Source organism: Culex pipiens, chromosome 1 (genome assembly GCF_016801865.2).
Source record: "Culex pipiens pallens isolate TS chromosome 1, TS_CPP_V2, whole genome shotgun sequence".
Taxonomy (NCBI): domain Eukaryota; kingdom Metazoa; phylum Arthropoda; class Insecta; order Diptera; family Culicidae; genus Culex; species Culex pipiens.
Window position 1 is genome coordinate 47,580,489 of NC_068937.1, and position 70,794 is coordinate 47,651,282.

Below are 70,794 nucleotides of genomic sequence, written 5' to 3' on the forward strand. Positions count from 1 at the left end.
ATAAGAATTTAAGAATATAAGAATTTAAGAATTTAAGAATTTAAGAATTTAAGAATTTAAGAATTTAAGAATTTAAGAATTTAAGAATTTAAGAATTTCAGAATTTCAGAATTTAAGAATTTTAGAACTTAAGAATTTAAGAATTTGACCAAAAACGTTTTAAAATGGAATCCCAATGCTCAATAATGCTGATTTCCTGTTTTTTTTTTATCTTTTTCGGCATTTTTTTGAGGTGCAGCTACAGCCTTTTTATTTTTTAAAAAATCGAACATAAATGGCAGAATGCGATACACTTGTGTTTTTTAAGATTATAATGTGAAATTGTCTCAGAATAGAATTTAATTTGTCTGTTTGTCAGTAAAGCGGTGCGCTAGTTTTCAAAAAAATACTTTTTTTGAAACAATTGTATTTTTCGGCTAAAATTGGTATAGAACGGTTAGCGGTTAACAAATGTATTTGAAATCTTTTCAAATCGTTTCTGAAATTATCCAAAAAATTATCGAATTTATCAGCATTTTTGTAAATGTAAAGCAGTCAACAAATGACCATTTTGAAATGTGTTTCAGTTTATATTCGCTAAATCCTGATCTACAATGGCAAATCGCAGAATGTTGCGTTTGAAAACATGATGATTGTTTTCGCAAGAGTTTGCGTAAGTTTGATTGTAGATGAAGTGCTATGGAAAAGTACAGTGGTTTTGTTTTTGAAACAACATGCAAAGATAGAAATCTTATGAGCAAATCCGTTAAATCTATGTTGACGACATCTCTCAAATCCTTTACCGATGACTCTGTGCTCTTGTACTAAGCTTACTGATTCTCCTAGAGAGCACAGTGGTATAGATAAAATGTTGTCGACTTAGAACAAAAATGCATCTAAATCCAGAAAATTGTAAACGATTTTGTTCAAAAAATTTCAGCGATTTCAAAAACAACAAACGTTTTTGAACTATTTTACGGATTCGCTTACAAGAATTCTATCCGTGTGTACAAACCATGTTCCATTTAAGTTTTAGATATTATTTTCAATTATTTCTGTGATTTTTTTTATATTTGATATAAGAATATTTTTCTTTCAAAATTTCTGGGGGGGGGCACAATGTATGGGCTGCCCCCCAGCAAAATTTAAGGGGGGCAAAAAGTACCGTGCCCCCCAGAGTCGGCGCCCCTGCTTGTTAGTATACTAACCGAAAAACAAAAACTGTTAGTATATTAAGATACTCTCAGTATATTGGTAAGTATACTGGCGATATGTAAAGGAAATAATAAGTATACTAACATATATTTTGATATACTGGTTAACATAATAATTATAGCTCTAAGAGTTTCCAACCCCTTGCTTTTAAAAACACTGTTTTTATCTCGGTTTTTATTCATTGTTCTCACCTAATCTACATCAAATCAAATTTCTTGTTCTCATAGAAACACTTGTTAAACTTTGCCACGTTATCCTTATAGGGTGTTCCCCTAACTTGCTGACCGATGCAAATCTCGACCACGTCGATCATTTCCTGCTTGTTGAAGGTGCTTCCGCTCTGCAGAAAGAAGCCCTCGATCGGCTGCGAATGATAGACTCCCTCCGCGTCCAGCGCTCCAACCGTTCTTCCCATGCAGGCGAGAAAGTCCTGCAATTATTAGGTTAATGCTTACAGTTTGTTTAAGGTCACGAATTGTGTTCTTACGATGTCCTGATCGCTGAAAGTCGTTAATTTAGTTTTCAAAGCTCTCGCGAGTAAATTCGAATCGCTTGGAATGTTCAGCTCTTTGAAGCAATCTTTGGCGAATCCGTTGATGGTTTCCATTTGCTGCTGGTTTAGTTTTGCCTGTACAGATTATTCAAGCGTAATTATATTTTTTTTGTATACATGCAATATTACACTTACAAAACAACAAACAAAACAAAACAATATTGAGAAAATTGCGAGGAGCTTCATTTCGAAACACTTGATTGGCTCGGAATTCTTTAAAAACTGACTGTCTCCTGGAAGATGTGCTCATCCAAAAGAAAAAAAAATGCATTTTGTTATCAATGACCTTTTCAACTTTTCGGAACAGGTTGTATAATTAAATAGAATAACCAAAAAAAAAAAACAAATGTAGCCATGCAATTTTTGAGTGAGTGATGCAAAATTTCACAGGTGTTGCGTTTAAGGAAGAGTTTCTTCACCAAATTTATTTTTATTAAAAAGAGCAGATATTTTCTCCGGTACTAGTATTTGTGCCATCCTAAACTTTAGTACAAACGATACATTTTTGAAGCCCCCTACAACATATCAGAAAAAATCGAAAATAAAAAAAAACTGGGAATTTGACCAGCCTGCAAAATTGTATGGATTCTTGCACGTGGTTTATGGATGGTCCCCATACAACAAAGCAGTCAAACTGTCAAAAAGTGCATGTTTGTTTGTCATAGTCTAAAACCTCCTTTACACGGAGAAAAATGAGTTGCCAAAATCGTGAACAAAACCAGAACGCTTTGTGCGTGGTTCCCATTTTCATGAACGCTTGTTCACGATTTTGGGAACTCTTTTTTCTCCATGTACTGTACACAAAGAAAAAATACTGTAAATTTAAAAAGATCGTTCATTGAATTAAAAGTTCGCGTTGGTGAATATTCGTAGAAAGTTCAAACTTTTGCCTTCCTCACTGAGGTAAGGCTATAATCCTGCTCTAAAAATGAACTTTTTGTTAAAAGCTCGAAGGTCCACCTTCATATATACATATCGACTCAGAATCGAAACTGAACAAACTATGTCCGGATCCATCATCCAACCCATCGTTGGTTAGGTAATCAAGAGACTTTTCCAACGAGTCCACAACATCGAAGATCTGGCAACCCTGTCTCGAGTTATGACCACTTAAGTGATATTTATGTACTTTTTAGAAGCCGGATCTCACTTAAATGTTTGTAAACGATGTCCGGATCCATCATCCGACCCGGTAATCGAGAAATCTTTCCAACGAGTCCATATAATTGAAAATCTGGCAACCCTGCCTTGAGTTATGAACACTTAAGTGATATTTATTCACTTTTTTGAAGCCGGATCTCACTAAAAAGCATGTAAACTATGTCCGGATCCATTATCTGAACCATCGTTGGTTAGGTAATCGAGAGACCTTTCCAACAAGTCCACAACATTGAAGATCTGGCAACCCTGTCTCAAGTTATGACCACTTAAGTGATATTTATGTACTTTTTTGAAGCCGGATCTCACTTAAATGTATGTAAACGATGTCCGGAACCATCATCCGACCCATCGTTGGTTAGGTAATCAAGAGAACTTTCCAACGAGTCCACATAATTGAAAATCTGGCAACCCTGTCTCGAGTTATGACCACTTAAGTGATATTTATGTACTTTTTTGAAGCCGGATCTTACTTAAATGTATGTACACGATGTCCGGATCCATCATCCAACCCATCGTTGGTTAGGTAATCAAGAGACCTTTCCAACGAGTCCACAACATCGAAGATCTGGCAACCCTGTCTCGAGTTATGACCACTTAAGTGATATTTATTCACTTTTTTGAAGCCGGATCTCACTTAAATGTATGTATACGATGTCCGGATCCATCATCCAACCCATCGTTGGTTAGGTAATCAAGAGACTTTTCCAACGAGTCCACAACATCGAAGATCTGGCAACCCTGTCTCGAGTTATGACCACTTAAGTGATATTTATGAACTTTTTTGAAGCCGGATCTCACTTAAATGTTTGTAAACGATGTCCGGATCCATCATCCAAACCACTCATAATACCCATTGTTGGTAAAAAGTGAGGAAGGCATCAACCACATAGGTGGATTAAATTAGTTTTTAATTTAAAAGTTGGATTGTTGTTGATACTACCATGCAAATCTGGAACAAAATCGTTGTATTGGTAAAAGTTTTTTACTTTTAATATAAGAAAAAACTTTTTATTGCAAGAATAAATAACATTTAACATTGCAGTGATGATTCCCGAAAAATAAAATGGATTTTATTTCAATATTTTGTTATTAAAACAGTATGTTTTCAATCTTTTTTTTTTTTGTATTTAACGCATTGGCCAACTTCCGCGTCCAAGCTGTACCGATTCTTACGGTACGCCACCGGTTCCGTCCGAAGACCCCAGGCTGAACAGGTTACGGATGGACGTTTCGTTGGGCAGCAACATCGCGGCCTTCATGTTGGAGCGCGACCGCGATGTAGAGAACAGGGTGGTCTCGATGCCGGCCATCATTAGGACAAGCTTGGATGAGTTGGCCATGAGTTGTTGATTCGGGAAGGGAAGTCGACGTTTTCCGGCTGAACTTGAAGTTTCCGATCACTTCGTCCTCCTTCGAGAATGACACAGATGTTGCCAACTCGTCGTCAACGTTCATCCGTCGTTTTCCTCTTCCGTCGGACGTTAAAATAAACTTTATCGTACTTGTTCAAAAAGCGGATGCAAATCCACATCCCGACCTTCGATCTTCGGCAGCCGCATAAACGGCGTCCTACAAAAAACAAACAAAATCAATCACAAACGCCACCAAACACCCAAGCTAGAACCCCAGCTTCCTTCTTACCCATTTCGGCCGTAAAACAGCTGCAGCTTCTGCAGGAAGCCATGGCGATGGCCTTGTCCTTTCCGAAAACCAACTTTCCCCCCGACCTCGTCCGGCACCGGCACCACCCACCTTCCACTGCTGCTGTATTGGCTTACAAAGGTGTTCGCGCCCGACTCCTGGCTGTGGCCGTGTCCGGATTTGATTCGCTTCGTGGACAACTCACTCACCACCGGCACTACCAAAATGTTTGTTTACATTTTGGACTTTGGCGTACACGGTTACATGAGACCGATCAAATGAATGAAATGGTACGACCAGCAACTTCCTCCAACATTCACAACAACAACTTTTGACAGTTGTAAAATTTGCTTTCTTCCGAACACTATTGTGTGCAATATTGCATCTTAGAAGATGAAAAATTGCACCTTCCGTCGAAACAATAAACATTTAAGCCGTTTACGCACTTCGGAAGGAACCGGTCAAGAAAAAAATCAAATGGACAGCAGCGGCAGCGCAAGCAAGTCAGAGAGGGTGAAGAAAAGCCCCAAGAAATCGCTCCCTCTCCTTTGTTCTGCCGTTCGTAAAGCTGTTTCTTGACCCCTTTCCTTCCGATCTGCATACTAGCCTTTAAAGAGTAAAATGTGTCAGACTAAATTTTCAGTAGCAATTCGTCTAAAAAGATGTAAAATTGCACATTCCTTTTATAAACATTCCATTTTAAAGCTTTCATTTTTACATATTTTTTTGCTGTGCAGTGGAATCAAAAGTTAAAACTTTTAAATCAGTTAGCAATGAGATTTTCAAAAACTGTAGCAGTAAAAGTTTTCATTTTAAAATCAAGAAAAATGCTTTTAATGTAGCAAATTTTGACCACCTTTTATTTCAACAGCAAGTTACTTTTGCCATTACAGTAATATTTTTTTGTGTGTACTATACTTACAGTTGGCCAGTTTGTAAAGCAATGGCGAAAGAAATGTGGCGATCTGCCTCTCAGCTATCAATAATACCTCGAGGTAGAGAGCCTATATGGCTCTCTAGCTCGTAGTGCAGTGGTACACAAATGGACTCTCATGCAAAGAGCTTCGGTTCGTATTTCGGTGGAAGCAATCACAAATTTAGAGAAGCGAGATTTATTTCAAAATATTCTAAAACATTTGAATAATTTACTGTTTACATAAGCTTAAACTTCTTGTTCGCGAAGAAACACTTGGTAGCTTCGGCCACGTTTTCCTTCAAGGTCGTCCCCTTGGGGTCACCGTAGCACAAATCCACAACCTCATCGACTTGCTGCCTGTCAAAGGTGTTGCTCTTGAGGAAGATTTCCTTCACCAACTGGGCGTTGTACCTTCCCTCCTCGTCCAGGACATTGTATTTTCGCGTCGCGCAGACGATGAAATCCTGTAAAGTTCAAATTTTAATTCAATTTTTTGAAAATTTTGCTAAATTTTAGATGCTTTTTACAATGTGACGATCGCTGAAGGTGATCGACTTCACATCCTGCAACGCTTGGGTGGGAAATTCCCAACCGGCTGGAATCTGCAGCTCCTCGAAACAAGCCTTCGTGACTCCGCTGAACGTTTCCAGCTGCTGTTGGTCGAGCTTGGCCTTAAAAAGAAATTATGGAAGAATGTAAATGGATTCTTACTTTCTTACTTCTAATGTAAATACTGTAAATGCGTGTAGGTACATTTAGAAGGTTAAATTGAGCAAATTTTGATCTTCAGAACTTGTCTTGACTCTTAACTCCTAAACTCCCAAGCTCGAGTAGAAGGTAGAATTTGTATGGAAATTCCCCCTTTTTCACGAGCTTGGGAGTTTACATGTTAATGAATGCTTTTATTTGGTTTGTTCTTAAAAGTTGAAGCATTTAATATTGAATTACCATTAAGATTTTACTTACCAAACAGCAACTTGAGCAGCAAACTAAAAATATTATGAGGAGCTTCATTTTAAAACATCCGATCTGTTGGAGATTCTGAGCAAAACTGTCTCACTTCTAGAAGAAATGCTCATCCAAAAATTGCATTTTGTTATCATAGTCATTGACCTTTTCGACTTTTACGAACGAATCGGTGTGAGTAGTTCAACGCAGTGACCGAATGATTTGAAAATATAATTCAAAACTTCCTCAAGAAATTCCGTAGTCCGCAAAAGATATATGTTATATGTCTTGGTTGCAGTTTTTGAGAATGTGATACCAAAAAATTGGGCTTTTATCAACAGTAAATTTTCGTTTATTGTGTTACAAGCTAAATTAACGGATTACTATTTTTACATTAGCTTAAACTTCTTGTTCGCGAAGAAACACTTGGTAGCTTCGGCCACGTTTTCCTTCAAAGTCGTTCCCTTAGGTTCACCGTAGCACAAATCCACCACCTCTTCGACCTGCTGCCTGTCAAAGGTGTTGCTCTTGAGCATAGACTAAATATATATAGATACGCCACTCCGCTGTTGGGGCTGGCGACACTACCGCCACGCCAAAATTACACCTGGTGGCAATTCACAGGTACTAATCTACCCTTTGGGAACGTTTGAAAAAAAATCCTCCTCAGTTTCAGTTCAATGCTCAGTGGGTATATCCAAGCAACTTTCGACTAGCATCTGCTGTTTCCAAGAAATGTCAAAACAAAGGCATTTTTATTTTTCGTTTTCTTTGCTGGTAGTTTAGCATCCTTCGCAAATGTTTTATGAATTTCCCGCATAAAATTATATGATGATTTGCACTGTTAAAATCATGCAGTTACAATAGATATTATAATATCTATGGTAAGTTTATTGTTGACTTTTTCGAACTTTATTGGAATGCCGATAGAGCTACCTTAAAATTCATCGTTACAGCAAATATTATGGTTCTGTTATTGGAAATCTCATAATGCATTTTGTCCAATTATTTTTTACAGTAAGTTTCATTGTAATGTTATAGTTACGTAGTGTTTTTTTTTTTTTTTGATATTGCGAATCTTGTAATTAAAGTATTGAAAACCGAGTTATATTTTAAATACAAAACATTACAAACGATTTTGACAAGCTCAAATCAAATAAAATCAAATTATTGAAATATTAAAGTACTATACTGCCCCTGATCGCATAAATGTCCCATATGCATTTTCATCGATTTCGAGTTATTGATGCAGTTTGGTTCAAAATCGTGTGCTCTTTCAAAAGAGCCTATAACATACAGTACTTTGTTCTGAAAATCAGGAGAAAATCCAGTTTTTTTGCGAAAACTTAACACGTAGCCTTATGTATGGGACAAACTTCAAATGCGTTTTTCTCAGCTTGCTGTATTTGCATATGGGACATTTATGCGAACATGGGCAGTATATTAAAATATTAAACTATTTTCATTTTAAAAGTATTGAAATACTAGAAAAATAAACTATTTTGTTATAAAATATATTGAAAAATTAAGATGTTAAAATATTAAAACATTGAAATATTAAAAAAAATAAATATTAAAATATCAAAAGAGTCGAAAATAGAAATATTTCAGTAATAAAATATTCATAAAATAATACTAAATATATGGCAACATAAAAAATATTAGATTTTTTCGAAATTTTTACATTTTAGAATTAAATGTTGTTTGATTGCTTCTACACATTGTGAAGTTTTGATACTCTGAAACTTTATATTTTTTTGATTTTATTACACTCAAACTCCGACGGTTTGATACCAACTGTTGTCAAACCAACGGGGTCACTTTTTAGTTTGACACCCCTTTTACATGGAGTTCACATACACTACCAAACGTTCGTTTTGATAGTGTGCGTGAGCGTCGTGTAAAAAGTGACAGTTTAGTTTGTTTTTTCAAACGAAAAAGTGACCAACCACCGGGGGTTGAGTGTATTGAAACATTTAAACATTTTAACATTTTAACAGTTTAACATATTAATCTCGATTGTAACATTTAAATTTAACATTAAACTTTAAAAAATAATATTTACAATGAACGCACTATTACACCGAACCCGTGCGACACTCCTAAAACGAACGCACCATGACACACTGAACATGTGCAGCCGACGCTCAAGAAACGAACGCACCATGGTTGAGCGAGCGCCGAGCTGTCATCTTTTTTCACTCGCGCGTGTTCGCGTCGCCGTTTGTTTTTTTTTTTGGTTCGGTTATTTCCGCGTAATCGGCATCCGGCACTTGTTTGAACGCGTTCCTGGCGAGGTTCCCGGAGCTACCTCCCGGTGTTTGTTGGACCTGTTGGACAGATCCGCCGGGTTGATCTGTTGTGAAGCAACAAAAATTGCAGGTGAGTAATTTGATGTCGGTGTAATTTCAGGGGGGCGGAATCTCATCCCACAGCTGGCATTTGTCATAATTAACCACATTTTTTGTGTTTGTTGTCTTCTAGGAGGAGCCGCCATGACGTGCAGGAAGGACGCGCTGGAAAGGTCCTGAACGCGTTCCCGGTGCTGGTGCTGGTGTTGACTGGACAGATCCACCAGGCGACGGATCCGGTACGGCTCCCGAATGGCGACGATTAGTTTAGCAACCACGAGTGAGTATTGGGTTGTGAAGTAAAATTTGTGCCTGGGATTTTTTTTTCTGTTTTTTTTTTTTTTTTTCTATGAGGAAGGCAGAGACACGGCCCCATTACGTTAACCTAAGTTACAGGTGTTCATGTAGAATTCATAAAAAAAAATTAAGCACCTGCAAAATTGCGAAATGTAGTCAAAAAGTATTTTTTTTTTTTCGTTAATTAGATCAACCAGTACAGAGCGGAATTTTCAATTCGAATAGCATTGCATTCGCTAATTAGGTTTTACAGCGTGACGTCACGAGCGCACACGCACACACATTTTTACTTAGACACACGTGCAAAAAATGTAAACAGTGCAGCCGAACTGTCAAATTTCTAACCTAAAAATCGAGTCGGCGTAAAACCTAATTCAAACGACTGACAACTGTCAAAAGCACGACACAAAATGCTCGGGAATTGGCAAACAATGGGGTAGAATTGTAAACATTAGTTCGACCGCTTTCGTGATTTTTAATTCGAAAGATCGAAGTAGCAAAATTCTGGCTAACAAATCCGCTCTGTACAAGAAATATCAGAGACAATTTGAAAATGCCTGGGTTTTAAAAATCAACCCTTAGAAACATCTTCAAAGAAAGAACATGATTTTTTTTAAATTTGTTTGAATCATTTTTAACAACTGTACCAATAAATTCGAAGAACGAGTTTTTATGTTAAAAAAAATAATCATCTTCCTAGTGGTGCTCTGGTGCACTATTTGTAGTACCAACCACTAGTGTCTTCCTTTTATCTGCAATGACTTCGCCGCACTGGGCACCTAAGTGTACGAGGTTATAGCTTGGAACGAAACCCCGAAAAATTGACACTTAGAATTTTATGGCGCTCGCCGCCGGACCTCTGGATTGTGAGTCCAGTACGCGGTCCGATTGATCCACCTAAAAAAATCAAACCATCCACATTAACGACCCCCAGGTCGTTTGTGGTCTCTATTGCAAGTTTCTGCTCGAATCTAGGAGTCCGAAGGCTTGAATGGGGAGAGCATCCAAACCTCTTTCTACTCCAAGGAACCTTCCACCCCACCATTGGATTGCGGGTCCAACCGCCGCCAGCAATTCCACCGGAGCAGGCTTGGTTTGGTGTGTTGTTTGTACTTATGGCATGGAGACGACTTCTACACCTGGAATGAGTTAACGGCCTAACAACAAAGACCGGGACCGACATTTTACTTCCTCATCCGATGGAAGGTTGCAGTAGATGGGAATCGAACCCAGAATCATCCGCTTACAAAGCGGACAGCGTAACCATTCGGCCACGCACTGCCACCTAAATATATATTTTTTTTTTTTTTTTGCACAGATTCGATGTTGTGGGTAAAAGTGAAAACATTTGTTGCATTATTATACACTGATACCTCTGTTTTGATACTGCTGTAGTCAAACCATCGGGATCCATTTTAAGTTTGACACCCTTTTTACACGGAGCTCACCAACACTACAATAACGAGAAATTAAAAGTAAGAGTGTGTGCGTGCAGCATGAACTTTAACTTTTTGAAAAGCCATGGTAAGCTTCACAGCAACTGGGCAGAATGTTTAACTACATGTTGCTGTTTTGTCAGCTCGATATTCGTAATAATAGAGTAGAGCGGGGCAAAGGTAGCTACTTAATGACCATCACTCTGTCATCGATGACCATTAAATATTTCAGATTCGACATGTTTACCACGTAGTACTAGGATTTCCCTCAAACCGCTTGTATATCGAAAACCAGGCAATTGCTAAAAAAATGAAGTGCCCCGTATGTGGGGCAAAGGTACGCACCACGCGGGTAAAAAAATTTTTCGCTCATTTTTTGTTTAAAACTAAATTTTTCATCTAATTTTCAATGGGGGGTCGTTTTTAACACCAAATAAAGATAATTTTACAGTATATTGACTTTCTTGAACTAAGTAAAGTTTATTTTGTAGGGTTAAAAACCGTTTTATTTTTGCATAAGTTTTATTTTTTGGTTCGATTTTGGCAGAAATACTATTTTTCAGTGATTTTGAATCAGAATCAGAAAAAGAGAAATTACAAAGAATCTTTTATGATTAGCAAAGTAATTGGCTAGGCTAAATACTAGTGAAATGGCTTCAAAGATTTTGTGAACCTGAAGTTTTGTAAAACCTTATTCTGTAAATTTCAAATATTAGATCAAAATGGCCGAAAAGTAACTTTTCTGAATAACTTACACAATCTTCCATCAAATCAAGTAAAAAACCCGAATATGAGCTTTTAAGGTAAAAATTAAGTATCAAAAAGATCCACGTAACGTTGTCCCATGCGTACTTTTGTCCCGTACTACTCTAGTGCCCGTGAGCTCTGTATAAAAAATGACAGTTCGTCAGTTTTTCGTTTGACGTTAAATCATCGTACAAACTAAAAAAAGTCAAAAGAAAAAAAGGACCAACAACCGGAGTTTGAGTGGACCAAAATTAAACGGGGTACTTTTTAATGCTAAGCAAATAGCTCTGGGCTTTAGAGGGTTAACAAACTAATTTTATTTTTGTTCAATGTTGTTTGTATTTCTATCGAATTATCTCTAATTTAGTTTTTTTTCTTTTCTGCAGGGGCTAATTTCTCGTGGATTGTGCTGCTTGATTGCGCGAATGCCGACAGCTCCGTTCATTGAAGTAGACGACGTGTTCAGCTTCATCAAGAATATATTTTCGAGCAGTGTGGACGCAGGAAACTAAAGGAAACGTGAACCAGTTCCATCGATCCGTGGATGGCTTGATTGAACCGGAATTTCAAAAGAAAACGGCGTGGAGAGAAAGCGTTAAATGAAATTTAAATAAAATGCAATAAAAAAACAATTTAGAAATACTGCTAAATTTACTGTATAAATGATTGATATCACTGTCCAAATATAGTTTTTAAAGTAAGATTAAGTACAGAAGAAACATTAAAAAATATAATTTCACTGTGTATTACATTGTAGTGCTTATTTATTTAATTGTCCGAATATAGTTTTTACAGTACCATTTAGTAGGGAAAAAAACCATGAAGCACTGTAAATTTACTGTGCAATGCATTGTAATGCTTGCTGTTTTTATTATTAATGCATGATGTTTTCTATAGTCAGGACGAATTTTTGGATGAAAAATGCAACATTAGATTAACAGTAAAATGCGTCGTATTTGGAAAAAAAATGTATGGAAAAATTTCGAAATTTTTATGGTACCGGTGCATAACAACCCCCCTTTTTTATGGTAAAGTCCCAAAATACGACGCAAATTATCTTAAAAAACGATGCTGTCTACTGTTAAAACACTGTCAAAATGACAATATATTTTATCGTTTTGTAACCTTAAAATTTACTGTAAGTTCATCAGAAATCTTTATGCGGGTTGCTGGTTGTGCCGTTTCTACCATGCAGATTCTAGCGGCGTGAATGTTCCAGTCAATAGATCGAAAGTGTTGTGCTCTTCAAGAAAGCAGGTGAGGAATAAAAATAACAAAAAAATCCTCCATCAAAAAGATTGTTTCGATTATCACAGCTTAGTGAGATTCCGGAGAACTATGATGGTGAAAGCGAACTCGGAAACGATGAAGCGGAAGTCTGTCTAGCCATCCATGGTGGATGGCAATCAACGTTCAGTCACACATCCGGACAAACCTAAGACCTCGACTACTTAACAAGCAAGGGAACAAATGCTGCCCCGCCAAAGAAGCTTCTCCTGCCACAGAAGCCCTGTGATTACCCAAATCATCTGACACCTGTACAAAAAAAAACAGATTTCGGTGTTCAACTACAGGTGCGACGGCGAACCTGACCGGAAATGTTCGTCTTTTGCATCTGATCTCGTAAAATAGTGCATCTTGAAACTATGTTTTTAATTGGTTCGAAACGATAGTAAATCAGCGTCATGTTCCAATACTGCTAGTTGTGTGTAACACAATTGGTTTAAATGTATACTATGCAATGTAAAATTCTTGGGAATAAAATAAAAATCTATTTTTTTAATTATTCTGAACTTTGTGCGTATTATTTATTATAACTGAACTTTGTGCGACTTCTCTTTTATTTGGGCCTGAGGTACTCTGCCAGGAACGGGGCTGGTTGCATTCAAGTTGTTTGGGACACGACACATGGGGTGGGAACTGCTGTGGCGGCCTTGTCAATCGCCATTTTCGCTATCAACTCCTGGTCCTTTATATCGAACATCAACATTTCAACGACGCGAATCCCATGAATTGGCGCAACCAGTTTGCTGGTGCAGACTTCACTGAAAAGAGAACACGATTTTCTAAATTGTACAGATCAAATAGGAGAACCTTGTTGCTGTTCTTACCATTAACGGACCATCGGTTCCCGGCAGAGTCCCTGTTTACGCCTCTCGAAAATCGTTTGTTGCAACTCACTCTCCGCCACAAACAGCCACCACCTCCGTTGGTATCATGGAAACCCTTTAAAACAAAGCAAGTTAGTGGCATTTTTTGATGTCAGGAAACATTATGTCGAAAAGGGCAGAGTGCTACGATTTTGTTTAGCAATTTAGTACCTGTAACTTGACTGTGGTGGCGCTCGGAGCGCTAAAGGGGTGTCGCCAACTGGGTATATGGAGCAAATTCCTAGTGGGACATCTACTTGATTAATAATCTATGTCTTGAGGAAGATTTCCTTCACCAACTGGGCGTTGTATCTTCCCTCCTCGTTCAGAACACCGTATTTACGTCCCACGCAGACGATAAAGTCCTGTTATTTCAAGATTTAATATTAGGTTTTTTGTTAACAAATTAAATTTTGGCGAGATGTTACAATGTGCTGATCGCTGAAGGTGGCCATCTTGCCTTGCATCGCTTTGATGGGGAAATCCGATCCGGCTGGAATGTTCAACTCTTCGAAACAAGCCTTCGTGAATCCGTTCATCGTTTCCAGCTGCTGTTGGTCGAGCGCGGCCTTTGAAAAAAAAAGAAGAAAAAAAAAAGAGATTTGACTCATTATTCATAACATCAGATTGGGTAGTAGGATGTAACAAAAATGACTTTTTGGCGGGCATTCAGGGGTTTGTTCCGGTGGGCATACTGAGCCTAAATCCCAAATATGAGCTTGATTGGACGTAACAGGAGCTGGCGCTCCGCCCTTCAATTTTAAATGGGATTTAACCCGTAAAAAAAGATTTTTTCAAAAATGTCACTTTTTGAGGCATTTTGACCACCAATGCGTTTACCAAAAACATCACTGGCGTGTAGGCCAGATCCTTGCGCATCTTTTGGTATATATAACATTGAAGTTTGGAGCATCCTGGAGCTCGATACAGACCTTCAAAGTTTGGCATTTTTTCGAAAAATCGGCCCCGGCAAAAAAGATATGCGTCGCACCTCGCGACGCCCGAGACGCCATTTGATTTTGCTGAGCCAGTGCCGAGATAATCCAGTGCAAATTTGTTGATCATCATCCCACATACACAGACATTTGCTCAGAATTTTATTCTTAGTATGTATACGTAAAGGTGGGTCTAGGAGTCCAAATTAAGATTTTCATTTTTGGAGTGATTTTATAACCTTTCCTTAGTAAGGTGAGGAAGGTTAAAATGTGAAAACTCAAACAAATGAAAACCTTGTTTTGGTTTTTTTTTTAATTCTTGACTTACGCCAAAAGTTAATATTTTCTACACTGAAATAAAAAGAAGTACAAAATTCCTAAATTCTAGGAATTTTGGCTCCTTTACTTATTTAGTAATCGGGTTTTATGGATTACTTAATAAGAAAAGGAGGCAAAATTCCTAGAATTTAGGAATTTGGTATTTTTTTTTTATTTCAGTGTATGATTACTTACCAGGCAGCATCCGACGCAAAAAGTCACAAAAACAGCAAGGAACTTCATTTTGAAACAAAATGTGTCGGCTTGGTGTTCTTAGAGCAACTGAAATTCATTATTAGAAACGAATAACTTTTAAAGCGAACATTTTAATCACAATCAGTGAACTGTTTGACCCTTTTCTAAGCAGATTTTTTTGGGCAACAGCTGACGACAAGATTACAAGGCACAGTGAATGGTTCAATTAGTTGAGATTCATTATTTCTTAATCCAATTGTGATAAGCTGTTTCAGTTCAGTTAAATCAGTCGATTTTGGATTCTTCTTTTTTATGTTACACAAAAAAAACTTCAAAAAAAGCCTAGAAAACAATTTCAAAATAAGAAAATAATCGTATATTTCTTTTCAAAAGTCTTTACATTTCTTCGTGTAGCGAACTTACAACCTTTTCAATACTTTATCAACAAATGATACACTTTCGAAATAAATAATTTCATAATTTACAAAACGTGCTATCCCGCCCTAGTACGGCCAACATTGGCGTTATTTTCACACTTTTTTTTCAGTTCCCAAAATCTTTCCCCAATTCAGTGAAATCTCAAAACTGCCGCCGCCAGACCCGTTGCTGCCGCCGCCAGGGCACTCGCTATGGTCAGCGGTCGCGCCGTCGTTGCTCCGTTGCACAGATCGCCCTGGCAGAAGCACATGTACACCTTTTTGTGGTTGTAGATCGTGTTTGCGCAGCGGTCCTCCGAGTCCGAGGGACCCCGCTGGACGCACATCCGCTGGGTGGCCATGTCGTAATCTGGTGGACGGAAGGAAAAATAAGAAAATAACGCAATTGCTTTAATTAAACTGTGATAATGTACTTTAACCCTGTAGAACAAAATGTTCTTTTTTCATATAGGGTATTTGTCCCCATTTTGGGCCTACACAGAAAAAAATATGTGAATTTACTCGACACGGAAAAAATGAATCACATGTAAACTCAGTTGATGTAAACTTGAGATTCGACGTAAACGGTTGAATCACACGTAAAATCATGTTTTTACGTATAATTTGTTGCAAATTTACATCAAATAACATTTAAATTTAAATGTTAAATGACGTGCAAAAGTATTACATCATAAATGATGTAACATACAGAAATATTTTTTTGTGTGTACTAAGCCAAGCGCACTTTTGATTTAATGTATACTCAAAGGCAGGCTTGCTTATATTACATGAATAATTAGGTTTTTTAATGATTATACTCGTACTTAATCTAATTTTTGAAAACATCCTTAATATCGCTGTATAAGCCCAAAAATCTAAAACATGTTTTGTTTCTATTTTGGGTCTATTGACCTGTTTTGTGCCTATTTTAGACCTACTTTCTGGTTGGTTGAAATCTCTAAGCACGTGGCGAACTTTTTCACGTACGGTTCAGCCCCAGCTCGTACAACACAGCCGCACAAATTCGGTCAACAAATATGCTAAATCATTGTGATGTTTTAAGGCACAAATCAACCAACCAACCAACAATTTTTAACGAGTTTTAAACATAATTAAACATTTGTTGCGTAGCCAAGCAACAAGCCCGTAATATGCAAGAAAGACTGTAACTTGTGAAAAGCGCGCACACACACACACACTGTCACAGTTTGTAGAAGTGTCAAATGGACTGTAAAGAGCAAGGTATGTAGATTAGTAAGGTAAGTCGGGTTTTCAAGCTGTCAAAATAGTTAGCACGAAACCCGGATTTTATATGGAGATTTTAAGAAAAGTGCAAATTTAACCATTTTCCGGGCAAATTTCACCGGATTTTTTTCTGTGGGGTTGTTAAGCACGCCCAACTGAACCGAAATACGCCTTTAAAACACAAATATTTTTTCAAAGAAGTAAATTTAAACAAACGCGAAATTTGCCCGGAAAATGGTAAAATTTTCACGTTTCTGAAAATCTCCATATAAATAAAATCCGGGTTTCGTGCTAACTATTTTGACAGCTGGGAATTCCCGCCTTACCTTATCCAATCTACATACCTTGTATAAATAGATCCAAGCTCTCCGAGATGGTAAAAGAAACTTTAATCAGTTATTTTATTAATTTAGTGGCAGTTTAGTGATTGTTTTTGCACTGGGATTGTGCAACCTATTAAAAAACATGAAAAATCGTAAAATTGCTCCGATTTGCGTAAAACTTCATCAATTCCTACTCTCTTAGATGCATTCGAAAGGTCTTTTAACCCTTTCAGGCCTGAATTTTCAAAAAAATATTTTTTAGGTAATGATGGGAAAATGATTCTGGGGACCATACTACTTTAGAAAATTTTGATTTTTGGGTCAAATGTGAAAGGGTTAAAGCCCTTTAAAATGTGCTATATGCATCGATGATTGGGTTGACTTTTTATCATAGCTTTTGCAAATTACTGTTAAAAAATGTTTTTTTTAAACTTAATATCTGTTTACAACAGCCTCCAGCACTCATACTCCCATGGGTCAAAAGATAGGTTTTTGGCCAATCGCAGTTTTTCTCATAGATTTACGATTTTTCTATAACAAACTTTTTACATCGCTAACTATTGCCCTGTAGCCCAAGAAGACGGCACTATTTGGGCTCAATTTTTACATATTCGAAATCCTCGGGAAATTCCACGTAAGCTTGAAGTATTTGAGTTGTCAATTTGATTTTGAAAAATAATTAAGAGCGAGTTTTTCACCGATGTGAAACAGGTCGTATCGAGGTGCTCCGATTTGGATGAAACTTTCAGGGTTTGTTTGTCTATACATGAGATGAACTCATGCCAAATATGAGCCCTCTACGACAATGGAAAGTGGGGTAAAACGGGCATTAAAGTTTGAGGTCCAAAAAACATGAAAAATCTTAAAATTGCTCGCATTTCCGTAAAACTTCATCAATTCCAACTCTCTTAGATGCATTCGAAAGGTCTTTTGAAGCCCTTCAAAATGTGCTATAGACATCCAGGATTGGTTTGACTTTTTCTCATAGCTTTTGCAAATTACTGTTAAAAATTGATTTTTTAAAAACCTTAATAACTTTTGGCAACAGCCTCCAACACCCATACTCCCATAGGTCAAAAGTTAGGGAATTTCATGGACTATAAGCCTACGGTATTACCTTTTTGGCCAATCGCAGTTTTTCTCATAGTTTTACGATTTTTCTAGAACAAACATTTTACAACGTTAGTTTTTGCCCTGTAGGCCAAGAAGACGGCACTTTTTGGTCTCAATTTTGTCATATTCGGAATCCTCAGTAAATTTTACATTAGATTGAGGTGTTGGAATTTTGAATTTGATTGGAAAAAATGCCATTTAGAATTAATTAAAATATTATTTAGAATTTTGTTGGATTAGGGGTAAAACAAGTTTTCGCCTACTTGATACAGCATTTGACGTATTGATCATAGGGCAAATAAGATCTATTTCTTTTTTCAAAAATGTTTTATTTAATTATTTTTTAAATCAAAATTACAACTCCAATACTTCTAACTTACGTGAAATTGACCGAGGATTCCGAATATGACAAAATTGAGACCAAAAAGTGCCGCTATGAAGGCATACAGGGCAAAAACTAACGTTGTAAAATGTTTGTTCTAGAAAAATCGTAAAACTATGAGAAAAACTGCGATTGGCCAAAGAGTTAATACCGTAAGCTTATAGTCCATGAAATTACCTATCTTTTGACCTATGGGAGTATGGGTGTTGGAGGCTGTTGCAAAAAGATATTAAGGTTTTAAAAAAATCCATTTTTAACAGTAATTTGCAAAAGCTATGAGAAAAAGTTAAACCAATCCTGGATGTCTATAGCACATTTTGAAGGGCTTCGAAAGACCATTCGAATGCATCTAAGAGAGTTGGAATTGATGAAGTTTTACGGAAATGCGAGCAATTTTAAGATTTTTCATGTGTTTTTTACCTCAAACTTCAATGCCCGTTTTACCCCACTTCCCTTTGTCGTAGAGGGCTCATATTTGCCATGAGTTCATCTCATGCATAGACAAACAAACGCTGAAAGTTTCATCCAAATCGGAGCACCTCGATACGACCTCTAGAACAAACCGAGCAGAATCTACAAATACTGCCTCTTAAACAAAACATTTTTGAAAAAAAAAGTTTGTTTTGGTTTACCCTGTGATCAATACGTCAAATGCTGTATCAAGTAGGCGAATAGCTGTTTTATCCCCAATCCGACAAAATGTTAAAAATTATTTTAATTCATTCTAAATGGCATTTTTTCAATCAAATCAACAGTTTTTTTTAATTTAAATCTTTTGTGAAATTTCCCGAGGAATCAGAATATATCAAAATTTTGCCCAAAAAGTGCCGTCTTCTTGGGCTGCAGGGCAAAAGTTAACGATGTAAAAAGTTTGTTGTAGAAAAATCGTAAATCTATGAGAAAAACTGAGATTTGGCAGTCAATGTCACCCCCCGCTGAGGGGCCAATGTCACCCCCCACTGAGGGGGTTTTTAAAAATAATAAATAGCTGAAATAAAAGTGAAATGTTGAAATTTAAGGGCCGAATGGGTAGCACAAATTTCCTGTTTGTTTTGCTTTTATCCGCTATATATAAGAAACCAGATGGCCAATTTTCAATGTTTCTCAGACAATTTTTTATGAAATTTTCTGAACTTTTTGAAACAAAAAAATCGAAAATGGTCACTCATGCGCACTTTAAAAAAAATCGAACTAAACTTATCAAAACTTCTGTAAAATACTTTTCGATTGCAAATTCAATTTTACAAAACTGTAGTTAAATTATTATGTTAAAAAATGTTATTTTCCACTCACCATCTTCCCGGAACGATCCCTGTCCCTCGATGACCTTTCCGCACCAGCCGGACGCGCACGGAACCGCCGTCACACCGTGTTCATTCTCCACCTGGGTCGCATTGTACGTAAACGGATCCTTGCAGCTTCCGAGCTCCCCCCGGGATCTGCACTGGTAGCATCGCTTCAGGAGGGCTAAAAAGTAAAATTAGTTTAGTTAAATTTACGTAGAATTCCGATGAGGTGTAAAAAACTGCCGCGCCAACTAAGCATTCATGGTGATGAGTCAATAATCCACCTTTAGTCACAGCAGGCTCAGAACAAACCTCTTTTTTTCAAACGACCTTGCGCAATATAGGTTTTTAAGGTTTGGCTCTCCTTCGATCGGCAGCGCCACCGCCAGCCACGATCACGACCAAACGGTGTGATATTTAGAGTGACTTGCGCGAGTGACTGTGCTGGCGCGAGCGACGAACCCGCTTATTTCAAGGATTTTTGTTTGTTTCGCTAAGCAGCCAAGTCGCCTCGCTGTGTGTGTCTGTTTCGGGCTAGAATTTACTTTCGATTTCCTGCATCGATCAGTAAAATATGCACTTTTTTGTGTTGTTTTTGCCACCATCCAACCCATATTGCCGTCCCGTTCTCACCCCTTCGCCGAGCCACTTACCATTGGTTTGGGTGATTTGATTAGAAAGTAGTATTACTCCCAGCGAAAGCAGCGCCAACTCGATCGGTTTCCACATTCTTAGCCAGACAATTTTGAAGCTTATCGGACCACTAAACTACGTACGCACGCGCAAATTGGCGAACGAAATTCTAGTGCGGAAGAAAAGAAAAACCTTCGGGCGAAGACTTGGTCGATCGATGGCTCAAGTGACGAACCTCCGCGTTCGTGGTATTTCTTCGTCTGTCTGTCTGCGACGACGACGGGTTGCCTGGTCTGTCTGTCAGTAGAAGATTTTTGAGACTGTGTGCGTGGTAGGAAACTGCACTTGAGTCAAAAGTCAAAACATAGCTGGAAAGGGGATCTTGTCAAGGTAGGGTGAAGCGACCTCTGTCTGTCCAGATGATTAAATTCGAAAATTTTAGAACAATTTTTTCTCGTAAAATCACGATACTTGTTCTGGCAAGCAAACTTTTTCTCCTCATATAACAAAAATTACAAAAATCATGCGAAAAATCGTTTTAACCGCTAAATTTATTTCAAATTCTTTGTTAAAATCATCGATTGCGATTGTCCACGCTCCATACAAAAAAGATTTTATTTGTATGGAAATTGTCCACGATGGGGGGGGGGGGGTATCTGTATGGAAATTGTCCACGTGATTTGTGGATGGTCCCATATCCCGATGTTAGATAAATGGCAGGAAATCGTATGATATCGAAGAACGAGTCTAAAATATTGAATTAATATTGAATATCTCAAGTCATGATCACTTAACTGATATTTATGTCCCGTTTTTGAAGCTGGATCCCACGTATCAGAACGAAATCTTTATCCGGATCCATCTTCCGGTAATTGAAATACTTTCCCAACGAGTCCAAAAAATCGAGGATCTTGGAACCCTATCTCAAGTTATGACAACTTAAGTGATAATTATGTGCTTTTTCGAGCAAGTGTGACATTGCATGTTATAAGTATAGGAAAAGCGTGACAAAGGGGGGGAGGGGGTAAATTTTGGCTGATTTTAGCGTGACGTACTTTATGGATGAAGCCCTGTCAAATCCCATACTGCGCGTTTTGTTTTTCTTGATCTTCTTATTCGAATTGCATGGAATTGTAGCCGGGTATGTTTTTTATTGCACCAAAAGTGCAGAAAATCGATGGCAACAGTGTCTGCGGCATATTCTGAAATGCCGCGCGGCGTGTACCTTTGAAAGAAACGGACAATATGTAGATTAGATAAGGTAAGGCGGGAAAATTCCCAGCTGTCAAAATAGTTAGTTTATATGGAGATTTTCAGAAAAGTAAAAATTTGACGATTTTCCGGGCAAATTTCACCAGATTTTTTTCTGTGGGGTTGTTGAACATGCCAAACTGAACCAAAAAGCGCGTTTAGTTGATTTTTTTTTAATATTTGTGTTTTAAAAAGCGTATTTCGGTTCAGTTTGGCATGCTTATCAACGGTATAATTTGCCCGTAAAATGGTCAATTTCTGTTTTCTGAAAATCGCCGTATAAAATCCGGGTTTCGTGCCGACTAACTATTTTGACAGCTGGAAAACATACCATACCTTGGTGGTAGATGAACCTTAAAGATCAAAGATCTTTCAACTCTGACATGTCAATACTTTTTGATGCTAGATTTTAATTGAGTTTGGTTGGTTTCATACCTAAAACCTAAAACCAATTAAATTTAATAAAATTATGAGTTTACCAAATCTGTGAAACGTTTCGCTGAAATATTTCATAGTCGTCCGAAGCACCGGGAAGGCAGAGCTGAAATGTATGCTTCTGATTTCCTCAAATTCTAGCAATTTTTTATACAAAATATTGATTCTTTTTATGTTAACAGCTTATTTGAGACCTAAAGAATGCCACTCACTAAAATTGCAGGCCAAATGTGTGCGATTCATAAGCAAAATCAAGTGTCCGAAATTCGGATAAAAAGTGCCCGGATTTCGAATTAGATTTTATCAGTGTCCGGGGGTTCGAAGTACAACAAGTCAATTTAATTTTGATAATCTGATGAAAAATTGTTAGAAAAGACATATTTTGCATGCACTCTCTTAAAATTGACTGTTTATACTGCATCCTGATGATATTTCTACATTTCCAACTTATTACATGTTTTTCTGCCAGTTATCACAAAAATGATATGCTACTAAGTGTCCGGATTTCGAATCATTACGTTAGTATTACTACAGTGTTTACAAATTTTGCGTAGAAATTACCTAAAAAATGTGTTAATTTACATCTTTTTATTATAATCTCAGAAATTTCACATAAATTGGTAAAATTACATACAAAAAGCGAACAACGATATTTGGATGCTCTTACAGAGCAACTGTCATCATCGCCATTGCGACGCGACCGTCAGTGAACGTACACGAAGTTAGACACGAACGAAACCGAGCTCAACACTCAAGCAGCCGCCTGATTCGTTAGTTACATGCTTTGACTCTTTCTTTTCCTTAACGTGCTGCAATGGTAACAGCAATAATTTTAAAGCAGTCTTGAGGAAGGTGATCGAAATATCGGTAGATAGTTGTAGTTCATTTCCCGAGTTATTTTACAGTCAGATTTTTGTGAGAACAGAGAGTTGACAACACAATTTGAATTGGAGGTGATATTTTTCGGAAATAATAATTGAAAGCGCAGAGGGTTTAAATTTTCGTAATTATTTTATTTTTGTATATATAATATATTTTTAAATTTTTCATATACTTAAAGACATACTTTTGTTTTTTCCTTACTTTTTGAATTACATTTTGCGTTCACCATATCAGTAAAATACATGAAGTAACTTGTTTTTCTTTTTGCCTTATCCACTTTCGTTTAATGTATTCGTTTTTTGATTTCTTTTGTTTTCTTTTTTTCATTTGGCTTTTCGCTGTATGTGTTGGAAAACACTGCTTGGTGCGTTCAACAAAATTAGACGATTTTTGTTTATAGTTTAGTTTCTGGAAAACTTTGTTCCTTTCGTTTTGGCACGAATTGCACTCAACTCATACGAGGGCAAGAGAGGTGTTTTAAATCTTTGGAAGAAATGTGATAAAATAATAAAACTCTTCATAAAGTTAATACAACTGTTCAACGGGATGGTACCAACTAAGAAAAGTGTGTGTTTTTTTTTTAAATTGTAAACCTAACAAACTAAATTTTAAACCTAGTGGTTTTCCGAATTATTTTTGGCTTTGGTTCTACCTCTGTCTGGGTTCGTGTTGGGTCTCTTTCCGGGGCCTGGGAGGGCGGTTCTGTACAGGGGTGCTCCCCAGCGGAAAAAGCACGAACGGGTTTTCTTTGGATTTCTAGCTTTAAGGGGGTGTCCGAAAATTAGGAAACGCGATTTGTACAGAAAATTAAATTGAAAGTAATCCCTAAACTAAAATGTACAACTAACACTAGGAGACGAAACAAACTAAGTGTTACGAGCAAATAAAACATGCCTGTAGAGAAGTGATTAAACGAATAAAAGATTTTTTGAGAAGCTTCATCAAAGTTAGCCGCTGACATTCGAGAGGGTAAAATCAATGTTCTCTCGTCAAAAAAGGCAAAGCAGGCCGCGTGTGAACGAAAAAAAAAACAAAACGCTTTGGTAAGCGTTGCTGCGTCGGGGTTCGCGTCCTCGCTGCAACGCTTGTCGGAGTTGGGCTGTTTTTTTTCTCTCGTTAAGTTTGTTTTGTTGTTCAATATTATTGTCTGGTAACAAGATTTTGTCGTTGTTGTGTTGTTTGTTGCGAGTTTGTTAGACCAATTTCGTCTAGTTTACATGAATTTGCTTTAAACTGTAATTTGCCTAAAGTAGTTGCGTTAATTTTTGCCTCCCCGTCAATTAGCTTTCTTCGCGTAACCTTCATTTTTTTTCTTTTCGTTTTACTGGAATGGTTATCTGTGTTATGTTTTGTTTGTTGTTTGCAATTTGAGTTAGTTTAATGTTTAAAGTTATGATTATTCGTAGAAATATTTAACAGTACTTTAGCATTTAAATATAGTTTTTTTTCTTGCATTTCTTTTTCCTTCCTTTTTACGATTCCTAAGTCATAATTCAATAACTAAATAGTATGCTCAATAATAATATTCAGTAGGTAATAATCAAAATAGTAATTCAAGTTAATGTTAATTCAAAAGACACTTGAGTTTTACGCCGCGTGCGAGCCTCCCTCGCCGAGAGTCGGACACGCTCCGCGGGTCAATACGTTTTACTAAATCAACAGTTTTTTTCACTTCTTCGTTGTTGCTCACTTTCTCTCTTGTTTTCCGTTGCTTCGCTGTACTTTTGTGTAAAAAATATTACAATATAACTCGATGTACTATTTTCATTCGCTGTTCGGCGCCTCTGTGTGCCGATTTGTGTTCTGTGTTACAAATTTTTACAGAGCTTAAGATTACACTTACACCGGTAGGTAATTTTACACTATTTGTTTTACTGCTGGTTTTGCCCATGAGAGTATGTACAGGAAGGTTAATCGCTGCTAGCGGGGTAGTAGAAATATAATGTTTTTTTTGGCATTTTTTGCTTTGGGGAGCGCGTGAAAAACTGTTCGGAGTCAGTTCGCGTTTAAACCTGGGTGAAACCTTTTTAGCGTGTGCGCGCGCACACGGACAAATGCACGGAAAGTTTGACGCTTTCCCGTTTTGAGTGTATAGTGTTTGTTTGACAGCTGTGGTGAAGGGATGAAGAAAGTGCGCGAGCTTTTCACGTGTGATTGACAAATTAAGTGATTTTTGTGGACTTTTAATAACGAATTTTCAAATCATATCCGAAATTATGAAGAAAAGTGACAGCTTTTCGTGTATTTGTCAGTGAAGTAGCTAATGTGCGACGGGTAAGTTCCGAACAGTTTCCCATCGCGCAGTTCGGCCAACTAGTGTGTTTTAGGTTATGTTTACGATTCGAGAAAGGATAATTCAACAGGCTCAATTTTATTTTGTTTAGTCGCTTTAGCTAGAATACGGTGTGAATTGTTTGTGTACGTGTTAAGGGGGAAGATATACATTAGTTTTGCTTTTGGAAGAAAAGTGAGGGGAAGATTTTTTTACGGTAGCAGTATAGAAAATTTTGAATTGTTATGTAATACATTTGTTTTAAAGGTTATATTTTACTTGTATTGTCTTGTTAACACCGTGTGGTCCAAAAATGCGTATATTTTTCCTTCCCTTTCGTTCTCCTTGCTTGCTAGTTCACCTAATTTAGAGTTCAATAAATTTAGAAACAAAAGAAAGTAATGAAAAACAAAAATTGCTAGACCCAGCCTTTTATTCAACGCGTTTTAGTTGTTTGATTTTCTTCGAAATTCACTACGTCTGCGCGACGTATTTCTCAAAATATGGCAACTGAATTCACGTGTTCTTTGCTAAGAGCAAGAGAGAGTATTCTACAGGTTGCGGGTGTGCGCACACAGGGCGCCCAGCCACGCGTGTCTTAACCACTAAATCACTTAAACGTTATAGGAGTTGGGGGGGTTGGTGGCGAAATAAGTAATCCAAGAAATGTAACAGATTAAGTTCTAGACACTACACAAATAAACCTTAGCGCAAAAGGGAATGAGATTCGAGTTTCTTGCTTAAGATGTTTTCTCTGCTTTCGAGTGATTTTGTTGTTGTTGTTTTGAGAATCGATTAAATGCACAGCTTCTGCTTTTCACGTGTGTATCAAACTTTCCAGCCGACTTCGGGACTCCAGGTCCTGCCGGCAATACTTGATTTGCAAAAACAATAGTTAATAACTGGGATCAGTTCACTGATTCGTTCGTTGACGTTTCAAAAGTTGTTCAGAATTTTTAAGTACGATCTTTCATCATCGCGCGCGAAAAGAGCTTGAGTTACACACTAACCAATAATCAACGCTAACTAACGGGTTGAGCTATGTACAAACCGGATTCCGGGACCTTCAGTGCACTCCACCGTAGCCGAGGAAGCTCGAGTTGAGATAGCTATCGACGAGCAGCCGGCGGTCAAAGTACGGTGGATGTGGCCCAAACGGTCCCGGTGGTGGTGGTGCCGGATGCCCGGCAGGTCCCATCACTGGAGGTGGAGGTGGCGGCGGAGGAGGCGGGGGTGGAGGTCCCGGATAACCCGGCAGGGCAGAGTCTCCCCTGGTTCCGGCCCGTCGACCTCTTCGACCGGCGGGTCGGCCCGGCGGATGTCCAAACATGGGCGGGTTCTGGTGGTAGAGACTTCCGGCAGCGGCGGCGGCAGGGGACGGAACTTCCCGTCCCCCGTCCTCATCTTATTTGCCATCCCTGTACGGCTTGCAGTACGAGTAGCGGTGGTTCATGTGCTGGCTGTACGAGCCCGAGTGGGAGAACCGCTTCAGGCACTTGCAGCACTGGAAGGGCTTCTCGCCGCTGTGCAGGCGCTTGTGCTCCGTCAGGTGGTGCTTGTGCTTGAACGCTTTCGGACACTCGAGGCATTTGTAGGGACGTTGGCCTGTAAAGTAGAGGGAAATAATGTTGGTTTATTTTTTTATTTTCATGTGAATCAAGAGTGTTATAAGTACGAACGCGTCCCAAAACGAATAAGTAGCTCAATTTGCCTAAATTCTAGTTGAGTTTGTGCATTTTTGGGTAACCGTGTAGCTTTCGTTGGTCCTAGCTGTCAAAACGCGAAGTGTTGTCAAATTTGGAACTGTTTGTTTATCTATTGTTGATGAACTTTTTAGTAGTTTAGTGTAGTGTTCTGGACGATACATGACAATTTATTACAGGTTGAAGCCGTCATAGCGCATAGATGTGATCTGTCATTTTAAAGTGTTGTTATGTTCGCAAATTTGCGGAAAGCAAATTCCAGAGTAGAAGGTGAACTCAAATTTAACAACAGAAGACGAAAGAAAGCTCGCCATTCCGTTGCACAACAAGGCTACTACAAATTCACCGCTAATCTCACGTGTTTCGGTGTTGTGAATCACACACAAACCGGCGTAATTCGTAGTAAACCAAATCGTCAAAACAACACACCGAGAATCGCAAGCTGTCAAGCAACAGGTCGTTATTGGCTTAGATTATGACGCAGAATGCCGCCTCGCAGGTCTTATCAACTGGACCCGGAGGTCGTGCCCCAGTTTCTAGCCGCGCGTACGCTCATTAATGGTCTGAAGGCTTACCTGAATGTTCGTACTTGTGCCGCTGAAGCGAGCTGTGCTTGCTGAACGCCTTATCGCACTGGTCGCACACGTACTGGCCCTCGGCGTCCGGCAGTTCTTTGCCGAGTCCGATTCCGACGGCGCTGGGGTTGACGGCAACGTTGGCCGTCGAGTAGAGCACCCGCTTCGGCACGGTCAGCATCGACTGCATCTGCAGCTGGAGCTTCTGCTCGTCGTACGCGGCGGCGCTGGCCGGCCACGCGAGCTTCTCCGAGCCCGGGCTGAGGCTGTCGGCGCGAATTGGGGCTGAGCGGGCCATTTCCGGCGAGAACTGCTGCAGCAGGCGGTCCATGCCGACGAACGAAACGGGAGCGGTTGGGGCCGTCGGGTAGCCGGCGGGCATTGGAGGTGCCCGGAGCTGCTGCTCGTTCGGGGATGGAGTCTGACGGATGAGGGCCGGTGGGTACGGATAGAAGCCCTTGTACGGCGTCGAGCTGCGGGACTGAGACTTGAGGCTGAGGTTCATCGCTTCGTCCAGCAAAGCGGCGGCGGCCGTGACGGAGGCCGACTCGGACTGACTCTGGGGAGCCGTCCCGTAGTGTGGGGAAGACGACGGAGACGAGTCGGATTTGCGAATTGACAGGTCCAGCGGTTGTTCCGCTTCGGATGATTGACTAGGGGGCGCAACGGCGGGTGCCGGGGATGGTGGTGGAACTCCCGAACTGCCCATTCCGCCCATTTTGCGTTCACGCGAGCGGTTGTTCTGGAACCAGACCTGCACGACGCGGGCCTCCATGCCGACTCGCTTCGCAATCAGCTGGAACTCTTCCCGGTTGGGTTTGTTGTTCAGGGAGTAATACTTTTTCAGCTCGTTCTGCTGCTCCTCGGAGATGGCCGTCCGTACGCGAACCTTACCGCTGCGTTCCGACGGGGTGGACTTTTGGCCGTCGAAATCGCAGTCGTCCTCGCTGCCGCTCTGGCTCATGGGAAGGTAGTTGGCGGCGGCAGCCTGGTGGTGGTGGTACATTAGCGATTGACAGAGGACCTGCTCGTGCTGAACCAGCTCGGTTTGGTGGTTGAACGTAGCTCGACACTGTTGACATTGGAGAAGTGGGGCTTCCTCTTTCGGTTGCTCAGACTCCTTCATGTCTTCGTCTTCTCTGCCTTCGCGTTTGATCTCGACGGGACGCTGTTCAGCGACGGGGCTCGGACTTCGCCGATCATTGTCGATGTTCAGCTCCGGGGAGGTCGACTCCGGGCGTTCCGTTTTGATGTCTTCCACGAGTGGGCTACCTCCGGCGGAGATTCGGTGGGCAACGTCCAGGATCTTTTGCGTCATGTCGTCCAGGATGTTGCGGTACTCGTTGGGGGTCTTGTCGCCTGCAACTGGAGAGTTCTGCGCAGATCGGTGATCCTCGCGTCGAGCCTCCTCTTCATCCTCGTCCTCATCGTCGTCAACCTTAATGTCCTTCCGGTCATCTTCGTCGTCGTCCTCCTCGGGATCATCGACGTCCATGACCAGCTTGGGTTCCTCTTCTTCCTCCTCCTCGTCATCGTTGTCCACGATCTCCTCGATCATGTCTTCGGCGTCGGAATGGGGAGACTTCCGATCTCCGCTGGCCTGGAGCTGCTGCTGGGTTTTGAGTAGTAGCGACTCCATAGATTCTGCACCCGGAGGAGCGGCGGCGGCTCCCGCTGCCGACAGCTCCAGCAGGCGCTGTATGCTGTACGGGTTGAAGGCCGGGTTTCCGGGGTTAAGTGCGGCCATCGAGTAGAACGGGTTCTGGAACGACGCTAGGAAGGCGGCGTTCATGGCTTCGTAATTGTGCGGGTACTTGGGTAACATCGGCAGGAACGCGTTCGGACTGTGCTGACCACTCGCTAGCTGTCCGTTGGACAGACCTGCTGCCGCGGGACTTCCTCCCGGCAAGTACCCGGATCCCGACCGGCGACTCGACGACTTCTCACCGGACTTTGGACTGTGGTTGTTGTTGGAGACCGCGCTGCTGTTGTTGTTGTTGTTGTTCGTCGGCACCTTCAAGCCCAGGCTGATGCACTTCTTCGAGGTCATGTGACTGGAGTAGGAGCCCGAGTGGGAGAACCGCTTGCCGCAGTTGGTGCAGGCGAACGGCTTCTCGCCCGAGTGGATGCGCACGTGCTCCTTCAGGTGGTGCTTAAACTTGAACGCCTTATCACAGTCGGTACATTTAAACTTGCGCAGCAGCGTCGACTCGTCGTGGGAGATCATGTGGCGCTGCAGCCGGTACACGTTGGCGAACTGCTTGTGGCACACCTTGCAGCTCTGGAAAGGGGAGAGTAAAGAAAGGGGTTCGGGATTAGTCTACGTGGAGGTTATGAAAGCGGTAGTCGTCGTCGCCGCCGGTGGCGTTATCTTGAGAAAGAAACCAGAACCTGGCAATCATCTCCGCGGACTAATTTCCTGCCGTGGCCCTGATTATGAAGAGCGCACGATGCGTAGCGATAGGGAGACGATGGAAAGGGGTGCGCACAGTGGCCCTCAACCGAAGGAATAACTAGAGCAATCGCTTCCCTACATTACCTCATTGTTGATTTACCTTTGCTTGCCAAAAAGTTATTGTCAATCTACATTACCTACTTGTTAGCTGACCTTGATCTGGCAGAATGCTTCTGTTTAGCTCAAGATTAATCAACAGTGAGGTAAGTAAACGTCAGATTGAAATATTTCAAACCCTACATTTTGAATTCAACTAAGGTAGTTGAAGACCACTGATTCAAATCCGGCATCACTAGTCCACACGGGCAATTTATTTATATAAAAATCGTCGATTTGTTTTGAAATATTCCACCAGAGGTGCGACCATGAGCTCCAGGGGTTGAATGTGGAACATCAGAAGAAAAAAAAAACCTATACACTCGCCAGCAAGACTGATTGATCGGTTTATGATGGGAATTTTATATGAATCGAACCCGCGGCAGCCATTTTTAAAGGTCCGCTTTCAATCACGCGTGAAATGCGCGCCTCTCTCTCGATACGGAATATATATTTTTTCTCGATATGATCAAATGGACGGGAAAATGTAATAAAAATCGTGTAATAAAAAAGAATTCGACGTGCGTATACGAAGAGAGTGAAAAAAAACTACTCTCCCGTGCAATGCGCCAGTAATTTCCGTTTGCAATGAAAATATTTTTGTTTTTACACACGTTCGATGTTTTTATGGTGTAAATTAAACAAGCCGCGCGATGCGCTTTATTGACACCGTCGTCGTGTGAGTTGTTTTGCGGGGGGGTTTGTATGGTAAATCGGGATCACTCTCGATAAATTTTTGATTTCACATTAGATATTTTTTTTTGTTGAGCGAACTTCCTGTCAAAAGGGTTGAGAGGTTAGGGTTGGAAAACAGAAGCAGATGGCGTTTTAAATGGCGATGTTTTTGTTTTGACGGTGAGTTTGTGAACTATTGTTACCTCAATGTTGATTTACATTGAACTGCTTTGATCAAAGACATAACCTAGAGGTAACAAATCGTTTCACTCGCCAATTGTCAAATTTAGGGCAAATCATGAAAAAAAAACTCTTTTCGCTACATAAACAAAACCAGGTGGCGATGTTTTCATTTGACAGTTAGCTTACCTCAATGTTGATTGACCTTGAACTGCGTTGATATAAGGTGAAATAGAGTAAGGTGAAGTAACATTTCACTCGCCAGCTGTCAAAATTAGGCAAATGATAAACAATGTTTGCTTTTGGCAAAATTAACCTCTAAAAGGTCTTCCAGTCCGTTTCCAAGGTCGAAATTTGGTCCTAATTGTTTGTCAAGAGCAGTCTACCACACTCCAAAGTGTGCATTTTGTCAGACCTGCAGCTGCGACGACTTCAAGGAGGAATTGTTTTAAAAATAAAAATCCATAATGCACCGGAGAAGAACACCGTGTCACACGGTGTAAAATTATACTTTGAAGTGAAACGCAGACAAAATGAGTTTGTGTTTTTTGCTACCAACCAGCCATTCGTTCTGGACAATCGAGCACGAGAGCTTGATTAATGGTTCAGGTTCAGCTACGTAGGTGGCGGCGCGAACGCAAACCGGCAACACTGCCTTTCTTTTGACACGAAGCCATAATGGCGGCCACCGTGCCATAAAAATCAACTTGAAGTTTTGAAATCATCGCACGCGAGCGCGATTTCACCGTTTGAAGTCGAACTTCACTTAACATTCCAGCAGCAGCTCCGGAGAATAAATCTCGGAACTCTTTCTACCTTTGAGTCATCGCTCGGGTTCGCCCCTCGTCTGTTCGGTGCACCTGCACACATTTTCCCCCTTTTTCTTCGCATCATGACTAATGGAGAGGAGGTAATAATTTTTCCAATACGCCTTTATGGAAGTTTGCGAAGACGAAGGAAAAAGAAGTGTGTCTAAAAATAAACATCGATCGTCTTCTTGGGACGAACCGGGTCGATGTTTCCGAAGGTTTTCTTTTCCTTAACCATTTTTTCTTCACTTCTCCCTCCATTCTATCATATGGCAAGTGATTTTACCTCACTCTTCCCCTAGCAAATCCATAAACGATCAACACTTTACTCCCTCTTTCCCCGATTTCTTGCTCTGACGAGCAATTAAGGTTGGCAGCACTGCCGCGCGCTGCAAAACAAAGACGCGCTCCAAATACGACAGGTGTAGCGCGTATGGCAACCCCGCCACAATGCTGTTTTTCTTTAATTTCCCTCCTCAGAGCATCGTTAGAGACCCCTCCTTCCAAACCTTCTTTCCTGTAACCGACCACGAGGAAATTGGTTTTATGATTTCTTCCCGAAATGATTTATGCGCTCCGTGCTCTTTAACCGCATTAGTTTTCGTTCGACCCTAACCTCACCACGCCACGGCAGTTCACACACGAACTGGAAATTGAACCCTTTAGCCGGAACATTTCACTCAAAAATCGGAAATTTCTGAAACGAGTTTGTTAACCCGACGTTTTTTATGGCGGCCGCCATTATGGCGATTGTCACAGCGTCGCAAGCGTTATCATCGCGCGCGCAAATGATTTAAGCGTTTTACCACCGGCCCAAGCACCCGCTGTCAATTATTTTCCCTAATTTACCACTTTTCACCCCCCGTCCACAAATAGAACGCGTTGGAGCTGTCAGTGGAAAAAATGGAGTCCCACCGCGCCATAAATAATGCGATATTTTGTAAATAATCGTAGCACATAATCATAATTAAGTAAATATTAGGCGTATAAATTTGTGATGTTTTTGTTTTCCGCGCGCTTCTCCATGCAGTCTGTGTGTGGCGCGCGGAGGATGAAAAATCATCTCCGAGTATGAAAATACATATATTTATTTTCCGACACACGGTGAAAATCCTTTCTTTTTTCACCTTCTCTTGGTGCAGTATAGGTGTCTCGACCGGAGGTGTTGGACAAACGCCGCCGCGAGCTTGACACCTCCCCCCTTCGTCAGAATAACCTGTGTGTTTTTGTTGAAAGTGAGAGAAAAATAACACGGCCTACATTTTTATTCGGTTTACACGAGTCAAAATAAATCAACACACGGCAGCAGGTTTGACCGGGCGCGGGAAAGTGAGCGACGGGATGGGTGGGGTGAAACGGGGCATAATTTTAGATAAGCTATCAAATTTCATAATATACGAAATTTTTGTAAAATTATTAGGTTAAGAAATGATAAAAAAAAACTGCATCAAAATATTAAATTTTTAAAGTTTTGAAATTTATTCGAACAAAAAAATGCACCTGTTTGAATTTTGACTGAATTGAATTATAACTGATCAGACAAATCTCGTCTCGAAAAATGCCACCGGGACCTTCTGGGATCAAACCCAGGCCGACTGGGTGAGAGGCAACCACGCTTACCCCAGCACTACGGGTCCCGGTGATTTTAAATCACAAACGATTAAATAATTTGCAATCGATATTATAAATTTGTTTTGAGGCCAAATGTTAAAATGCTAAAAATTTAAAGGACGGATTTTTGTTTGCTGAGAATTAAATATAAAACAGAGGAAAAAACATAATATAATTTTACTGCAGAGAAAACAAAATAAAAAAATCAGAAATGTAGACATTTTTGAAATAAAATATAAAAAAGGTTGAATTAAAAAAATACAGTTTCAGAAATAAGTCAATTCAAAAACTTTCAAAATCAGAAACATAAAAATTCGAAAAAAACGAATATTCAGAAAATTTAAAAAATAAATTTATTGCATTTTAAATTTTCGAAATTTAAAACTTAAAAGGTCCTACAAATATGAAATTTCTAAATGAATTGAAATGAAAATGAAATTTAAAAATACATGTATTGAAATATTGAAAATTAAAAAAAAATACAATTGTTATGAATTGAATTTAATCACAGTTTAAAAATTCAAAAACTCAAAAAATATAAAATTCAAGAATTTCAACACGCCAACATTGAACGTAAATAAATAATTTAAAGATTTACCAATTTGGAAAACGAGGGATTTGAAAAATAAAAACACAGTTCATACGGGATTATCCAAAGGCCTCGTCAGAATTCCACTTCGGATGATTAATTTAAAAATTGAAGAAATGAGGAATTGAAGAGTTGAAGAATTTAAGAATTTAAGAATTTAAGAATTTAAGAATTTAAGAATTTAAGAATTTAAGAATTTAAGAATTTAAGAATTTAAGAATTTAAGAATTTAAGAATTTAAGAATTTAAGAATTTAAGAATTTAAGAATTTAAGAATTTAAGAATTTAAGAATTTAAGAATTTAAGAATTTAAGAATTTAAGAATTTAAGAATTTAAGAATTTAAGAATTTAAGAATTTAAGAATTTAAGAATTTAAGAATTTAAGAATTTAAGAATTTAAGAATTTAAGAATTTAAGAATTTAAGAATTTAAGAATTTAAGAATTTAAGAATTTAAGAATTTAAGAATTTAAGAATTTAAGAATTTAAGAATTTAAGAATTTAAGAATTCAAGAACATTAATAAGTTTTATTTCTAAATTTCTGCACAAAATTTCTAAATTTCTTTTTTGCTCAAAATAAAGCCCAAAATGTCCCATTTCACCCCACTTTCACAACGCCCCCTCCTCCACTCACACTCTTGACGCACCTGCCGCCCCATCAACTCACGCTGGCCTTCCCATAGAGCGTGAAAAAAAATCATGAAAAATTATCGAAAGGTGTTGTGCGCGGGAAGCGCCGTACAAAAAATAACATAAATATTGTTTCCGTGAAAAATTGAACCGGGAGGCTCGGACGTAGAAAAAATGCGTTTTTAATGGACCAATTCGGAGGTCCGCCGCGCGAGCACGTGTAGTCCCGAAAAAAATATATATGTTTGAAATTGGCACACGTTCGATTTGGACGGGGAAAAGAAAAATGAGGAAATAATAAACTAAACAGTTAAATTTCGATGAAGGTGTTCACTTCCGAGAAAGTAAATCAAAAAAGTTTCACATTTCCCTAATAAATCGAAATCGAAGGTGTTCACTTCCGAGAAAGTAAATCAAAAAAGTTTCACATTTCCCTAATAAATCGAAAACGGTTGAATTTCATTCCCAGTAGAAAAAAAAAAACCATGAATGAATTTCGAACCTGAATGGAGGGCGCGCGTAAACATCACAACGACGCCCCCCCCCTCTGGCGTTGTTTAGAGGAACTTTCAAACGATTTACGGCCGCCCAAACTTGCCCATAACGCACTTGGGCCCGCCACCTGGTGGGAACGGGGGCAAAACAAAATAAACAGTCACACGCAGCTTCTTTGGCTCATTACGGAAATTTTCTCGCGTAATCAATTTTTCATCAAAGCGCGCGCGCGTCAAAGGCGCCTACACGGGAGGTGAAAATGACAGCCGTTTTGAACGGCGGGTTTCGTGTCGTTTTCGGCGGCTGATTAATCAGAACAGAATCGTTTGTATGTTCGCACCTTTTGGTAAAGGCGAATTTTGACACGGACACGGAACGTAAGGTTGACCGAAGAATGGCGTTTGTTGTTGTTGTCACCGATATAGTAGAGATTCTTTGTGGTAAGGCGCCTGCAATTAAAAGGCGCCATTGGTACAAGTGCATACTGAGTTCGAATTACATTATAGTGCTTATTGAGATAATGACTTTAAAAGCGCTTGAAGTCATTCAGGAGTACTTTTCCAAAGGCGCCTTTGACGTCATTGAAGCATTACCTACTAAAATCATTGCACAAAAATATAAAGACCAAATTGGGGACCTTCAAGATATTCAAAACGTTGCCCTGGGTCCTTCCTGTCAAATTTTGCTTAGTTCAAGTATAACTACCACTACCCTAGCTTCCAGCATTAACGAATCTCGTGTACGACACACAGACACTTATGGCGCTTGGCCGTCGCTGTAGGGCGCGCGCGCGCGTTCAACGCACTACGATGCTGTTTATAATTAAAAGTGGAAATAATTAGCGCTAGGTGTGAAGTGAAAAAAGAGCTCCATGAAGACAGCGCGGGGCCCTCCACTTGACGTGTCGTCGGCGCGAGATCGGCCACCGGCAGATTAGATTGACGCCTTGAGAGTGAGCAGGTGGCGAGCTCTGCACTGGATTATAAATTGGAGATAAATACGAGCACGGAACGGGGGGCGCGCACATGACAACTATGACAGGTGGTAAGATGGCGCCCTCTAGGGGGCGCGCGTGTCAAAATTAGTTGTCACCTCTAGGCGAGTATTTGCGGAGTCGCCTTTGGGTAAACGACGTGGGTGGCGTCAACGACGCACAGAAGAATGTGGCGAGCTTATTTTTCTTCTAAATAGCCCTCCGATTCGATCGAATCAAAACAAAACGAGGAACGCGCCTTTAGTTTACAAATTGCTGCCTGTCGGCGGTGAGACACTTCAAAATGAAAATATTTTGATCTACAGACAGCATCGCAGTCTCCTTCGCTCTCTAGAACACTGGGTAATCGGACTTAATCCTTTGTTTTCGTATCACTGTTGGCTGTTCTTCGTCGGTAGAATGCGCGCCTTTGCGCGTTCAAGAAGACTCCAAACGTAACTTCGCCGGCTAATTATAGCGCACGCATCAGTTCCGATCTCCTCTTCAGTTTGGTATGCGGCGTCGTTCTCGATACCTATTGGGATGTGTTCTTTTTCGACTTCGAGCTTGAAATGTGATCACCGCGAAACGGTGCGCAGGGCGCTCCCGCGCCCGAGTCGGGCGCCAATCAACCGCTCCAATTCTGCCGAACTGTCGGTAAATTCCACGTAGAGCACTCTGTAGTTTCCTCTGCTGTCAGCCGCGTCGCCCCAAGCACACACACACACACGGTGAATTAAGCTAAATTGAAAGATTGAAATTTGTTACTTTTTATTGGCCCACATTTCTCGTCGCACCTCTCGGCGACGCGTCAACCGCGTTGTCGTTGAAGACGACGTGGCATGCGACCGTGTCGTCGTACACACTAATCTAAAAATATTTGCAGTAACGACGCCGCTTCGAGCACCTTTCCGTCGTGTTCTGATCCGCCCTGGGCCCTCGCGCGTCGATTCCAATTTAAGAAAAAGTAAAGATTCCATCCGCTAGTAAGCTTGGCTCCGATTGTTTGTTTCAAGCGAAAATACCTCGTGCCGCAGAATGTCACCAGTCTGGTTACTTTGTTGGGCGTTTTGCACCTTAAGGCGCTTCTTTGTCGGACCTACAATCACAAAATCAATCAATTTCTCATAGGGTACTAACAAACGTCAAAGTAGCCATAATGGATGGTGCTGAAAAATGGCGTCCGCCAATAACAGCGCGTCAATTACGCTTGACGTTTGGAGATTTCATTAGTTTTTCAGCGGTTTTTTTTCGGGGCGGAGCCGGTTTGAAAAATGCACCCACTTTCCAGAACCCCGCTGAAAGCGCCATTTTTTCAAATAGTTTTTCAAGAGGGGGCTCCTCTTGTCATCACACTGTGGGGAATGCGACTGTCTAATTACAAAACAGAAACGCGAACGAGCGGGAAGAATGCCCGGAGACCAGCTTCTTGTGTCAGTTCGTCCAGTAGACGAGAGAGAGAGCATTTTGTGGTCGGCGGCGAGTTCGCGAAGGAATTTTTTCATTAGCATTCGCGCGCTGCTTTCTTTTGCCCGGGTCTTCTTCGCTGTTGACGTCTCGTGCACCGCAAAGTGACGTTTGCACTCGCTCCAGCTTGTTTTGATGCTGGCGGCGGGAATTTCTGTGTTTGTTTACGGGAATGCACACGGTGATAAGCCATGTTTACAAACAGACGAAATTTGACTCATTTCGAATCAAACTAAGTGGAGGGGCGAGCATTTTGACAGCAGGAGTAAAAAGGGGCGGAATGTCGATGCGCCCTTTTGATGCGTCACAATCGTCATCAAGAAGTTATTCAACCTGCAGAAGTTGGCCATGAACGGTCGCTCAACTGCGGAAGAGTGTCGACTCCCGGCGTGATAACCTCATTCGAGTTGTTGACTTCCAATCGCCGCTCCCACCACCAACAGTGAGGGCCTTTGTTTACAACAGGTCCAGCGCCAATCGGAACGACGTTTATCGCTCATTTTTGCCGAACGTAAATATTTCTTCTCCAGAGTCGATGATTCAGCGTGGGCAAATTTGGAACCCCGTTATCAGCCGGGTCGCCACAACCGTGGGTGGTCGGCCAGCTAAACGAGCAGCGATCACCTCTGTCAAAACCGCTTCAAAATGGCGTCCGGAGTCTCGGATGAGTCACTCGACGAACGGAGCAGCAAAAAAGATCACAAAATTAATGTATCCTTGAAAGTGAATCAGACCTTTTTCTCTCCGTTGCCTCGCTTATTTATCAGGCATCTTTTGAAAAGAAGAACATAAGAAATACCAACACAAATGCGTCCGAGAACCATGCGTGTAGAGGTTATGTCTGGCGGTTCGTCGTCTTCGAAGAAGACACCGCAGGGGCGCGTTGTATTGGTGCGGCGAACAAGTCGACGAAGCGATAAATAAATCACTCAATAATAAATTAAAAAAGGAAAATTCATTAACTTTGCCCGCGCAGAGGCCAACCGAAGCGAAGAACGGTGCGGCCTTGGGTGCGGCGGTGAAATATGATCCGCGGAGTTGGAGTTGGTCAAATCGAGCGATTTGTAGCTGATGGCTGCGCGAGAATCGATCAAAGATGGCGCCCGGCAACCCTGACTTAAACACACGTCCAACGTGCGTCGTTAGTCGAATTTAAGTATTTAATAATATAAGAGTTTTTAAATTAAAAAAAAATGTTTTTTCGATATTTTTTAGAATCTTAGAACATCGATTTTATTTTATTTTTTCTAGCCTCCTTTTCATTTTTTTTTGGTTCGCTTCGGTTAAATGTTTCAAGTTGATCAAGTCAAAATAAGTTCAATTGATGACAACTGTCAAACTGTTTACGTCGACAGAATTTTTTGTCAAGTTTTCGACTTAACGACCCGTGCGACAACTCGTACAACAGACGACATTTTTCAGTCAGGAGCGCTTGATTGATGCAAGGGGTCGACAAAAGTTTAATGTCGGTCGGATGTCGCGCGACAATGTAACGCTCATCGCCTGCGGTGACCGGTCGACATAGCCGATGAGGTCACCGAACGAACGAATTCCCTTCAATTAAAACGCGCCCGTTAACTGGAGGCAATTTAATTCAATCAAAAGATTGGTCTGCTGCTGGTACAAAGAGAGAATTTGTGATGTAGCGAACGCGCTTTCCCCCTCCCCAGTAGGAAGGTACTACTACCTTACGGCATCTTGATCAACAAGTCGACGATGATGGCGGCGGTGGTGACGATGACTAAACAAACAAAGAAGAACCCGACGTCGCAGGGACCTTATGGGGTTTCACTTAATTAGACGAATGAGTTTTTAATTGACGATCACTCTCTGGTGCGCGGGACTTGCCGAGGGGTTGAAGGGATATGGAGACAGAGCGTTGGAGTGGGTCTGCCCTGGTGGGGAGGGATCAGGTTTCACACATGGCAGCACCGGCTAATGGGCACGGAAGCCGAGCTCTGAGTAGACTGATTTAGTGGTTTTTAGATAAATTTCCACGGCGTCATACGTGGCCCGACATTAGTGGGTGAGAGCGAGCGCTTTGAGGGAGTCGTTTTGACAGATACTGTGTGTACGGTTGATAGAAGTCGACATAGCGTGGTCAGCCCTACATTTACCGAGTTATCGCTTTTTATTTGCGCCCGAATTTCGCTCTGTTAGCCCGGCGGCTGGGGCCATTCCGTGGCCATTTCACCTTCACAACCCATTGGAGTTGACGACCAAGACGAGTTTTTATTTGTTCGATTTACGTTTCGCCTCCAGGCAAAGTATCGGTACACACACGAGCAAACATGAAAGTTTGAGCGGGCACTAAAAAAACTGACGTGAATGGACGCGCTACGGATTGTTTATATATTAATAAATATTTTTTACGATTATTGTTATGATTATCATCTTCTCCTTTTTGTTTGACCACCACTACACTTTCCTAAGGGCAGTCGGCCACGGTGCTTCGAAGTGCCCAGCGTGCGAATGATTTACAGTGACCAGGGCCAACTGTCACTCGGCGGTGCGTTACGTTCGAGCTGTCAAACTTTGCGTTCGCTCTCGGACGGGTGCTTTATGGATGATAACCGTGACCGATGGCTATCGCCGCAAACCTTTTGGGACTTGGTTCCCGGCTTATCGAAGGGAAGAAACTTCTCGGCCCCTTCCTCGCGTAGATTCGCCCTCCATTGCTCCGCGCTCAATTGGCTCGTTTTTTATGTTTATTATTTACACACCACCACTTACTGTCGATGTGGCATGTCGGTGTGTATGTTACGCCGTACGTGTATTCGCCCCGGCCACCGAATCAGGCGTTATCAGCTTGTTATCGTTTTTGTTGCTCCCCCTTCTGCTTGCTGTGTCGGCTCGGTTCGTTGGTTTCCTGTGTACAAAGAGGTTTGTTATGGCGGGAAGCCCCGAAAAATCCCTCCTGAAGCCACCGCGTACGGAATCGACGTTGGTTTCGATACGCCTACGCTTCAAACAAAAACATCGCCCTTGTTGGTCACTTCTTTTTTGTTTACTTTACGGTTTGACTCGCCTCACCGGCTTCGGTTCATTTACCGAATGTGATATACTTTATTGGCTTGACGGGCTGGTTTTTTCTCGTCCCCCTCTATCAAGCTCTGAGGGAGTCCATCTTGGCGCGCGCGAGGAGAGGTAAAAAACGAACCGAAACGGTTAATTAAGCGGATTCCCAGTCTTCATTTCGTCTTTGCGGAGTTGATCCCGAGCGGGCGGTATCGCTGACTGTTCATCTCTCCTTGATGGAGCCAGCAGCCAGACGTGGGATCAAGTTTAATTAAAATTGAAACGGATAAATACCGCCCTCCGCGCGAGAGTGCTTCATTTGGCAGAACTGCGATGGTTGTTCTATACAATTCTTGGCAGGAACGCAACAACCCTTTCGAAGGTTGTTCGCTGGAACGCTCCGGCGAAGGTTGTGGGAACAAAGAAGTGTTGTGTTGCTGGCAAACAGCGTGATTTCCAAGAAAAGCCGACATTAGACTAAGTCTGTCGACAATTTTGCACGTCGGGCTGAATGTCGACAAAAGTTTGACGTTTCTGATCGAGAGCTCACGCAAGTCGACAAAGTTGGTTAGGAGAATTTTTCACTGGGTTGCGTAAATTTGACAGCTGGATTTGAAGGACTAGTTTAATGCCCGTTTAATTTTGCAAACCTTGAATTAAGCCAGCTTTTTGTCGACTTAAACGCCTCTGACGACGGCCGGTTTGCGCGTCCTAATTTCGCACTTAATCTATTAATACTATCAAACAGAAAAAATACACGTTACGGAATCAAAGTTATCCCCGCCATGACATTAATCCGCACTGCACCGTAAAACATGATTTACACCGCGTAGCGGCGTCGCGACCGGTTCGCAATTTTATTATATTGCAAAGATAAATATATTTATTCATTCAAAATAAACACACACACCGGTAGTCGGGGCCCGCGAACGGCCACAGAAAATTAAAATCCCAGAAACGGAACCCACGGCTAACGCAAAAAGCTAACATATTTCAAAACATCGCCGACCGCGCGCAATGTCGACTTGACAGTTCGGGCTGAATGTCGTCTAAATCGGCTCACAATGAAAGGCGGCTCGCAGAACAAGGCGGTTTTGCCGGAAATCCTGATTAACTCGGCGAGTTGGCGAGTTCAAACGCCAGATACAGGAACTGTCGGACTTTATTTTTTTTCGGTTCGGTTAATTATTCAGTCCTGCTTGAACTTTGACTACGCGCCGGTTTGTGGCGATTTGAAGTTAGTAAATCTAGTGCGCGGCCAACGGAAGTGCAAAGGCATCATGTCTCGCGCTGAATAGCATCAAACGACGTGCAGGAGAGTTTCATTTATTTATGATAGGATAAAATTTACTGCAGAATAAACCCCTGCTTGTGGATCAGCGTGGACCAGTGGGAAAAAATTTACGACATTTCGCTTCCTCTTAATCAACATTGGGCGCGTAACGTACGGAAAAAAACTTCTGTGCGTTCATCAGCCGGCAATTTGGGGCACGATGACCACAAACGCGCCACAAAAAACCACAAAATATCACGTCGAATTCTACAAATCTGTTCGACCCGACCATACCTCATAATTTGTCGCTCACTTCGTCAAGTTTCGTTGAGACGAGAAAAAAACGAAGTAGAAGAGGGGCATTACGGCACCCCGTATTTCCATTGACGGGTCGTTTCATTTGTTTTTGCTAATTAGCGAGGGACGCGTTTGAGTCGCTTCCTGATATTGCACCGTCCGACCAACAATCCGTCATCGGCCATAAACGTCAACGTCAACGAAGGAGCTGTTACTTAACGAACGCGAAAATTGGACGCGAAGCAAAAGTAAACACACCGGCCCCGCCGCCATGATCGGACAATTGTCACAAAATGATCAAGAAAACAATAAATCCAATTGGTTAATTGGGTGCCATTGTCTGGCCCCTTGGCGCGGGCCTCTGTCAAAAACCGGGGCGTCATCCCACACTTTCGCGTTCTCGGAAAACGCCAGCCAGCGGTCGTACACCTCGCGCGCATCGACACATAATTTGACAGAAATCTTGTCGTAAAAATCACAAACTAATTTTCCTATGAAATGCCATAAATTACCCCGTTTGAGCGCGCGAGAACGCGAACGTGTCTGAATGGGGATTTGCTCGACGCATCGTGTCGCCGCGGCGAGCATAATTTACCAGCCCGTTAAGCAAAGATGGCGGAAAAAGGAACTTAACGAAACAACCTGTCAAACGGCACTACACCAGGTCGACATTCGTCGACGTCGTCGGCGCAGACGAAACATGCAAATAAATGTACGAAATCCGTTATTTATTGACCCTGTTCTGTCAGAACTGGCCAAGTGACAGGTTTGCATCGGAAAATTAATACGCCAAGGTGATTTGTTTTCATCACCGCGATCGCGATCTCGACACGACGCCCAAGCGAGGATCGGTACGGCGGTGTAGAGGTGTCAATTGACGGGTGGTCAAGATGGCGGCGCACTGACTAATCGACTTTGATTCCCCGGAATTCAACTGCTCCAAAAAGATTGAGGTTCCGGACGGCGCGTGACTAACGCTTTCGTTAAGAACACTAAGCGCGGGCGCTACCGAGAAGTGTTTATTAAAAGCTAAATTGAAGACATTCACGAATCTTGAGAGGTGGTCGGGCTTAGGGTGGAGCCGGGGAAATAATCATCGCTAGCGGCAGTTAAATATTTTCCAGCTCCTCTTCAAAACGATTATTGTTCCTCGAGACCCAGGGCGAAAACTTATATGAAGCGAGAAACGGTGAATGCGTTTCTTGACGTTTCTCTTTGAGAAACTTTGTCCGTTTCCACCACCACCACGACTTGGTCGGTGGTGGTGAGAACCATCAATTTTTAAGGGATTTTTTTATGTGAATCAAACCGTTTGTTCTCTGGACGAGGTGCGTCTCGTCGGGCTGAGAGTGTGCAATGAAGTTGAAGAAAAAATATGGCTCCTGACGAATCGAGCGAAAATTTCGGCCGGCCATAATCGAACCCCTGGAGAAGTGGACGGACCGGCAGGAAATTTAAATCATTTTTAACGATAACGGCACGCCGCATAATCTCGGACACGACGTTGACAATGTTTTCCTTTTTGACAGCCTGGAGGTTTCATTCGGCGCGATCTAGGAGCACGTAAAAACTGCCCCAAACTCTCGTAAAATAGTTGAGGTCATCCGCACTGAGTCGACACAAAACGACGCGATTCCTACGGGGATGGGGGGAGAGTCGAAAAGAAAAACATTCCTAGAATGTTTTGACCCGGCACCGAACGACGACGACCACCACACAAATTATGGCGAACAGTAATAAATCTTTATATCGTTATCGCCGCCATAGTTTTGCTGGCGTTTTTTTTTCTAGGTTTGGGGGGTTCCTTTCCCTTCTTGGAAGAGTGCGCGCCCCAAAAACTAAAGGGAGCAATGCGCCAACCTTAAACGGAATGTCACTTGGCGTGGCTTGTTTTTCGGTTGGGGTTTCGTCAAGTCACCACACGCGCGCTGCAGTGGAGTCTGTCGACCAGGTTGTCGGCGTGACATTTCATACGGGGTTGGAATATTTGTCAGAAGCTTGAGTCGACATAGTTGTGACATTTCGCCAACACCCTGATTGAAAGTTGTCGAGCCCGCTAAGGTTGAACTCCCAGTGCGTCAAGTGCCGGGCACGCCTGGTCGGATCTGTTGGAGTTCGTCAACCCTGGCGCGAGAAGCCACGTGAGTCCCGGCGCCAGGATAGCGAAATTCAATTTAACAAAACACTGATTGTCTCGGGTCCCGCAATGAACCGTTCCGATGCTGCTGCTGCGGCGGCACAAAGGAGTCGGTCCCGCTTCGCGTCTTAAGCTATGCCTTTTATCATACGCCAACAAATAACAAAAACAACCGCGCAAGAGGAGGACCGCTAGAGCGCTAGTCGGCAGTGACCGTTTAGCGGGTCTAGGTATAGAATTCGCACCATCCGTCCATATATCATCATCAAGAAGAAGTGGACGGGGAACATGTGTGTAAACATGCGCGGGGACTGCTGCTAGAGTGCGGCGGCGAGAAGGAAGAGTGAAATTGGCCGCATTCATTCGATTCGTATCGCATCGCTGATTGCCTATCTTGCAGGCGCGCGCGCAAGAGGAGAGGAGAAGGCGTCAATGAAGCACACTACCCTGAAGCCGTACTAGCGTGACAAACGATTAGCGCCCAATCGACCGTTTACGGCCACGCGCTCGTTTTCGTGGTCTCCGCGTTGGAGATGACGGCGAAGGGGGGGCTTGCGGGTTAAAAACAATATGGCGTCCGGCGAGGGGTTTGCGTTGGGCGCATAATGATGGTCGAGTGGCGCCCTCTAAACAGAGCGGTTTCCCGATACGCCATCGATACGGATTCATTAAATTAAAATAAAATGAAATTAATAGCAATTACCCGAGGCCGCAAACACGGTGTCCGAACCCATGTTGGTGTAAATAAAGTCAAATTAAATGTTAATTGAAGTGATGAAAGTGCAGTTTCGGGTGCAGGCATGGGGAGGCCGCCACCACCAAACTGTTGTTTGATGGTTAATTTTGCACATGTTTATGTGTGGTGGCCGCGCGGCCCCGAACTCGGCAAGGTTGTTTAACGCACTTCCGCCATCTGTTGAGGTTATGGTCAAAAATGGCGCTATCAACTAGTGCTATAGTGGTCACGCGGGTCAGTACGGACCACTGGGAACACTTTCTCTCTCTTTCTCGTTTCACGAGGTTCGCCTCCATTGTGTCGTCCGCGCGAAATTAGTTGTTGAAATTAATTTATCTTACATGGAAATGTTTAATTAATTTCCCCCGACAGCTCTCTTCCGCGCCGTCGTCCCCGACGACAGTCTCACTTGTGGGAATATCCACTTCAAGTGCCGTGTCCCGTCCGCGCTGGTTGGTTTGTCTTGCGTACATATCTACCGACATCCATCTGTAACGACGATGCAGCGGGAAACCCAGAGAGCGCACAGTGTCTTTGTGCATATTTCACTTAATTCCCATCATCATTCTCGTTGTGCCCTTTTTTGCTCCCTTTTCCGAACCTTCCTCTTGCCAGTTCTTGCTCTGGACGTTGCGTTTCGCAGTCGGAGACAACAGAAGGTGGTTGCAGCTGCAAGCAAGTTTGCTGCTGTTGTTGCGCTGTCAAGTCAGCGCGCTGCGCTGTGACAGCTTGACGAAAACTCGGGATCTGAAGCCGTTTCGTTGAGTCAAGATGGTTGTTGTTGTTGAGGCAACGTGTGTACATAAGAAAAAGGTGTCTGCGTGTGGAAGGTGAGTCTCGAAGAAGAAGAAGAGCGAAATATGGAGCGCGAAGGTACACCTTATATAGCGTTAACTTTCTGGATGGTGGTGTGAGTGTGAGAGAGAGGAAGCGAGAGAGAGAGAGAGAGAGAGAGAGAGTGAGTTTAAGGAGAGATAAGGCGCGGTGAGTGAACGAGTTCACGATTCCGCAGGTCGATAGTGGTAAAAAACGTGAGTGTTGGAAGGTATACAAGGTAGAGTGGAAGAAAAATCTTAATAAAATAGAAAATTGGACTCTCTTGGACTCGGGTTTGGAGTATTCCGACGGCGACGGCGACTGGATAAAGAAGGTAGAGGGAGAGGGACTTACCACCAGGGCGTTAGGTACATGCAGCAGCTCATGTTTCTCAAGTAAGTCACGATTCGGGAATGAGGCGGAGCATTGTAAGCATGCGTAGGGTTCCGCACCGTGGCTGCTGTTGCTGTACGTGGGACTAATAGACCGCCCACCTTCGTCCGCAAGTGTGCCACCTGCCGAGGTACTTCGGCTACTGCTGCTACTGTTGCTACGGTTGCTGTTACTACTACTACTGCGGCCGTTGGGTTCCGTCGTCGTGCCGTTCAGGGACGGCGGATCGTTGCTCTCGAGCGCCGATGCGGACGCCGGTGGAGACGGCAGGGAAGCACCTATTGGCTGGAATTGCGACTGCTGCTGCTGGGAGTGGTGGTAAAACGCGGACAGCGGCGGCGACGGAGTGGCCGAACCGTGCTCCTGCTTAATCGCTGGATGCACCGCCGCGATGTGGTCCTTAAGGGCCTGAAAAGTTAAATAGTTCGTTAAAATCCCGAAATTTGACAGTTACGACTGCAACAACTGTCACTTTGACAGTTCTCCCAAACTACATTAAATGTGGAGGTCCTACCTGAAATCCCTGCACCGTCTGGTGGCACTGCGGACACTGGAGAAAGCAGTCCGTCTGGGGGGTACCGCTGCTCTCGTCATCCTTCGGCAGGCCGGATGCCAGCGCTGGAACTGCAAACGAGAGACAACAAAAAACGCGACATCAGACGTCATAAGTAATGTGTATGTGTGTGTGTCGCGCTAAAACAAGAGTGTCGGCCCGACTTGGTGATGATCTCATCAGGCGGACCATGTGGCACACCACTACAGCACCACACGGCTGACGATGATAGCAATCATATAATATAATGATAATCTCATATTTTCCTTTCGCATCAGCAACATCAAACGGAGACTCTTTGCTCTGGAAGAGAAGAGGACCCTATTCAAATTCCACGACCCAGTTGCTTTTGTAGTGCGCGCTCTTGACAGTTGTAGTGGGGCTTGATGTCGACTACGTCGACAGTGACTCACACGCAACCACCTTAATTTATATCAATTAACTAGACCGCACATCGGGTAGACTCATCTCTTCGTTTGCCGGAGAGAGGCCTTTGCTCGTCGATTGTTCTACCGGAACTGGCTGGAACTTGTTGCGTCCAGTAACGCGCGCGCCAACAAACTGTCAAACTTTAACAAATCGCGACACATTTGTAGGGTTTTCGAAGAAGAGAGGGTGAGCGGTCGCAGGAGGCACGAAAAACTTTGCCACGTCGTAAGTTCAATGCCAGCGAACTTCTCCAGCGCAAGTAGCATCATTTGTTTTCATAAACTCCCACACATTCACATGCTCTCTACGTACGGCATAGATTGGCAACCTTGAAACCTTGTAGGTTCGCGTCGTCGTCTTTGCCGCCTGCCAAACAAATCGGCTCGGAAATCCTATTGTGACAGTTTGGATTATTTCCGCCTGCGGCGGCACGGCGTTCCCCGGAGATTCGTGGCCCCTCTGGGGACGGCTCCCGGTCGACGCTAAATCTGTTGTCTTTAGCGAAGACAACAACCGATTTGTTTTGCCACGGTGGCGACAGCGGAATTCTCTCTCGCAGCGAGAAAGTTGAATAATGAGCTCATTATTTACTGAATTCGATGATTTCGGGGAAGTTTTGTTTAGACAGTAACGGTGGTCTTCGCGGCTAGCTTTTTCAATATTCTAATAAAACTTGGCAACAATATTTCATTTCTGCCAGGTTGCCGACGGTGAAAGTTGTTCTCTTGTGCATTCTCGAATAAAAAAACTCGCACGCGAGTTGGGACCAATTTAAAAATACGCCTGTCAAACTTTGCCGGCGCTCAGACGTTGTCTGCGCTTTTTTCTCTCGTGCACGGTCGATTTCAAGGCTAGCGAATACCTGTCAGCTTCGCTGACACGTCAGATTTCTCCTCTGAACTCTTTCTTCGGGCTCTGCCGGCACATTTGTAAGGTTTATGCATCGCTAGCGCAACACGCTCTAGCGTGTTCGGAACAATGACCTCTTTTCGACCGCGTCCGCCGTGTGAGTTCGGGCTCCTAATGAAGGTGTCGCAACCGCGTGTGACGACGGCATCGACAAATTGATCTCATGTCGACTTTCGTCGATTGACGGTTTTATGAAGTTCGCTGACGAGCGCAAAGCACCGTCCCCTCGACGACGAAGATGATGATTACAAGTATCGATGGCGCAAATTGCCGTCGTCGTCGTCCGAGCCGGGTGGTGAAGTTTTATGATGAATGAGCTCTTCTTTTTCGGCTGGCCAAACGCGTTGTTTGTGCGTCGTGTTCCGGAGCCGTGTCCCGGGATCGGCGACCGAAAATAGAAGAAGCTACCGGGCGGCGTAAAGTGATCAATGTGGAAATTAATTGGCTCTCGGCAACGTTCGGCACTCAGAGAGTCCAAAAGCTATAAATCTGAAATGGTTAGTTGAAAAAATGTGACAGTTGAAATTCCAATCCTGAGGAGCGTTGGAGGAGTTGAACTGCATCGCGGCCACATGTGGTGGCGGAACTTTCTAGTTTTTATTTGCTGCGGGATTATGTCGGGCGCGCATTCCACGAGTTTGGTGGAGCAAGAAGCGAATGTCGACTTGGGGTCGACAAAGAAACACTGACAAAGGAGTTCGAGCGTGCACACCTGCAACCTCATCGAAAATTGATGGATGCACTCTCGGGGGCCAAATGCAGGAAATTCAATTTTCATAAATCACATTTCATGAACTTTAGAGCCCTCACCCGAGAATGGGAAACGACTTGGCCACACTTTTCATCAACACGAAGGCAATAAATTTCCTTCACGATTTACATTAATAAAATGGTTCATCTTGCTCGTCTCAGGTTTTCTTTCGGGAGTAGATTTTTCCCACTTCTTCCAGCTCCGACCGGAACTGGTTTCTCGTAAAATGCGCGTCAGTAAAAAAAAACTCCCCGAAATCGAATGTGTTGAGCGGCACACGAGGTGTCACTTTTCCAGTGTGTGTGTGGAGGAAGGGCCATTTTCATAACACATTAAATTTATACCTTTTTAAATGATTCCCGCGCGGCTAAGTGGGCTTCACGATCCGATCTCACCTCGTAACACCGGGCGCGATTGATGTGGTTGAAAATATACCTTGTTAGTTTAAGTGGGGTTGAGATTCTGACAAGGGAATGTTCCAAGTGTGAGCGGATTGGTCAGAATTTGAAGCCACCTGATTAATTTACTTTGATCGACCAACTGCTATGCTTCGCTGTCGATTAATTTTCTATGGGGAGCTGACTTTTGACAACTCAATGTTGACAGTTTCCCAGTAGATAATCGGACGGTCATAACAGGAAATTTTTTTTCGATAAACGAAATCAAACCCAAATTTCGGTGCAATTCTGCATACTATGTCGACCGCTTCCAAGTTGAAAAATCTTCCTTAAAAATTGCGCCGATGAAGCCGCACAAGTTTGGCGGGTGTCAAGGGCGACACTCCCCAATAACTCGTGGTTCGACAAACGAGGCCAACACTCACAAACACCCACGTCAGCCGGCAAATTGCGCGCGGCCTGGCAGGTGTTTCAAGCTCTCAACACCATTACGGGACGCGGAATGCACTTCTTGTTACATTTTGCGGGTCGCCATTTTCTCCGCTGTCGGCTGATGACCACCAGCAGCGCGTGACCCCACGTGTGGTGGCGAAATAAAAACAATAAACACAATTGTTAATGGTCGTCGGCGCGAGATGTCATCGGCAATAAACGTCAGACGACGACGCGATGGGACCAGAAGTGCTGTTTACTTAGCCTCCACCGGAGACGTTTCTCTGTCCGGGCCCGTCCGTCACGGGTGGCGAGTGGTGATGCGACCAGGTGGCACTCCGGGGTAGTTTGTGGGGATTGGACTTCTCAAGGTGAGAATCGTCGACATAGCGTGGAGCTGGACTTGAACCCGGCACCTTTAAGGCAAGCCGAAGCCGGGCAATGCTCCGTCACACCACGCCGGCCCAAAATGGATTTTTAATACTCACGTCAATTTCAGCCGTGCGAGGCTAATTTTCGTCATCGCCCGCGAGCTCGGTCGAGGGGTACGACACTTAATTAGTCGAAATATGACGAACGCGCGCGAAACTCGAGAGTCATGCGTGCGCTAGAGAGCGCAGGAAAAGGTGAAAAAACAAATGTCAATTTTCACGTTGGCACCGTCAGGGCGGAGCCGCCTCGGTCACCTCACGCGCGACCAGATCGACGTTTGATTGAGGTGCCCTGACACATGTGTGGCATCCGTGTGTGCGTGGAGTTAATGGCGCTACTCGCCGCTAGGGGAGGTGGCGAGGGGAACCGCAGCACGCAGGAAAGGTAAACATCGCCAGCGTAACCTGCGTGGCAATCTGCGGTGAAAGAGTTTAATGTTTTTCCTTCTCTCACGTCTTGACTATACGCGTCTTCAAGGAGAGCGGGAGGAAAACCGATCGTAAAATAAGACAGGGAAATGTGGTAAGAACGTTGTTTTCGTGCTTGTTATTCTTTTTCCAAACAAATACCCCGTCCCTACCTCGGCGGTGGTCATTACGGTGGAGCTGCCGCGTTCTTTTGTTTACACAAGTGGTGGACAACGAATGCGACCTCCGTAAGCGGTTCCGAAATTCCCCCGGCCGCCCAAAGTGGTTTCATGTTTGACCGGCGTTTTCGAATTACCGGATGAGGTTACCGGATCGGTTGCGTCACCCCAAAACACATTTGTATGGTTCCCTGGTATTGCTTCGCGATCGAGACGAAATTTCCGATTCGAAAGAGCAGAGTTCGGCCCCAAAATTAGAACCCGCTTCCCCCTTTCAATCGAATCGCGTATAATTTATGATGATCGATCCGTGCGGAACACGGACTTTATAAATAACCTCAATTCGATCGTTTACCAGCTGCTCTGGCAACACGTGGATTAAGCCGTTTGACATTTCTGGGTCTACCGCCCAGGTTACGTACGAGAGAGGGCTGTTGTATCAGCAAAAGTCGGATCGTCAGCGTCACCGTCAACATCTTCGCGATGAAACGTGAACTGTAAACATCGCACGAATGTTGCACCTTTCGGCAGCAGTGCAGCGCTCAGATGCATGTTCGCGTCACGTTTTGTAAACACGCCGTATATCCGCGGTGGGCAACAGCTTGGGAACGCTGCGCGCCGCGCAGTGATTAATTCGATAGACTGCAAATTTCGCCTGCTGTCTCATCTATTAATTGGGTTATGGGGCAGGGGTTCCGAGCGAGCCGTTTTGTGCGCCAACAGCGGTTCTGAGTTGATATCGGTGTCTCCAACCTGTTCAACTAGCGACGTTTAAGGTTGACAGCTCCCAGCGCCGTACAAATGTCCTCCGAACCGCTCGGGAAGCCCTGTCTCCAACCCTGAACCGCGCGCGGGCCATATTTTAAAACTGATAATAGACAGAGGGAGATCCCACGGCCGCGGCGCGGTCGAAAAAGTGAGATTTATGGCGGTTGATGTGTTGTTCCGCGGAGTTTGTTTTCGGCAAAGGCTCTCTTCCTTCGCGTCCGGCACAGTCAGTGGCCATTCCGGTGACACCTAGGTAAATAAATTTCCGCCACCACGCGAGCTCAACTCTTTCGCGAGCGCGCTCGCGGCTTCCGCTGCAAAACAAATAAATTTTGCACCGTAAATACGTACGCGGGGCACTCGCGGGAGTCGTCTTTGGGCGATTTATCGCCCTCGAGAGTCGGGGATGAAGCGCCCGCAAACAACAGTTCAATTACATCGGAACATTCTGCACACCGGGATTGCCCGGGTAATCCGAGCGTCTTGCAATTCACCTCATTAGTGTTAATTGACAGCGCAGCTCAGAGAGCGCGCTGATCCGACGGATGCTGGTGAGCCCGCATCGTTCGACGAACGAATTTATTACCTTCTTAGTACCGAGAAGGCCCCTTCCCACAAATGGTGTCAATTGTCCGTCGTCGTAAATTGAATCATGTGAAATTCCAAAGACCCCTACAGTAACGTTCCTCGACTCGTAACGAACATAAGCAGCGTTCGAGGGAATACCTGCACCACACTACAGAGTTCAGAGTAGTCTACCATATGGTGCAGCACGCTACACCGGCCGGAAACCGCGAGGGTGAGAAACGGTGCATCTGCGCCGAAGGGTCGTCGAATCACGGGCAATCAGCTGCACCGCCGCTTCACGGCGGCTTAAGCTACCGGAGTGTTTACGTACGAATCGTACAAATACAGGCGCAGACTGCAACCGTTCCATCAATACAGACGACGCAGTCGTCGTCGCGGCAATGCTCGCCAGAGCAAGAAAAGATTTTCAAACATGTTTATGTTTACGAGGCTGTTGTTATTATGCTTGCGATGAAAAACGATGAAAGGGAAAATAATATTTAGAGAATGTATAATATTTCGCTTGCGATCGCTCTTCGGGGGCTGCGCGATTCTCGCTACCTGACGAACGTGATGTTTACGCGGGACGACTGGATCTCCCGGAGAGAGGTGGTATCCACATGTGGCCGGCTCACCTCATCCGCGGATCGCGGACACGGAAAGCTGGAGTGGCTTGGAACAAGAGCATCTATGCGCGATCCTGCACGGTTGGTCGACTATGTCGTCAAACTGCGCGTCGATTGATTTTCAACGGGGTGACGCTTGACAGTTGTTGACAAAAGTTAAGGTCGATTCACACCTTTCCGGATTGAAAATTATTATTTTTTAAATATTTCGTACTTTCCGGGGTTTCCGTGCTGGTACACGGAGAAAAGAAGTGAGACACATGTTTACCAAAAGGAGTTGCTCACTTCTTGGAAGTCTTCGCGCAGCGAAGTGTACGGACAAGAGAGGGGTTCACCCGCAGTCATGAATGCATCTCTTTCATAAAACAAAGTTGAAAGAAGCTGGGCAAGAACAAGAAGAATGCCCAAAGTAATTTCTCGAATAAATAAATAATAAAACGCTCGAGAAAGGGAGGGACGGGCGTTGAAGGAGCGTAGCGGCGGAGTGGTCGCGCCAAGTGCGTGAACAAAGTTTTACACTGAAGAGGTGTGCGAGGGACGCACACAACTTTCCCATGTGGAGGAATAATTAACAGTTAATAAGTGTCTGCACCATATTGACGATTAGTTTGATTGTTTGTTTGCACTTAGCATGCTTGCAGGTTAAGGAACCCATCGGCCCGGGAGTCGTGTCAGCTGCGAAGCAGCTATAGGGAAACAAAGGTGGTGCAATTTCAAGGTAATTCAATCTTGTAAACAGCGCAAGCTTCTCGTGAAAAGGTGAGCGCGCGTCTTTGTTTTCAAAAGTGTTTACTTGCCAAGAGGTCTTTATTGTTGTGCGCGCTGAAAGACGATAAGGGTGTCGTCGTTGAAAACCGATGAGTGTGCCAATTCTGAAGGGTTCGGGAATCGATGCGGGGCTTTACGTAAACAAAAGGTATCGGCCCGAGCAGTGCGATAACCTTCTGCGGAGCGGAAGGATTTAATTAAACCGATGACAGATGATCAAGGCGGTCATGACAAAAGGTGGCGTCGAGGAGATACCATCGAAGCAGTCCTTGAAATTTAATTAAACCAATTTCGCACTCTCATGAACAAAGCATTAATCACAGGTTACCCACACCGTGCACACACGCCACGTGGCCCCCGGCTTGGCAGAGAAAATCAAAATGTTAACCCCGGGTTCTCTGAGGTTAACCTCCAACCTCCTACGCTTCCTTGACTCGGCTACCGGAAGGCAAACCGACGTCATATGTGCGTTGGTTCCTCTCTCTTTTTTTGTTGGTTGCTGGCCTGGTCCAGAACGACTCCGGAACGGCTCTTGCCGTCTCTCTGATTGAAGCAGTGGGGATAATTAATTACGTGAACCTTTTTCCTCGGTCGACACAGACGGTTCGACGGCAGGTCGACAAACAAAAAAGGTTTGACCAAATCTAATTGCTTCCACTCGACGAAAAGTGGGAGTCCCAACTCGAAGCAAAGAGGGTGTGAAAAGGTATTATTTGACCGCAGAAGAAAATAAACAACTGCTGGAACGAAGGAGGAGGACTCGACTCGTTACCGTACCTGACTTAATTCGTACGACCTGTCGACTCCTTGTCCGTTTTTTTTTTGCTGTGACCTTCCTCCGTTGACCACCTTGACAGCTCTCTTCGCACTCAATTATCGAAGGAGGCTGTAGTTTTTTGTTGTCCCTAACGCCTCTTCAATTGAGGTTACGTTTCTTCGAATAGAAGAAAAGGATGACGCCACCGTGACTCACAGGTTGTCCGGTCAGGCAGTCCGGCGCCCTTTTCCCCTTCGCTCTGTACGCAAATTGAAGAACCATTTATTTTCCCCCTCTCTGCAGCAGCTTCCGTGTGTCATGGAGTCGTAAAGCCGAAGGGTCTACCTTTCCTTACGTCATCGCTGCTGCGAGGAATCTGCTGCGTCGCTTCTTTCTCTTCGGAAGTCAGAGGGGGAATCAGACTTACACAGTTGTGTGTCTTGGTTTTATTTTGGGCAGGGGTTACCTTGAATCATGGCCCGCTTTGATCGGCGACGCACTGGCGGCGGCACTTGTTCCCCCTCCACCTTGTGCCTTTTTCTTTTCCTTGACTTGACGCAAAGGGAGCAAGATGAGTCGACACAGACAGGTGAACTCCAGCGGCGTTCTAATGACGTTTATGAAGATGATGATGATTTCATCGGAAGACACATGTGTGCGTTAGGGTGCGCCGAATTAGGGGACAATGGGAAAGGTTGATTGTACCCTCGGTGGTGACGCGTGCCCTGGCCAACACTGACAACAGGGGCGATAATTTAAATCCGCATAGATTCGGCACACGCACCTTAACGGTGGCGAAGAACCAAGGGGTTGGAACAAAAGGTACAGCGCCGCACACGTCACTCGCGCAACGAGATTAGAATAGAGGTTTAATGAATTCCGTCTCGGTTGAGCGGTTCGTCGGAGTAAATTTGATTCCGTGCCCAGATAAAGCGGCTCCCTGCAGAACACATGGCCCCTGCCGCTGGACGGTGGCCAGTTTTTCGAAAAACTCAAAATGGATTCCCCGTTGATAGGCCCTGCCGCTAAGGTAAGCATGTGTGTTGGTCAATCGCCAAGCTCCTCCCACCCAGCCAAACCGGTTTTGACGTAACAATCGCGCCCGCGTTATACCTGGTGAGCCCGTCCCAATTAAATTGCTACTTCCTCAATTGACGTGTACGCCGCGGCACGAACACACATCAAAACGACGAAGCAGGCGTTGATGAACGAGACGCACACACTTGTTGCGCGATGCGTAATACACACGCCCAAGCAGGCCACGACGCGCACACACAAAGCGATGATCGCGAATACAAAATGGAGTCTGGCGTGGCTACCTGCGCGATCATCTCTCCGACGTGACTTCATAGTCACTTTCTAGAAAATCCGCGCGTCAAGTCATCTCAATCAGTCGGAATTAGTTGGGGAGATAACGGGCAGGGAAAAACCGCGAACATGGCTGCCGCAGGCTGCCCTGTCATAATCGACTCAAAGTGTCTTCCTCGTTGCCGCTTCGCGGCAATAAAAACTGACGTTTTATTACCTTTAAGCTTGCAGCCGACTTGGTCGCCAAGATGGCGGCGTAACTTGCACAGATCAAAGGTATTCTGCACTCGTTTGCTCGGAATGTCAATGTTGCAGTTCGGAAATTGATCGATTCGACGCCCCCCGCCCGCTAGCGTTCAGTTTTGACAGGGATCAGGTTTCCCCAGAGCAAACGCGCGGCTGCTGCGCAGCAGGCGGCGTCAATCAACGGCGAAACTGACTAGCAGTACACAGCAGAGCTGGCGCGCGGATATTCCAGCGTGCGCGGGATTTGTGACCTGAAGCGCGGATTTATTGGCGAGGTTTAATGGGGAACGGGAAAAACTGCAACATTGAAAGTCGTCTATTTGCTACATAATGTAGATCGGCTGATTTTAGGGTTTTAATGAAGTCATGTTAAATTTGGGTAAATTTAGAAAACAAGTAAAAAAGTAACATTTCTTTAGATTTTTCAAAACATTAAATTTTTTTGATATTATTATATTTTGTAAAACTGATAATTATTGCAATTTTTAAACAGGTTCGTTCAATTATGGATTTTTTTTTCAAACTAGTTTTTGCACAAGGCCAACATGTAAATTTGGAATCCAACACCAGCTGGCCGGCAGCGAAGCTATGAGAAAGTAAATTTGTATCAGGTTTTGATTGTGTGGCCACGTAGCCTAGTGGTAACGCTTCCGCCTAGTAAGCGGTAGATCGGAGTTCAAATCCCGGCTCGGACCAACACAACTGGTGATCGTTTCTCTTCTGGATTCGATTGCTTAGTAAAGGGAAGGTAGTGTATCGTCACAAACTGGACCATATCACGACACCTTAGGGAGGCGACCTATGGAATGTTAACATTAACCTTAACATGTTAACATTAAGTTGAGAATGAAACTGCCACTGAATCCGCTTTGTAAATGCCGGCCCCGATACTCTTCAAGGGTGTTCCCCTCAGGAACTGGGAAAGATTTACTTTTACTTTTACTTTGATTGTGTGGGGCAAATAATACCAATTGTTAACGTTATTTATGTTAAATATATTTTAAAACCCCATCACATTTTTCTTCAAATCCGACATCGTTGAAAGTTACGCTAATGAATGCCAAAAAATGTAAAGATAGTTTTTTTTTGCTAAACAAGGGCAATTTTTGAAATTAATTTGTAAGGGCAAAAACGCTTTTTTGAGTAAATGTTATAAATTTGAGCGATGTATTTTTTTTAGTAAATGACGCTTACGTCTTTTTGCTATCCGAAAACAAGATTTTTTTTTCGTGTTTTCTAATCGGAGATGTGAAATTCACCAATTTTTATGATAACTTCGAAACTTTTGATGAGTATAAACAACAGAATATTTAGCTGATTCAACCTCCACACATGGTTATTCGGATTTGTTTAATTTTATGTTATAAAATTGATGACAGGGTGGCCACACAAGTCGGAAACAAGTCGGGATTTTGTGATTTTTTGTCAAACTCTGGAATTTCAAACATACTTGTTAGACAAATATTTTCAAATTTGACTCACCATTCTAAAACTTTGGGCATCCCTTAAACATTTTATGAGTTTGGGTAAAACAATGTTGATAAAAAAGCTGATATTGATTTATCGGAAAACTTGACTAGCAAATCAAGTCCAAACGTTTCTCGAGTTCAATGAAAAACAATTGAAAAACTGTTTTACGATTTTAATTTAGGCCATTGCTGTCATGTTTAAAGAATTTTGGACTATTTTTTTCCCCAATTTACAAGGTTTTATTACTTTGCTTTTTGAGTGTTTTTGAAACCGCTTTGAGTTAGGGGTACTCAAAAACACTTAAAAATCGAAAACAATGTTTATTGGACCTTTAAAAAAATATTCCAGAATAAGTCTCTTCAAAATTTCGCATAAAGTTAGAGGTAAAGTTCTTATTAAACTGGATTTTTTTTAATGATTTATTGATTGATATTTATTGAAATTTTAAACATTAAAATACTGACAAATTAATAAATCAACATGCATTTTTAGAATTGAATATCAAATACACAAAAATAACAAGATTTTTTTTTTTATTTTGCCTGAAAATTTAAGCATTTTACAATTGATTTAATCTTCGGAATATAAAATATCAAATGTTGGCAAGCAGCCCGAAAAGCACTTAAAATTGTTATTTTTTATTTACTCGAAAAAAAAGTTACGTTTTGGACAGCCGAAGAAATTTTTTTGTTTTCATGTCAATTAATTTCAAAGTAACTTTAAACTGTATAAAGGCATTAAAAAAAGAACGTTTTAAAAATTATTATTTCAATTTTTATTTATTTATGGTAAATGTGTTAGTACCTTTCTGAAAATAATTCTGATTGCAAAAAATATTTCCCTTACACAAGAATCACTGCTAACCATTTTATTTTTTTGGTACAAATACTTTTAAAATATCTGATATTTTTGATAAACAACAAGAAACAACAAAAACAACACACACTGCTCAAAATTAGTGTATTTTATAATCTCGGGTTTGTTTTCAATGGGTCATGCCATCACGAAATTCAGCTCTTATTTTCATTTTACTCTAAAATAAACTGAATTTAATTTCTTTTAACGTACAGTTCAAAGCATTTTTGCAATCTGTTATTTGTAAATTTATCGAAAACCAATCGAAAACCGGTCGCTTAAAACCATTTTGTAAACTAACACGAGTAATCTACTCTCTGTAAAACGTATTTTTTTGTTAATTTATATAAACAAATAAACAATAAAAAATAAAATGAATCGATTCAGCAAATTTATAGGTTAAATTAACATTCTCTGCAAGTATGAGATATTTTACCGAAATTGGTTGTTGAAAATCGGTACATTTAGATCGGTAAACCATCTGTCATAATGAACATGATTATACCGATAACTACCGAATTAGGTTAGGTTTTATTGAATTGGTTAATTTTTGTTTACCGATTTGTTAAGCACACAACGAATTCGGTAAATTTTCAACAGCAGTTCGGTTAACCAAAAACTACGGAATTTGGTAATTTTAACTACCGATTCTCGGTAATTTTTTTATTCATTTTGACCGATCTAAAAGGATTTTTCAACTACCGGATTCGGTAAAGAAATCTAAGAGTGCAGTGATCAAAAATCGGATAAATCTACCGAATTCGGTTAAATATTATTTGTATTGATATGATATTTAAAATAATTCAATAGAATTTGACCTATTTTTTTAGAACTTCTTCTTTGAATTTGTCTTTAAACTAATTAAATGGTCTTGTTTATTACTGAGACATAGACATTTTAGTAAATCAAAACCTTTTTAAACTCAAATTTGTTCCCAATACTCACACTGCAGGGCAAACTTGGCTGATGACGGCATGATACTGTCTTCTTGTCCGAACCGTGGCGGCACCAGACAAGACAACATTTGGAATCGTTGTTTTGCTTCTGCTTGCAGAACTCTCTCTCTATCTTCTTCACTTGTAACACTCTAATCTCACTGGTTAACTGCACCGACTAAATCCTTCCGAGTTGTAAACTTTTTCATTGTACGCGTTGCGAGGTATATTCTGAGGAAGTTGAAAAAACTCAACAAGAACTTAAAGCACTTTCACTAACTGGGTGATTCCGGTACTTGCTAGCAGCAGCAGTGTTTAACGTTTCCAAAGGGATTCATTTTTAACTACGCACTTCCTAACAACGCGCTACCACCCGCGACTCTGTCCTAGAAGATGATCACACTCTCGACACAATTTTTCCGCGAGATCACCTCAGAAACGATTCTTCGTTGTTGTTGTTGTGATGGTTGCTTCGTTGTCTAAACAGGCTTTTGTCATTAGGTGAACACACCACACTCCGTGCGTCTCGACGTATTCTTCCACGATTATTCCAAGAACAAAATAGCTTCTTCGCTCGTGTGTACACACTTGACTCGACGTCGGTGTATTCCTTTGTGTGTCAAGCCGGAGGTCACCTGGGTCTTTGTTGTGCGTCAGGTCACCAAACCCGAGCACACTCACTGTATCGCGCGCCCGAGCTTTCCCTTCTGGGTTATTCCCGTTACGCGCGGAGGTCCTTCTTCGACAAGGTGTGCACGCTACGCGGGTCCTCGAGTTCGTCACACTGGGGCGTAATCACCCGAAAACCCCGCTGTTCTTCTTCTTCGCGGTCGCACACTCTTCCTTTAGTACACACCTCTAGAAGCCGCTGTAACCGTCGTCGTCGCTCGTGTGCTTGCCAGCCGCTCGTGGAGGAGGGCTCATAATCTCGTGTTTACGCTGCGACGTTTCGGTCGCTACTAAATTGTATGTACGACAGAGGTACAACTCACCGCTCCGACACGACCAACGCGCTCGCCACCGTATACATATCTCACCCAACGACTCCCTCTGCTTCGACTTCTCTTCCTTGCCGTCGTCGTAGCACACGTTCACGGGTCCCGTCCCGTCCCTGCCTCCCTGCACGTTTGGTCGTCCTGTTGTCGATGTATGCGGGCTTTGTTGCTGCTGTCGATGTGTGTGCAGACCGGTGAGCAGCACCCTCATCTTCTACGAGCTGTATGAACCCTTGTCCCGAAGCCCGAAGTGATTTACCAGATGTTGTCCAAGCGCGCACTCATTTCATCCAACCACTCATCGGGGTACTCATCGTCGTCACCGAGTTCATCCAGCATGCTTGCGTTCTTGCTTGAAACGTGTTTCTACCTGCTGCTGCCGTTGGCCTACTGAGTCGAGTCTTATCGCGGGTGAGTGTTGCGGCGCGTGCGCTTGTGTTGGTACCGCGAAACCCTTCTACGTTTTTACGCGCGCGGCGGTGAGTGAACTTTCATTCATCATTTCGCTCTGGTGCGGGAAGGTGGAGTTTCTTGCGGGTGTGTTGGTGTTCTTCCCCTCTCTCACTCGGTGTGTTTTCTTACGAGTCAGTACGTTGTACAACGATACGCTTTGCGTGTGTGTGTGTTTGCATTTCTTGTGGTGAGGAGAAGTTGCGCATTTTCTTGGCTTCTACAGCGTTTACACGCAGCATAGCAGTTTGTGTCGTCGCTGTCTAATCTACTGAAGGAGATGCCCCTCTTGTGGAAGAAGTGTGTGCACACGTGTGTCGCCGTGAACGTGCAAGGTTGTTTGGGTGTATTTGCGTGGGATTAGGAAAACGATCTTTGGTGTTGTTTCCTTGCGTGTCGAAAGCTTGTGGGCAACCTGAAGTGAGCTTTTTTGGTGAGGAAAGCTTCCTTCCGGGAGGACGTGGTGGAATTGAAAGCTTGATTTCGCGGCGGTGGGTGGTGTAGAGGATTATTATGTTTCTGTGTTATGATTTTGATGTTTTTTTTTGTTATCGAAGAAATCGAGAAAATCTCGCAAAACAATGCAAAAGGGCCGTAGGGGGTTTGTAAACAAAGAGTATATCCGTTTCATGCCAGATGTAAACATCCTCTAGCGTGAGCAGGATACAATCTTTGTTATCTCACTTTTCGTCGTTGTCGTGCTAACTTGTCGTACGTGCATTTTGGGCCAAATTGAGTTAAGAACGCCAAACTTAAAAAACTTCGTGCATTTTTGTCACTTTTCTTATGAAAGAAGTTTTAATCTTTTCGTGCTATCCTGACAAGCCCTGAAAATTGATGTAAGTGCAATAAAGCGCAAAGAGATTTGAGGTCAGAACGCGTTTGACACACGTACATGCCCGACTACCGTAAACATTTGTAATGCAGACAATGGTCAACCAAACAAAACATGTTCGTTATTGTTTACATTGCGTGCTCTTATGTTTGTTTATTGAAGTTCAAACATTAAAACGCGTTTTTTTCGAAACGTCAAAAAGCGACGTGCGACAAGTTAACATGACACAAGAAAATAATGAAAACATATTTTCATGAATTCATTGATATTTAGCAAATTTTTGATATCATCAAACTCGAAATTAACTTCTGGGGCGGTAAGACATTGCTCTTACACGGAGAAAAAAGTGTTCCCAAAATCGTGAACAAGCGTTCATGAAAATAGGAACCACGAACAAAGTGTTCAAATGCCATGGTACGTTTTTCAAAACGCGCCAGAAGTTAATTTCGAGTCTGATGATATCAAAAAAATTGCGATGTATCAATGAATTGGTGGAAATATGTTTCCATAATTTTTTTTATGCATCAATAAGCATTTTACAATGAATTCTGAATAATTTACTGTCTTTAATTACAATAAATTTTTTTTCAATAAAAAAATAAATTCAGGCCATTACTTTTTTTAAATAGTTGGGGAACAGAAGCCCGAATGTAACAATGCACTACAACGATTTTTGCTTTAAAATACAGTCCAGACTCGATTATCCGAAGTTTCGATTATCCGAAGGTTTGTATGGGACTTCGGATAATCGAATCATGAACAAATTTTTTTTTCGTATTTTTTATTTTCTTTCTTTAAACATGAAATTCGAGTTCTGAGACCCCATTTCAGCTAAATTTGAATGGTTGATTACCTATTTAATTAAAAATGGATTTTTTAAAAAATTTCATCACCGCCGTTTTGGTTGCCATCTTGGATTTAAAAATTGTAGTTTGGGTCACACTTATCTGTATGTAAACAATATCCGGATCCATCATCCAACCTTTCGTTAGATACACAGCTAAAAAAGTAGTAATCCAGCTGCGTGTTAAAGGCCTGAATGTAAAAAAATATTGCATTATTTTATGCAATTTTATGTAATTTTACACCCTGAAATATGTAGCCCATCAGTATGGGAAACCTTCTTGACCGAAATGTCAAACCCATATATGCGTTTATCCTATCAGCATTACATCTGATGGCCGAGCGGGCTAAGGCGCCAGTCCTTACTGTGGGTGCTGGGTTTGAGTCCCGTCGGTTGCAATTTTTTGTGTTTACAAAAATTGTACATTCTGCGTGTAATATTATGTGTCTTTTTTGACGAAGGTGATGTGCATGCTTTTGCATGCGATTTTATCATCGGATTTTTTGCTGTGTACACAGCTAAAAAAGTAGTAATCCAGCTGCGTGTAAAAGGCCTGGGTGTAAAATAAATATTGCATTATTTTATGCAATTTTATGTAATTTTACACCTTGAAATATGTAGCCCATTAGTATGGGAAACCTACTTGACCGAAATGTCAAGCTCATATATGCGTTTATCCTTTCAGCTGTTCATCGGTCTGATGGCCGAATGGGCTATGGCGCCAGTCCTTACTGTTGGTGCTGGGTTTGAATCCCATCGGTCGCAACTTTTTTGACAAAGAACTTTGTCCTAAGGTTTCTATACGTGGTGTCAATCCAAAATTTTCGCGAAGCGAAAACGTTACGTGACGAATTCCCCTCTCGGCAAATTTCCCCTCTTTTTGGTGCACGCTGGTTGGATGAACGAACGTTTCCCAATCAGTCAATCGAGAGACGTGAGATTGATGTATCTAAAATCACCCCCACTCCACCTCATAATTTTCGGATCGTCGACGAGCCAACAAAACTCGGCTCGGTCGGTCCCGAAAATTCATTCTATTGCTGGACGTCGACGAGAACACATCAGAAGCAGATGGCCCGGTAGCAGACGGCCTGGAGGTCCGGGAGCAGATGGCTTGGAGGCAAGGACCAACTAAGACAAGCCAGTCGCGGGAGTCGATCATTGGAACTGGCCACCACCTGAACTGGAGTGGCCGGAGGCCCCGCGGATGTTCCGATGGGGGGACATTTGCCGGACCGTAAGAATTGGTGCAATATGGGTATCAAACTTTATGGTTTTTGATACTGGACATGAAATTTGACATTTCGGCAATAGTGGCCACAATCTGGAGTGGCCGGAGGCCCCGCGGATGTTCCGATGGGGGGACATTTGCCGGACCGTAAGAGTTGGGGCAATATGGGTATCAAACTTTATGGTTTTTGATACTGGACATGAAATTTGACATTTCGGCAGTAGTGGCCACAATCCGGAGTGGCCGGAGGCCCCGGGGATGTTCCGATGGGGGACATTTGCCGAACCGTAAGAGTTGGGCAATTTGGGTATCAAACTTTATGGTTTTTGATACTGGACATGAAATTTGACATTTCGGCAGTAGTGGCCACAATCCGGAGTGGCCGGAGGCCCCGTGGATGTTACGATGGGGGGACATTTGCCGGACCGTAAGAATTGGGGCAATATGGGTATCAAACTTTATGGTTTTTGATACTGGACATGAAATTTGACATTTCGGCAATAGTGGCCACAATCTGGAGTGGCCGGAGGCCCCGCGGATGTTCCGATGGGGGGACATTTGCCGGACCGTAAGAGTTGGGGCAATATGGGTATCAAACTTTATGGTTTTTGATACTGGACATGAAATTTGACATTTCGGCAATAGTGGTTACAATCTGGAGTGGACGGAGGCCCCGCGGATGTTCCGATGGGGGGACATTTGCCGGACCGTAAGAGTTGAGGCAATATGGGTATCAAACTTTATGGTTTTTGATACTGGACATAAAATTTGACATTTCGGCAGTAGTGGTCACAATCCGGAGTGGCCGGAGGCCCCGCGGATGTTCCGATGGGGGGACATTTGCCGGACCGTAAGAGTTGAGGCAATATGGGTATCAAACTTTATGGTTTTTGATACTGGACATAAAATTTGACATTTCGACAGTAGTGGTCACAATCCGGAGTGGCCGGAGGCCCCGCGGATGTTCCGATGGGGGGGACATTTGCCGGACCGTAAGAATTGGTGCAATATGGGTATCAAACTTTATGGTTTTTGATACTGGACATGAAATTTGACATTTCGGCAATAGTGGCCACAATCTGGAGTGGCCGGAGGCCCCGCGGATGTTCCGATGGGGGGACATTTGCCGGACCGTAAGAGTTGGGGCAATATGGGTATCAAACTTTATGGTTTTTGATACTGGACATGAAATTTGACATTTCGGCAGTAGTGGCCACAATCCGGAGTGGCCGGAGGCCCCGGGGATGTTCCGATGGGGGACATTTGCCGAACCGTAAGAGTTGGGGCAATTTGGGTATCAAACTTTATGGTTTTTGATACTGGACATGAAATTTGACATTTCGGCAGTAGTGGTCACAATCCGGAGTGGCCGGAGGCCCCGGGGATGTTCCGATGGGGGGACATTTGCCGGACCTTAAGAGTTGGGGCAATATGGGTATCAAACTTTATGGTTTTTGATACTGGACATGAAATTTGACATTTCGGCAGTAGTGGTCACAATCCGGAGTGGCCGGAGGCCCCGGGGATGTTCCGATGGGGGGACATTTGCCGGACCTTAAGAGTTGGGGCAATATGGGTATCAAACTTTATGGTTTTTGATACTGGACATGAAATTTGACATTTCGGCAATAGTGGCCACAATCTGGAGTGGCCGGAGGCCCCGCGGATGTTCCGATGGGGGGACATTTGCCGAACCGTAAGAATTGGGACAATATGGGTATCAAACTTTATGGTTTTTGATACTGGACATGAAATTTGACATTTCGTTAATAGTGGCCACAATCTGGAGTGACCGGAGGCCCCGCGGATGTTCCGATGGGGGGACATTTGCCGGACCGTAAGAATTGGGGCAATATGGGTATCAAACTTTATGGTTTTTGATACTGGACATGAAATTTGACATTTCGTTAATAGTGGCCACAATCTGGAGTGGCCGGAGGCCCCGCGGATGTTCCGATGGGGGGACATTTGCCGGACCGTAAGAATTGGGGCAATATGGGTATCAAACTTTATGGTTTTTGATACTGGACATGAAATTTGACATTTCGGCAATAGTGGCCACAATCTGGAGTGGCCGGAGGCCCCGCGGATGTTCCGATGGGGGGACATTTGCCGGACCGTAAGAATTGGTGCAATATGGGTATCAAACTTTATGGTTTTTGATACTGGACATGAAATTTGACATTTCGGCAATAGTGGCCACAATCAGGAGTGGCCGGAGGCCCCGCGGCTGTTCCGATGGGGGGACATTTGCCGGACCGTAAGAGTTGAGGCAATATGGGCATCAAACTTTATGGTTTTTGATACTGGACGGATGTTCCGATGGGGGACATTTGCCGGACCGTAAGAATTGGGGCAATATGGGTATCAAACTTTATGGTTTTTGGTACTGGACATAATAAGTTGCATTTGGCCATTATCTGAAGTTAAGCAGTTAAAATAAATTGCTTATTAGGCAGGAAGTAATAAATAGATTACTGCAATGCACTTTTTTTTTGTGCCGCTGCGAAAATCTGTTTCTGGAAATTTAGAATGACTATCTCGTAATTAATTAGAGCCCTGTAAAGGGCAGTTCTAATGTCTGCTGTTCAAATTTCCTTTACTGCCGCCGATTGTTTGCAACAGCCTTGCAAAAACATTCCCGCATCTTGGTAACTTTCGAGTGGTGAAGGAAAGTCAATTGATTTCACCTCGATTTCTATTTCAGCTCCACTTGCAATATCCGTTAGTTCGATAGGACGTTAATTATAAGGGAATCATGGGGAAATTTTGAGCGGACATTCTAATCGAATATTTCAACAATCATCTTGCAAAGTTCTTTGTCATACTGGTCATGTGTAACATAACCACCTGCACCTTTTTTTTGTGTTTGCAAAAACTGTACATGCAGTGTGTAATATTAAGTGTTTATTTTGACGAAGGTGATGTGCATGCTTTTGCATGCGATTTTACCATCGGATTTTTTGCTGTGTAGGTAATCGAGAAACCTTCCAAACGAGTCCAAAAGATTGAAGATTTGACAACCGTGTCTCATGTGCCTTCAGTGATATTAATGTACTTTTTGAGGTCGGATCATCATTGAACTACGTTGGCACCAATAAAAAAATCTTAGTTTGCTTCAACTAGGTTTCCAAAGAAATAATAACTCGGACTAAAATAATAAGTAAGTAGTGAGCAAGGCTCCAACCACATTGGTGGATTAAGCTAGTTTTTTTTTCAAAATATTAAAACCTTGATTCGATTCGACCTTGTTCAAAGTCGGAGGACATATTTTTTCAAAAAATAAGGTTTTTATTCGTTTGGTTTGTTTTTACAAACATTTTTTTAAATGTTTAGTAAACCTAAATAAAGCGGATGGTTCACTGAAATAAAAAAAGTACCAATTTCCTAAATTCTAGGAATTTTGCCACTTTTCCTTATTTAGTACCGTCATCTGGGGTGAATAGGGACTACAGTCTGAATAGGGACAGCAGTTTTTAGAGCATTTAATGGGTTTAAATTTGGAAATGGATATACACATTTTGTTGGTCTGAGTCTGTTCTAACCGAAACCACCCAGAAATATCAAATTATTGTGCTCCTACATGGTTAAAACTGCTGTCCCAATTCGCCCCATGTGTCCCGATTCGCCCCAGTTGACGGTAATCGGGTTTTTCGATTACTTTGTTTGTTGTTTGTTCATCAATTCTGTTTTTTTCAGAACAGAAAGTTTATTCTATTTGAAATTTAGTTCAAAATTTAATAATTGTTGGGGAAATCGCTGAGTCAAATATTCTTATCGAACTTAATTTTTTTCTTCTGGAAAACGATAATCACTGAAGCAAAAAAAAACGTCGTCATCAGAATTCTCTTGAATTCTTAATTTATTAATAATTCATTCCTGGAATAATTCCACAATCCATCACTTTCGAACATACTAGCGACACAAAATGGTGTCAAAGCTGCCATGAATCAGTACCACTGTTGTGTGATAAACACTGTGAGACCAAGACGAACGAAACGATATCTCACAATTCCTGGAAGCGCAAATCGCACCAAACCCGTGTAACTACTGATAAGGGAGAGAGAAAAAAATACCACCATTCTCCTTGAGAAGAACTATCACGCCAGGCAGGAAAAGCTGACTGTGGTGCGCAGCGCACTTTGCTTTCGTAGACTATAGAGTTGAACTCCAAGTAATCATCTCTCGTGTCGACTACTGAGCCATACGGGGTGGTCAACGCAAGTGTCTCATCAACCGACCGACCGCGCAGGAGAAAGTGTTTTGCTCTGGTACCGAAAGGGGAAGCTGGCCATCAGAGTCAGAGTCAGTCAGTCGAGGCTCGAGCGGAAGTGTTGAGCTAGATAAGAAAACGTCAACGCGTTCACCGCAGCAGAACATGTGTTCAACAAGAAGCGAACGGTATACGAAACAGAACAACACCATCAGAGAGAAAAAAAGGAGTAAACAAATCAAGCCAACGAATCGGGACAAGAACTTTGACGGTTGTCGGTTGTGTGAATGCAGTCAGGGGGCGACGTTATCAGAGACCATTCCACGGTGCACCGGGGCTAAGCTTCTTATCAGTTTCAGTGCGCGAACGAAGAGGGCGGTCCCTGTGTGTACACAATTGCGCCGTGCGGTTTGTTGTGACTCTGTTGCACAGAAGAACCCTTTCTTTCGTTGACTTTGTTCTGTTTGGCCGGGGCAAGGTTCTTGATGATGGATGCTGCGATTTGTTGGCGATGACTAGCTAAATGCATTCTTTGTTTCAGAGTTGAGAGCACAACATTTTAAAATTTTAATTGAACGTTGAAGAAAGTTCTGCAGTCGATGAAAATTCTTTAAAGGAATGGACAAACAGACGTATATCATTGAACATTTAATCAAGAAACTATTAATCTTCAAGCCATTAATTAGATATTTCAAATTAATCAATTCCGACCAACTGTAAACCTCTTGTAAATTAGTTTTGAATAATACACAATTAACGAGGTGAGTTTCTAATCAGTAAAATTGCTGATGACTGAATTCGGTATAAGGCTTACGTTTGCTTCATGTGTTCCTATATTTACAAGAGCTTGTTAGTTTAAAAAATCGACGTCAACACTTTTCAACACTTGTAAAGCCAAAATATTTTTTTGAGAATTTTTATTTTTCAGGTGTTTAGGAGGTCATTTTGAGCAAACTTTTGTTCCACGAAAAACTTCGTTTGTCTTGTTTAATGTTATTCTTTTTTATTTTTTTTAACTTAATATTTTAATTTGCATTAATCTTTATTTATCATTTATGCTTGTTTCTGACAGTATCAGGCTTCCTCTACCACCTCCTATTATTACCTCTTGCCTTTTAACTTGTCATGTTTTACAGTCACTTTTTAAAGGTTTTGCTTGTTTTCACGTTTTCTACTATAGAATGATGACATAATCATTTAAATTGTATAAAAAAGTGTAGAGGCATAGTCTTACTGGAAACTTATTTTCACATAAATTACACACGGATAGATATTCTATGAGCTTTTCCGGTAACTCGATGCTGTTGAATTTATAAACATTGAAATGTTGCCAAAATTATCGAAAAAAATTAATCCGATTATAAACAACAATGTTGTCGATTCTGGCGAAATCGGAAAAAAAATGTCGACGATTTTGGAAACAATTCAATGTTTACAAATCTGAAAAAATCCTCTTTTTGCAACTTGTTGCATAAACTACTATTAAATTACGCTATATAAATTCGAAAAGATGTAATTTTAAATTTGGACTTTCTGGTTTGTCTCCATACAATTCAGCAGGTTCATATAAAATAAATACGGATTTCGACCCCCTTTATTTTTAGAATTGGCTCAAACTTTGTGGGGGCCTTCCCTATGACCAAAAAAGCTATTTTGTGTATTTCGTTCACCCATACAAGTCTCCATACAATTTTGGCAGCTGTCCATACAAAAATGGTACTTAAATATTCCAAAATCAGTTACTTTTGAATGAATTTTCTGATCAATTCGGTGTCTTCGGCAAAGTTGTAGGTATTCTTGATGACAATCCAGAAAAATGAGTACAAGGAAAAAAATTCCCGATTTTTTGATTAACCTTTTTTTTTACAAAAACTCAATTTCCCAAAATACGTGTTTTTTTTATTTTCGAGATTTTTTCATAATATATGTTTTAGGGGACCAAAACCCGCAACTTTTGAGCTATAGAGAAGTGTGGTCAAAAATTCTGCCGCCGAGTTATGAATATTAGAAAAAAATGTAATTTTTGGAAAAAATCTAAATTTCATAAATAACTTTTTTTTGACCAAAATTATTTTATGTAAAATTGAATTTGCAATCGAAAAGTACTTTACAGATTTTTTGATAAAGGGCTCCGTTTTCAAGATATAGCCACCGAAAGTTGAATTTCAGCGAAAAATTTGCAGCTTTTCGATTTTTGAAAATAGTGACCATCAGTAACCAAATCTCACCCAAACAACCCTCCATTTTCTGATGTCGATGATTCAGCAACTAATGTTCCGTTTTTCAATGTTAAAATATGAAACATTCGTGAAATTTTCCGATCTTTTCGAAAACAATATTTTGCCCTTTTGAAATGTAAGCCTTGACTCCAAAATTTTAAAAATATTGTTTTAAAAATTAAAAAAGAACGAAGGAAAAGAAAATAAAAAAAAAATTAAAAATTGACATATCTTTCAATTTTATGAAGATTGATATGTCGGATGATAGGATTTCTCTCATATTCCGGAAGTGGTCCCTAGGGGGCACCAGTAACCGGTTCCAAATTGGCCAGGAAGGGTCAGCGAACATTGTCATGACCGTAGATTGACATATCTTTCAATTTCATGAAGTTTGATATGTCGGATGATAGGATTTCTCTCATATTCCGGGAGTGTCCCCAAAGGGGCTACCGGTAGCCGGTTCCAAATTGGCCACAATGGGTCAGCGAACATTGGCATGACCGTAGATTGACATATCTTTCAATTTCATGAAGTTTGATATGTCGGATGATAGGGTTTCTCTCATATTCCGGGAGTGTCCCCAAGGGCCCACCGGTAACCGGTTCCAGATTAGCCAGGATGGCTCAGCGATTGATATGCGACATGATGGGTTTTCAACAAAAGAATCAAATTGGCCGTTCATCGGGTACCCGGGAACCGGTTCCAGGTTACCCGGAAGTGGCCACTAACACTCCAGAGTGGTTCTGGAAATCGTGTATTGTGTTTTTAGTAAGTTTTATGGATCAATTTCAACTATCAAGAGAGTATTGGTATCACATATACGTGAAAAACAGTAAAATATGAACTTTTCGGATTTCCAGAACCGGTAGGTCACCTGGCCCTGATATTAATATTTGTGGTCAAAGCACAGGTATATACCTGTCGAATGCAACCCGGAGCATCCTGATTGGTTTAAATTTGCCGGAGATACAGGTCGTCAAAGTTGGGGTCTCAAAAAGGCCTTTTTTCGGTTGTAGCCGATTCCCGGTGGCCACAGTGACCAAATCCGGTATTCCGGGTCGGTTTCGAAAAGGGGACGTTCTAAGCTTTCATTTGTGACCAAAAGAACCGGAATCGGTCAAAAACTGGATTTTTGACGATTTTTTAAAGTTTGGGGTCGAAAAGGACCCCAATACCTTTAAAGTAACTTTTGTTATGGACGCTCCCCT

At 42.4% G+C, this 70,794-nt stretch overlaps 4 protein-coding genes and 1 long non-coding RNA gene across 6 annotated transcripts; 1 reads left to right on the forward strand and 4 right to left on the reverse strand.

Moving 5' to 3' along the window:
* Positions 1-1,180: 1,180 nt before the first annotated feature.
* LOC120431330 (uncharacterized) lies at positions 1,181-1,978 on the reverse strand. The gene is made up of 3 exons (XM_039596464.2): positions 1,883-1,978; positions 1,682-1,822; positions 1,181-1,624 (listed from the first exon to the last, which is right to left on the reverse strand). The coding sequence occupies exons 1-3, from the start codon at positions 1,931-1,933 to the stop codon at positions 1,391-1,393; spliced, it is 426 nt and encodes a 141-aa protein (XP_039452398.1). The 5' UTR covers positions 1,934-1,978; the 3' UTR covers positions 1,181-1,390.
* Positions 1,979-5,645: 3,667 nt separating this feature from the next.
* On the reverse strand, positions 5,646-6,568 carry LOC120431331 (uncharacterized). The gene is made up of 3 exons (XM_039596465.2): positions 6,432-6,568; positions 5,993-6,136; positions 5,646-5,929 (listed from the first exon to the last, which is right to left on the reverse strand). Exons 1-3 carry the CDS (start codon positions 6,477-6,479, stop codon positions 5,702-5,704), a joined length of 420 nt encoding a protein of 139 aa, XP_039452399.1. The 5' UTR covers positions 6,480-6,568; the 3' UTR covers positions 5,646-5,701.
* A 1,768-nt stretch (positions 6,569-8,336) lies between these two features.
* LOC120431333 (uncharacterized) lies at positions 8,337-12,404 on the forward strand. The gene is made up of 3 exons (XR_005607860.2): positions 8,337-8,795; positions 8,898-9,044; positions 11,631-12,404. It is a non-coding gene; the product is annotated as an uncharacterized LOC120431333 (long non-coding RNA).
* Positions 12,405-15,195: 2,791 nt separating this feature from the next.
* Positions 15,196-20,533, reverse strand: LOC120431332 (uncharacterized). Its single transcript, XM_039596466.2, has 3 exons — positions 20,261-20,533; positions 19,615-19,788; positions 15,196-15,628 (listed from the first exon to the last, which is right to left on the reverse strand). The coding sequence occupies exons 1-3, from the start codon at positions 20,334-20,336 to the stop codon at positions 15,411-15,413; spliced, it is 468 nt and encodes a 155-aa protein (XP_039452400.1). The 5' UTR covers positions 20,337-20,533; the 3' UTR covers positions 15,196-15,410.
* Positions 20,534-23,333: 2,800 nt separating this feature from the next.
* LOC120431336 (zinc finger protein 1-like) lies at positions 23,334-59,807 on the reverse strand. Of its 2 annotated transcripts, XM_052711713.1 has the most exons (6): positions 59,656-59,807; positions 58,810-59,030; positions 46,524-46,633; positions 45,971-46,417; positions 27,359-29,639; positions 23,334-26,685 (listed from the first exon to the last, which is right to left on the reverse strand). In XM_052711713.1, the coding sequence occupies exons 2-6, from the start codon at positions 58,886-58,888 to the stop codon at positions 26,486-26,488; spliced, it is 3,117 nt and encodes a 1,038-aa protein (XP_052567673.1). In that variant the 5' UTR covers positions 58,889-59,030; positions 59,656-59,807; the 3' UTR covers positions 23,334-26,485. The 2 variants fall into 2 exon arrangements, with proteins under 2 accessions (XP_052567673.1, XP_039452401.2); XM_039596467.2 differs by having other exon boundaries at positions 58,810-59,756.
* Between the last annotated feature and the right edge of the window lie 10,987 nt (positions 59,808-70,794).

Coding starts and splice junctions, on each gene's coding strand:
- LOC120431330 (XM_039596464.2), bottom strand. CDS start 1,933: ATGAAGCTCCTCGCAATTTTCTCAATATTGTTTTGTTTTGTTTGTTGT. Junction 1,823..1,882: donor TTTGTTTTGTTTGTTGTTTT/GTAAGTGTAATA, acceptor TAATCTGTACAG/GCAAAACTAAACCAGCAGCA. Junction 1,625..1,681: donor CTTTCAGCGATCAGGACATC/GTAAGAACACAA, acceptor TAATAATTGCAG/GACTTTCTCGCCTGCATGGG.
- LOC120431331 (XM_039596465.2), bottom strand. CDS start 6,479: ATGAAGCTCCTCATAATATTTTTAGTTTGCTGCTCAAGTTGCTGTTTG. Junction 6,137..6,431: donor GCTGCTCAAGTTGCTGTTTG/GTAAGTAAAATC, acceptor TTTCTTTTTAAG/GCCAAGCTCGACCAACAGCA. Junction 5,930..5,992: donor CCTTCAGCGATCGTCACATT/GTAAAAAGCATC, acceptor TGAACTTTACAG/GATTTCATCGTCTGCGCGAC.
- LOC120431332 (XM_039596466.2), bottom strand. CDS start 20,336: ATGTGGAAACCGATCGAGTTGGCGCTGCTTTCGCTGGGAGTAATACTA. Junction 19,789..20,260: donor TCAAATCACCCAAACCAATG/GTAAGTGGCTCG, acceptor TTTACTTTTTAG/CCCTCCTGAAGCGATGCTAC. Junction 15,629..19,614: donor GGGATCGTTCCGGGAAGATG/GTGAGTGGAAAA, acceptor TCCGTCCACCAG/ATTACGACATGGCCACCCAG.
- LOC120431336 (XM_052711713.1), bottom strand. CDS start 58,888: ATGTTGTCTTGTCTGGTGCCGCCACGGTTCGGACAAGAAGACAGTATC. Junction 46,634..58,809: donor AGCCAAGTTTGCCCTGCAGT/GTGAGTATTGGG, acceptor TCTCGTTTGCAG/TTCCAGCGCTGGCATCCGGC. Junction 29,640..45,970: donor ATGTACCTAACGCCCTGGTG/GTAAGTCCCTCT, acceptor TCCCCTTTCCAG/AGCTGCAAGGTGTGCCACAA.